The sequence below is a fragment of the Felis catus genome, chromosome X (assembly GCF_018350175.1).
Source record: "Felis catus isolate Fca126 chromosome X, F.catus_Fca126_mat1.0, whole genome shotgun sequence".
Lineage (NCBI taxonomy): Eukaryota > Metazoa > Chordata > Mammalia > Carnivora > Felidae > Felis > Felis catus.
In genome coordinates, this window is record NC_058386.1 from 73,531,853 (window position 1) to 73,603,941 (window position 72,089).

General features: G+C 35.7%; 1 protein-coding gene, 1 long non-coding RNA gene and 1 pseudogene across 2 annotated transcripts; 2 read left to right on the forward strand and 1 right to left on the reverse strand.

Annotated features, from left to right (window-relative positions):
• Positions 1–13,140: 13,140 nt before the first annotated feature.
• LOC109496552 lies at positions 13,141–24,141 on the reverse strand. Its single transcript, XR_002152644.2, has 4 exons — positions 24,000–24,141; positions 23,079–23,159; positions 13,815–13,882; positions 13,141–13,220 (listed from the first exon to the last, which is right to left on the reverse strand). It is a non-coding gene; the product is annotated as an uncharacterized LOC109496552 (long non-coding RNA).
• A 21,374-nt stretch (positions 24,142–45,515) lies between these two features.
• PABPC5 (poly(A) binding protein cytoplasmic 5) lies at positions 45,516–51,377 on the forward strand. The gene is made up of 3 exons (XM_023249244.2): positions 45,516–45,729; positions 46,269–47,559; positions 50,535–51,377. The coding sequence occupies exon 2, from the start codon at positions 46,409–46,411 to the stop codon at positions 47,555–47,557; it is 1,149 nt and encodes a 382-aa protein (XP_023105012.1). The 5' UTR covers positions 45,516–45,729; positions 46,269–46,408; the 3' UTR covers positions 47,558–47,559; positions 50,535–51,377.
• A 12,795-nt stretch (positions 51,378–64,172) lies between these two features.
• LOC105259668 lies at positions 64,173–64,572 on the forward strand (annotated as a pseudogene).
• Positions 64,573–72,089: the final 7,517 nt, after the last annotated feature.

The window sequence follows — 72,089 nt, forward strand, 5'->3', positions numbered from 1 at the left end:
AATCCTTTTTTTGCTGCTTCATTATTGGAGTATAGGAATACAGGTTTTGTATGCTGGTTTTATATCTGGCAAATTGACTGAATTCATGTATTAGTACTAGCAATTTTTTGCTGGAATCCTTCAGGTTTTCTACAAAGATTATCATGTCAAATGCAAATAGTGAAAATTTGACCTCTTCCTTGCTGGTTTGTGTGCTCTTTGTTTCTTTTTGTTCTCGCTGAGGCTACTACTTCCAGTACTATGTTAAATAGTAATGTTGAGAGAAGACATCCTTGTCCTGTTCTTGATTGTAGGGAAAAGACTCTCAGTATTTCCCCATTGAGGATGCTTTTAACTGTGGGTATTTCATATATGGCCTTTATGATGTTGAGGTATGTTCCATCTATCCCTACTTTGTGGAAGGTTTTTATCAAGAATGAATGTCTTACTTTGTCAATTGCCTTTTTCTGCATCTATTGAAAAGATCATATGGTTCTTATTCTTTATATTAATAATGTGGTGTATCACATTGATTGATTTGCAAATATTGAACCAACCTTGCAACCCAAGAATAAATCCCACGTGAATATGGTGTACGATTCTTTTAATGTGCTTCTGGATTTGATTTACTAATTTTTGTTGAGAAATTTTGCATACACGTTCATCAGGAATATTGGCCTCTACTCCTGTTTAATCAGGTCTTTTACTCGTTTTCAAACTAGATTAATGCTGGCCTCATAGTATGAGTTTGGAAGTTCTCTTTCCATTTCTTTTTCTCTTTATTTATTATTTTTTTTTTTTTGGAATAGGTTGAGAATCATAGGTATTAATTCTTGGAACCACCCTTGCAGTCCAAGAATAAATCTGATTTGATCATGGTGAATAATTTTTCAATGTATTGTTGAATTTGATTTGCTAGTCTTCTTGAGAATCTTTGCATCCATATTCATCAGGGATGTTGGTCTGTAATTCTCCTTTTTAGTGGAATCTTTGTCTGGTTTTGGAATCAAGGTTTTCTCAGAGCTACAACAAATAATCCCAAAATGTATATAGAACTACAAAAGACCCTGAATAGACAAAGCAATCCTGAAAAATAAAAATAAAACTGGAGGCCATATAATTCCAGATTTCAAGTTATATTACAAAGCTGTGGTCATCAAGACAGTATGTTACTGGCACAAAAACAGATGCATAGATCAATGGAACAGAATAGAAAATACAGAAATGAACTCACAACTATATGGTCAAGTAATCTTCAACAAAGCAGTAAAGGATATCCAATGGGAAAAAAGACAGTCTCTTCAACAAATAGTGTTGCAAAACTAGAAAGCAACATGCAGAAGAATGAAACTGGACCACTTTCTCACACCATACACAATAATAAGTTCGAAATTAAAGAAAGACCTAAATGCAAGAAGGGAGACCATGAAAATCCTGCAGGAGAGCAAAGGCAGCAACCTATTTGACCCTGGCTTGAGCAACTTCTTATGAGACATGTCACCAAAGGCAAGGAAAACAAAAGCAAACATGAACTATTGGGACTTCATTAAGATAAAAAGTTTCTGCACAGTTAAGGAAACAATCAACAAAAATTAAGGCAGCCTACTGAACGGGGAAAAATATTTGCAAATTACATATCTAACAAAGGGTTAGTATCCAATATCTATAAAGAACTTATCAAACACAATACCCCTCCCCAAGAAAAACAAACAATGAAGACATGGGCAGAAGACATGAATAGATATTTGTCAAAAGAAGACACCCAGATGTCTAACAGACACATGAAAGGATGCTCAATACCACTCATCACCAGTGAAATACAAATCAAAACCACAATGAGATACCACCGCACACCTCACCCCTGTCTGAATGGCTGAAATTAACAATTCAGGATGTTGGTGAGGATGTGCAGAAAGGGGAACCCTGTTGCACTGCTCGTGGGAATGCAAACTTGTGCAGCCACTCTGGAGAAGAGGATGAAGTTTCCTCACAAAAGTAAAAAATAACTACCCTATGATCCAGCAATTGAACTCTTAAAAATTATTAAAATTATACAAAAATACAGGTTTGAACGTGTACATGTAACCTAATACTTACAGCAGCATTATCAGCAATAGCAAAAATATGGATAGAGAGCAAATGTTCATCCACCGATGAATGGATAAAGAAAAATGTGGTAAGGGAACAGGGAAGATGGTGGCATAGGAGGACACTGGACTCAGTGCACGTCCTGCTGATCACTTAGATTCCACCAACACCTGCCTAAATAACCCAGAAAACCGCCAGAAGATTAGCAGAACTGAGTCTCTGGAGCCAAGCGCAGATGAGACACCCACGGAAAAGGGCCAGAAAGACATGGCAGGAGACCTTCGATGTGATGAACAGAAAAAATATGCAGCCGAGAATCCTTTATACAGCAAGTTTGTCATTTAGAATAGAGGGAGACATAAAGGTCTTCCCAAGCAAACACAAACTGAAGGAATTCGTCACCACTAAACCACACCTACAAGAGATCCTAACGGGAATCCTGTGAGACAAAGTACCAGAGACATCGCTACAAGCATAAAACATACAGACATCACAATGACGCTAAACCCATATCTTTCTATAAAAACGCTGAATGTAAATGGACTAAATGCGCCAACCAAAAGACATAGGGTATCAGAATGGATAAAAAAGCAAGATCCATCTATTTGCTGTCTACAAGAGACTCATTTTAGACCAGAGGACACCTTCAGATTGAAAGTGAGGGGATGGAGAACTATTTATCATGCTACTGGAAGCCAAAAGAAAGCTGGAGTAGCCATACTTATATCACACAAACTAGACTTTAAATTAAAGACTGTAACAAGAGATGAAGAAGGGCATTATATAATAATTACAGGGTCTATCCATCAGGAAGAGCTAACAGTTATAAATGTCTATGCGCCGAATATCGGAGCCCCCAAATATATAAAACAATTACTTATAAACATCAGCAACCTTATTGATATGAATGTGGTAATTGCAGGGGACTTTAACACTCCACTTACAGAAATGGATAGATCATCTAGACACACGGTCAATAAAAACAAGGGCCCTGAATGACACATTGGATCACACAGACTTGACAGATATATTTAGAACTCTGCATCCCAAAGCAACAGAATATACTTTCTTCTCCAGTGCACATGGAACATTCTCCAAGATACATGACATACTGGGTCACAAAACAGCCCCTCATAAGTATAAAAGAATTGAAATTATACCATGCATACTTTCAGACCACAATGCTATGAAGCTTGAAATCAACCACAGGAAAAAGTCTGGAAAAACTCCAAAAGCATGGAGGTTAAATAACACCCTACTAAAGAATGAGTGGGTCAACCAGGCAATTAGAGAAGAAATCAAAAAATATATGGAAACAAACGAAAATGAAAAGGCAACAATCTAAACGCTTTGGGATGCAGAGAAGGCATTCCTGAGTGGAAAATACACTGCAATCCAGGCCTATCTCAAGAAACAAGAAAAATCCCAAATACAAAATCTAACAGCACACCTAGAGGAATTAGAAGCAGAACAGCAAAGACACCCCAAACCCCGCAGAAGAAGAGAAATAATAAAGATCAGATCAGAAATAAACAATATAGAATCTAAAAAAAACTGTAGAGCAGAACAACGAAACCAAGAGTTCATTTTTTGAAAAAATAAACAAAATTGATAAGCCTCTAGCCAGGCTTCTCAAAAAGAAAAGGGAGATGACCCAAATATATAAAATCATGAATGAAAATGGAACTATTACAACCAATCCCTCAGAGATACAAGCAATTATCAGAGAAGACAATGAAAAATTATATGCCAACAAATTGGACAACCTGGAAGAAATGGACAAATTCCTAAACACCCACACTCTTCCAAAACTCAATCATGAGGAAATAGAAAGCTTGAACAGACCCATAACCAGCGAAGAAATTGAATCAGTTATCAAAAATCTCCCAACAAATAAGAGTCCAGGAGCAGATGGCTTCCCAGGGGAGGTCTACCAGATATTTAAAGAAGAGATAATACCTATCCTTCTCAAGCTATTCCAAGAAATACAAAGGGAAGGAAAACTTCCAGACTCATTCTATGAAGCCAGTATTCCTTTCATTCCCAAACCAGACAGAGACCCAGTAAAAAAAGAGAACTACAGGCCAAGATCCCTGATGAATATGGATGCAAAAATTCTCATTATGATACTAGCAAATTGAATTCAACAACATATAAAAAGAATTATTCACCATGATCAAGTGGGATTCATTCCTGGGATGCAGGGCTGGTTCAGCATTCGCAAATCAATCAGTGTGATACATCACATTAATAAAAGAAAAGATAAGAACCATATGATCCTTTCAATCAATGCAGAAAAGGCCTTTGACAAAATTCAGCACCCTTTCTTAATAAAAACCCTTGAGAAAGTCGGGATAGAAGGAACATACTTAAACATCATAAAAGCCATTTATGAAAAGCTCACAGCTAACATCATCCTCAATGGGGAAAAACTGAGAGCTTTTTCCCTGAGATCAGGAACACGACAGGGATGTCCACTCTCACCGCTGTTGTTTAACATAGTGTTGGAAATTCTAGTATCAGCAATCAGACAAAAAAGGAAATCAAAGGCATCAAAATTGGCAAAGATGAAGTCAAGCTTTCACTGTTTGCAGATGACATGATATTATACATGGAAAATCCGACAGACTCCACCAAAAGTCTGCTAGAACTGATACATGAATTTAGCAAAGTTGCACGATACAAAATCAATGTACAGAAATCAGTTGCATTCTTATACACTAACAATGAAGCAACAGAAAGACAAATAAATAAACTGATCCCATTCACAATTGCACCAAGAAGCATAAAATACCTAGGAATAAATCTAACCAAAGATGTAAAAGATCTGTATGCTGAAAACTATAGAAAGCTTATGAAGGTAATTGAAGAAGATATAAAGAAATGGAAAGATATTCCCTGCTCATGGATTGGAAGAATAAATATTGTCAAAATTCAATACTACCCAAAGCTATCTACACATTCAATGCAATCCCAATCAAAATTGCACCAGCCTTCTTCTCGAATCTAGAACAAGCAATCCTAAAATTCATATAGAACCACCAAAGGCCCCGAATAGCCAAAGGAATTTTGAAGAAGAAGACCAAAGCAGGAGGCATCACAATCCCAGACTTTAGCATCTACTACAAAACTGTAATCATCAAGACAGCATGGTATTGGCACAAAAACAGACACATAGACCACTGGAATAGAATAGAAACCCCAGAACTAGACTGACAAATGTATGGCCAACTAATCTTTGACAAAGCAGGAAAGAACATCCAATGGAAAAAAGACAGTCTCTTTAACAAATGGTGCTGGGAGAACTGGACAGCAACATGCAGAAGGTTGAAACTAGACCACTTTCTCACAAAATTCACAAAAATAAACTCAAAATGGATAAAGGACCTGAATGTGAGATAGGAAACCATCAAAACCCTAGAGGAGAAAGCAGGAAAAGACCTCTCTGACCCCAGCCGTAGCAATCTCTTACTCGACACATCCCCAAAGGCAAGGGAATTAAAAGCAAAAATGAATTACTGGGACCTTATGATGATAAAAAGCTTCTGCACAACAAAGGAAACAACCAACAAAACTAAAAGGCAACTGAAGGAATAGGAAAATATATTTGCAAATGAGATATCGGACAAAGGGCTACTATCTAAAATCTTTAAAGAGCTCACCAAACTCCACACCCGAAAAACAAATAGCCAGTGAATAAATGGGCAGAAAACATGAATAGACACTTCTCTAAAGAAGACATCCGGATGGCCAACAGGCACATGAAAAGATGCTCAACGTCGCTCCTCATCAGGGAAATACAAATCAAAACCACACTCAGATACCACCTCTCGCAAGTCAGAGTGGCCAAAATGAACAAATCAGGAGACTATAGACGCTGGCGAGGATGTGGAGAAACAGGAACCCTCTTGCACTGTTGGTGGGAATGCAAATTGGTGCAGCCACTCTGGAAAACAGTGTGGAGGTTCCTCAGACAATTAAAAATAGACCTACCCTATGATCTAGCAATACCACTGCTAGGAATTTACCCAAGGGATACAGGAGTACTGATGCATAGGGGCACTTGTACCCCAATGTTTATAGCAGCACTCTCAACAATAGCCAAATTATGGAAAGAGCCTAAATGTCCATCAACTGATGAATGGATAAAGAAATTGTGGTTTATATACACAATGGAGTACTACAGGGCAATGAGAAAGAACGAAATATGGCCCTTTGTAGCAACGTGGATGGAACTGGAGAGTGTGATGCTAAGTGAAATAAGCCATACAGAGAAAGACAGATACCATATGTTTTCACTCTTATGTAGATCCTGAGAAAGTTAACAGAAACCCATGGGGGAGGGGAAGGAAAAAAAAAAGAGGTTAGAGTGGGAGAGAGCCAAAGCAGAAGAGGCTCTTAAAAACTGAGAACAAACTGAGGGTTGATGGGGGTGGGGAAGGGGGGGTGGGTAATGGGTATTAAAGAGGGCACCTTTTGGGATGAGCACTGGGTGTTGTATGGAAACCAATTTGACAATAAATTTCATATATTGAAAAAAATAAATATAAAAAAGAAAAGAAAAGAAAAGAAAAAAGAAAAAAAAAGAAAAATGTGGTATATACATACAATGGAATAGTACTCAGGAATCAAAAGTAATAAAATCTTGTGATTTGCAATGACATGAATGGAGCTAGAGTGTATATGCGAAGCAAAGTAAGTCAGTCGTAGAAAGAAAAATGCCATATGATTTCTCTCATATGTTGAATGTAAGGAAAGAGATTAACATATGCGAAGGGAAGAAGAAGAAGAAAGGGAAACAAACTATAAGTGATTCTTAACAATATAGAACATACTGAGGACTGATGGAGGGTGGTGGGTAGGAGATACGCTAGATGAGTGATGAGTATTAAGGAGTGCATTTTTTATGATATGTAGTGGGTGCACTGTGTAAGTGGTGAGTCATTGAATTCTACTCCTAAAGCCAATATTGCACTGTGTTAACTAATTAAAATTTAAATTGAAAAATACAATAATATATATTTTTAAAAAGACATAGGGTATCAAAATGGATTAAAAAAAGACTCAATTATATGCTATATAGAAGAGATTCATTTGAGACCTACAGAAACCTGTGGATTGAAAGTGACAGGATGGACAAATATTTATCATGCTATTGAACTTCAAAAGAAAGTCTACTAGTACCAAAGAACTAGATTTTAAACCAAAAACTGTAACATGGAATGAAGAAGGGCACTATATCATAATAAAAGGATCCATGCAAGAAGAAATATAACAATTCAAAATGCATATGCCTCCAACTGGGAGCGCTTAAATATGTAAATCAAACAATAACATATGTAAAGAAATTCATTGCTATAATACAGGACTTTAACAGCACACTTACAGCAATGGAGAGATCATTATTAGGAAATCAACAAAGAAACAATGGCTTTGAATAACACACTGGACCAGGTGGCCTTCACAGATATATTAAGAACATTTCATCTTAAAGTAGCAGATAACACATTATGTTCAATTGCACATTGAACATTTTCCAGAATAGATCACATACTGGGCCACAAATCAGGACTTAATAGGTACAAAAAGAAATTGAGATCATACCATGCATCTTTTCTGAACACACTCTGAAACTTGCAGTCAACTGAAGACAAAATTTGGAAAGACCACAAATACTGGAGTTTAAAGAACATCCTAGTAAAGAAGGGGTTATGGGGTACCTGGGTGGATTAATTGGTTGACTGTCTGACTCTTCATTTTGGCTCAGGTTGTGACCCCAGGTTTGTGGGATTGAGACCCATGTTAGGCCCCATGCTTAACATAGAGTCTGATTAAGATTCTCCCTCTGCCCCTCTCCCCTGCTCATTCTCTCTCTCTTTAAAAAATAATTTTAAAAATTAAAACATAACAAAAACCGAGCAATCAAAAAAAATGAATGAATGAGTAAACCATGGAATTAAAGAGGAATTTTAACAAAATACAAGGAAGCAAATGAAAATGAAGACAAAACAGTCCAGAACCTTTGGATTGCAGCAAAAGTGGTCATACTATGGAAGTATATAGCAATACAAGTCTACATCAAAAGCAAATACACAGTGTAATCATATCCCTAAAGGAGCTAGAAAAGGAAGAGCAAATAAAGCTTAAAGCTAATAGAAGAAGAGAAATAATAAAGATTAGAGCACAAATAAATGATATACTGAATCCAGAAATGTACACAAAATGAATGGCCAACTCATCTTCAACAAAACAGAAAAGAGTATTCAATGGAAAAAAAAAAGTCTCTTCAGCAAATAGTGCCAGGAAAACTGGACAGCAACATGCAGGAGAATGAACTTGGACCACTTTCTTACACCATACACAAAAATAAATTCAAAATGGATGAAAGGCCTAAATGTGAGACAGAAAACCAACAAAACAGGAGAAAAAAGCCAGCAATGTCTTTGACCTCAGCCAAATCAATTTCTTGCTATACATGTCTCCAAAAGCAAGAGAAATAAAAAGCAAGAGAAATAAAAAGCAAAAGTGAATGATTGGGACCTCATCAAGATGAAGAGATTCTGTACAGTGAAAGAAACAAGCAAGAAAACTAAAAGGAAACCAAGAGAATGGGAGAAGTATTCGCAAGTGACATATCTGATAAAGGGTTAGTATCCAAAATAAAAAAGAATTTATCAAACTAAACACCCCAAAAACAAATAATCCAGTGAAGAAATGGGAATAAGCCATGAATGGATACTTACCTAAAGAAGACATACAGACGGCCAACAGACACATGAAAAGAATCTCAACATCACTTATCATCAGGGAAGTATAAATCAAAACCACAATGAAATACCACGTCACACAGCACACCTGTCAGAATGGCTTAAATGAACAACTCAGAAAACATTGGATGTTGGTAAGGACGCAGAGAAAGGGGGACACTTTTGCACTGTGGATCAAATGAAAAATAGTGCAGCCACTCTTGAAAACTGTATGGAGGTTCCTCAAAAATTAAAAATAGAGCTACCTTACAGCTCAGTAATTGCACTACTATGTATTTACTCTAAAAATACAAAAAATTCTGATTTTAAGGGCACATGCACCCCGATGTTTATAGCAACACTATCAACAATAGCCAAATTATGGAAAGAGCCCAAATGTCCATTTACTGATAAATGGACAAGGAAGACGTGGTATATATACATAGAATGGAATATTATGCAGTGATGACAAAGAATGAAATCTTGCCATTTACAACAATATGGATGGAACTAGAGTGTATTATACTAAGAGAAATAACTCAATCAAAGAAAGACAAATCTCACATGTTTTCACTCATATGTGGAATTTAAGAAAAAAAACAGATAAACATAGGGGAAGGGAATGGAAGAAAGATAAAAACAGAGAGGGATGGGATGCTTGAGTGGCTCAGTCTACGTATTTTTATTTGTATTACTGAAACAGGAAGAAATAGAAAACTTGAACAGACCCATATCCAGCAAAGAAATTGAATCAATAATCAAAAATATCCCAACAAACAAAATTCTAGGGTTAGGTGGCTTCATAGGGAAATTCTACCAAACATTTAAAGAAGAGTTAATACCTATTCTTTTCAAACTTGTCAAAAGAATAGAAATGGTGGGGCGCCTGGGTGGTTCAGTTGGTTGAGCGTCCAACTTCAGCTCAGGTCATGATCTCATGGTTCATGAGTTCGAGCCCCGCATTGGGTTCTGTGCTAATGGCTTGGAGCCTGGAGCCTGCTTCAGATTATGTGTCTCCCTCTCTCTCTGCCCCTCTGCCGCTCACACTCTGACTCTCTCTCTCAAAAATAAATAAACATTAAAAATCGAAAAACAGAAATGGAAATAAAATTAACAAACTAATTCTATAAGGCCAGCATTATCTTTAATTCAAAAACAAAGACCTCATTTAAAATGAGTATTATGTGCCAATATCCCTGATTAAAATGGATGTAAATATTCTCAACAAGATGCTATCAAATCTAATCCAAGTGTAAATTAAAATAATTATTCACCATGATAAAGTGGGATTAATTCCTGGGTTGCAAGGCTGGTTCAATATTCACAAATTAATCGATGTGAAACACCACACTAATAAAATAAAGAATAAGAACCATGTGATCCTGCCCATAGATTCAGGAAAAAAAACATTAAAAAAAAAAACACAGTCTTCATTCTTTATTATACCCTCAACTAAATATAGACTGAAGGTACCTCAACATCATAAAGGCCATATACAAAAGACACACATCTAATATCATCCTCAATGAGGAAAAACTGAGAGCCTTTCCCCTATGGTCAGGAACAAGACAAGGATGACTACTATCACCATTGTTATTTAACATACTACTAAAATTCCTAGCCTCATTGATCAGAAAGCAAAAATAAATAAAAGACATCAAATCAACAAGGAATAAGTCAAACTTTCCCTATTTGCAGACAGTATGATATTTTATGCACCAAACCTGGAGGACTCCACCAAAATATTGGTAGATATGATACATGAATTCAGCAAAGTTGCAGGATACAAAATTAATATACAGAAATCGGTTGTATTTCTATGCACTAATAATGAAGCTGCAGAAATAAAAAATCAAGGATTCAATCTCATTTACAATTATACCAATATCCATTAGATTCCTAGGAATAAATCTAACCAAGGAGGTAAAATATCTGTACTCTGAGAACTAAAATACATTAACGAAAACTTGTAGATGAAACAAAGTAATGGAAAAATATTCCATGCACATGGATTGGAAGAAAAAACATTGTTTTTTTTTTTAATTTTTTAATGTTTATTTATTTTTGACAGAGAGAGAGACAGAGCATGAGCGGGAGAGGGGCAGAGACAGAGGGAGACACAGAATCCAAAGCAGGCTCCAGGCTCTGAGCTGTCAGCACAGTGCCTGATGCAGGGCTCGAACTCACAGACTGCAAGATCATGACCCAAGCCAAAGTCGGACACTCAACTGACTGAGCCACCCAGGCGCCCCTGAAAGAAAAAAAAAATGTTAAAATGTATATACAACCCAAAGCAATCTACACATCTAATGCAATCCCTATCAAAATCCCACCAGCAATTTTCACAGAGCTAGAATAAAAAATTCTAAAATTTGTATGGAACTAAAATAGACCCTGAATAGCCAAAGCAATTTTGAAAAAGGAAATCAAAGCTGGATGCATCACAATTATGGATTTCCTGCTATATTACAAAGGTGTAGCGATCATAAAAGTATGGTATTGGCACAAAACAGACTCATAAATCAATGGAACTGAATATAAAACCCAGAAATGGACCCACAAAAATATGGTCACTTAATCTTCAACAAAGCGGGAAAGAATATCCAATGTGAAAAGGACAGTCTGTTCAACAAATGGTGTTGGAGAAACTGGATAGTAACATGCAGAAGAATGAAACTGGACTAACATCTTATACACAAAAATAAATTCAAAATGAATGAAAGACCAAAGTGTGAGACAGGAACTTATAAAGCCTACAGGAGAACATAGACAGCAACCACTTTGACATCAGCAGTCACAACATTTACTAGACATGTCTCCCAAGGCAAGGGAAACAAAAGCAAACATGAACTATTGGGACTTCATGGAGATAAAAAGCTTCTGCACAGCAGGGTGTCTGGGTGGCTCAGTCAGTTAAGTGCTGGACTTTGACTCAAGTCATGATCTCATGGTTTGTGGGTTTGAGCCCCAAGTCGGGTTCTGTGCTGATATCACAGAGCCTGGAGCCTACTTTGGTTTCTGTGTCTCCCCCTCTCTCTGCCCCTCCCCTGCTCATGCTCTCTCTCTGTCACTCAAAAATAAATAAACATTCAAAATATTAAAAACTTATGCACAACAAAGGAAAGAACAAAACTGAATGGCAACCTACAGAATGGTAGAAGATATTTGCAAATGACATAACTGATAGTATGCAAAATCTATAAAGAACTTATCAAACTCAGCATCCAAAAAACAAGTAATCCATTAAGAAATGCATAGAATACATGAATAGACACTTTTCCAAAGAAGATCTCCAAATGGCTAATAAACAAATGAATAGATTCTCGACATCACTCATTATCAGGGAAATCTGAACCAAAGTACAATGAGGTATCTCCTCACACCTGGCAGAACGGCTAAAATTAACAACACAGGAAACAAAAGATTTTGGCAAGGATGTGGAGAAAAGGGAACCCTCTTGCACTGTTGCTGGGAACTCAGACTAGTGCACACTTTCTGGAAAACAGTAGGGATTTTCTTCAAAACGTTAAAAATAGAACTACCCTTGGGGCGCCTGGGTGGCTCAGTCGGTTAAGCATCTGACTTCAGCTCAGGTCACGATCTCGCGGTCCGTGAGTTCGAGCCCCGCATCGGGCTCTGGGCTGATGGCTCAGAGCCTGGGGCCTGCTTCCGATTCTGTGTCTCCCTCTCTCTCTGCCCCTCCCCCATTCATGCTCTATCTCTCTCTGTCTCAAAAATAAATAAACGTTAAAAAAATTTAAAAAAAAATAGAACTACCCTATGAGTCACTATTGAATTACTAGGTATTTACGTAAAGGATATAAAAACACTGATGCAAAGGGGTGTCAGAGACTATGAATCTGGAGTTCTCTCTTGTCCACCAAGAGAGCGGATGCAGAATTGAATATGAGAGAGGCTAATGTCTGGGAAGAGACAAGAGCTCTGAACAGGGGTTTATCTCCATATTTATTGAGCTCACAAGATATTACCCACATGGTGAACATGAAGAAAACAAGATCTTACACACATGAATTTAGAGAAAAAAATCATACAGTAATCATTAGCTTGTGTAAGAAGCAAAAGGTCTGGGAGGCAAGTGGACTTCGTGATAAAAGTACAATAGTATATCGGAGTCAGATGGAAAGTAATTTACTGCAGGTTATATAACAAATTACTCGTGATCCCATCACACTATCCCTCTAGCTAACCTCGGGCACTTTCACCTCGTGGTGATGGCTTTCCACCTTAAGCTTTTTTCTAACCCATTTAGCAAGTACAGCTTATTTCCCCACAGTTCTTCTTCTTCTTTTTTTTTTTTTTTTTTTTGTCATCTTAAGTTTACATGCAAGGACCATCATGATGAGCTTCTGATCCTTCTTTTGCTGTCGAGCGGTTTGGAGGGGGATTCTGCAAAGGTATAAAAAGAGACACTGTAAAAGTATTCTATTTCCCAGAGTTATCCAAAATTTGATATGGGCATTATCCAATAGAGGGTTAACGTCTTTCCAAAAAGACCATGAGTCAGCCCATTCGTCTCTTAGATCTTTGGAGTATTATAGCTGTTGGTGTAATGTTACATCTAAATTTTCTATCACAGGGAAGCTTAGAATGGAGGATTTGATGATGAATTGAATGAGTACATGTGCAGTTTGACAGTGTGGTGAAGACTAATTTCAGCAATGGTAGCAGGGGCTATAGTGCTTACTGTAGCTAAGACCCCCATGATTAAGAAACCTATGGATCACCTTTGCCTGATTAATAAATAACAGTGGCAGAGATCAGGGTCATCAGATATACATTAGGGGCATATTTAATCGCCAGCCTGGTTATACAGGTGTTTAAGGCTTCCCCATATTATATCAGGGTCAAGGACTTGCGTTTATGGAGTGGCTACAGGATGAGGAGCCAATGAAAAGGCTTCTTCCATCTTGGAAAAAAAATGAGAGTGGTGGTAGCTCATTCAGAGTCATTCTCTGGAAGTCCTGGTTGATTGAAACATACTCAGGGGGTGTCCATCATGCCATGACACAGCTTCACCAAATGAGAGGGAATCCAGAGAGGTTGGGAATCTGAAAGAACACAAACATATCCTCAAACCCAGGTGAGAAGTTTTAACCAGCACGAGAAGATGAGAGGGTTTATCTAGTTTAGAAGAATGTAGCTCAGCTGTGATTAGTCCTTGAGGGTCAAGATTCAAAAATTTAAGAGTGATCATAGCATGCTCAAGGAGAAGTTGAGGCTTTAATGTAGACAACCATGGGTCATCCCCACATTTTTAAACATATTTTTAAGTTTATTATGTGCTTAGTTCTACAATTGCTTGGCCTTGTGGATTATAAGGAAATTTAATTTTATCTGCCATTCCCTTCTGGCTTTATTTCCCACATCATTCCCTCTTGAACAATTTTAGCCCTTATAATCTTTAATATTGATGAGGGTGGATGGTCTTATCTTCTGTAACTTCTTCCTGCTGAATAGGGGTGTAGAGATGTCCCTACCTATGGGTTAACATTGCTCAGTTGAGGTAGGTATGGGGTAGTTACAAAAGGGAAAGACAGAGTTCAGGGGAAACAGAGCCTCCTTGAGTAGAAAGGATCATCTGTCTACTGGTAGTTATAGCAGTCCAAGAGTCACAAAATTTTGACAAAAAGACTCAGAAATTAACATGATTAAAAGATCTAATGCAATTGATGAGGAAATTCAGTTATTTCTGTAGCACATAACACTTCAATAATCAGAATATCAAGTGATGACATTATACCAAAAATACATTAAAACTAGGAATTGCATATAATCTCTAGGATAGTTATAGCATTTACTGAGCTATAACCTAAGTCTTAATATTTGTTTGACAGTGCTTCCAGAGTAACTAACTTAACACACCAAAGAAGCCTAATTGATCAAAAAGACTTCATTTACGATTTAAATCTTTGGAAATTTGTAAAAACAAAACAAAACAAACAACAAGTAAAAACCTCATAAAGTTATAAAGCACAAAGCATGCTTACCGTTAGACCCAAATACCCTTAGTTTCTCTGCAATAAGAAGCCAAAATGAGATAAGCCTTGTTTAGTAATCAATGCTTTAGAATCCAATCTTATTTAGAAAAGGCCTATATGTCCAACAAATTCAATCCCAATTTATCATGCAAGCAAAACTTTTTAAGTTACTAAAGCCTTTGAAATCAATCTTAACAATTACCTATGAAAACTATGAGATAAAGTTTCCCAGTTTTCCAAGGGCAAGAAGTCTTGTGAGTTTTCTCTGAGGGGTCTGTAAACACCGTAAAGGCATTCTAAGTAGGTTGTAGCATTGGGGTAAGAATATAGTTATAGGGAATCTTTTGTTCCTTTAAAAGGTTAGATTTTTCCCAATGACAAAGGAGGGAGTCAACATTCTGTGGATGTAGGGGTGCTGAAGGGCTTGGCTGACAGTAAGGAGGCTTAAATTCCTTGGAAAAATTTATATTTACTTTGTGTGGGTCTATATCTTCATAAACAGCATCTGCCCTCAAGGGGAGAATGGCTATAGGGACAATAGACCATGTGAGAATAAACTCAGGTGGAACATTTGGGCCTTCTGTATAGTGTGCCTTTAGAGTTTTACCTATTCATTCCCAAATGTCTAGGTCAAGGGTTTAAAGGTTCCTTGCTCAGGAAACCAAGGGCAATGTTGCTGGATAATCATTAATAATTTAAGGAGTGCTATACAAATATATTGTTTCTGTTCTGGGGATAAGAAGTCTCCCATAATGATTCTCTCAAAAGTTCCGTGGCAGGGAATCCTAATATAGTTTTGCTTTTCTCTTACCTCATAAGGAGAGATTGTAGTCACATGCACTTTTTCTTTTTTTTTTTTTTTTTTAGAGTTCTAGTTGTTCTGCAGAGTTCTGCAGTCCTTGAGTTATGTTGGCTTCTTAGCTACATAAGCCTCTAGTCACATTGGCCTCTAGCCATGTCACTTTCTAGCATGTCACCTTTGTAGCTACATCAGCTCCTAGTCACCTCCCCTTCTGTCACATTGACTTCTTAGTCACATTAGCTTTTCTTCTAATCATGTCTTCTGCTATCACATTGCCTTCTAGTCAAATCGCCTTCTATTATGTTGGGTTTTCTTCTATTCACGTACGGTTCTTATCATGTTAGCTTCACATTGCCTTCTGTCATGTTGGGGTCACCATCTGTTACAGACTATGAGTCTGGAGTTTTTTCATGTCTAGCAAGAGAGCAAATGCAGAATGGAATACGAGAGAGGCTAATGTCTGGGAGGAGACAAGAGGTTCTAACAGGGGTTTCATCTCCATATTTATTGAGCTCACGTGATATTACCCACATGGTGAATGTGAAGAAAACAAGATTTACCCACGTGAATATGGAGAAAACAATAAGAGAGTAATCACTAACTTGTATAAGAAGCAAGGGGTCTGGGAGGCAAGTGGAGTTTATGATCAAAGTTCAATAGTATATTGGCATCAGATGGAAAGTAATTTCCTGCGGGTGATATAACAAGTTACTTATGATCCCATTACAATATCCTGGTAGTTAACCTCAGACACTTTCTCCCCATGGTGGTGGCTTTCTACCCTAAGCTTTTTTCTAACCGATTTATGTAAGTAGAACGTATTTCCCCACAAAGGGGCACATGCACCCCAATGTTTATAGCAGTATTATCAGCTACAGCCAAATAATGAAGAGAGCTCAAATTTTCATCAACTGATACATATATAAAGAAGATTAGTATATAAATACAATGGAATATTACTCAGCCATCAAATATGATGAAATCTTGGCATTTGCAATCATATGGATGGAGCTAGAGTGTATTATGCTAAGCAAAATAATTCAGTCACAGAAATACAAATATCATGTGATTTTACTCATATGTGGAATTTGAGAAACAAAACAGATCAACATAGGGGAAGGAGGAAATAAAAAGAGTGAAGCAAAACATAAGAGACTCAATGATAGAGAACACACTGAGGGTTTCTGGAGGGGAGTTGATTGAGGGATTGGCTAAATGGGTGATGGCTATTAAGGACAGCACTTGTGATGAGCCCTGGGTGTTATATGTTAGGGATGAATCACTAAGTTATACTCCTGAAACCAATATTACACTGTATGTTACCTACCTATAATTTAAATAAAGAGTTAAAACAAATAAAAAAAATAATTCATGATAAAAAACACAGTGTCATTTACATTATAAGTAAACAAATAAAATGCTTAGGTATAAATTTCACACACTACGTGCAAGGCATATATGATATGAGGAATTTTACAAAACCCTGATGAAAGTAATTAAAGAACTAAATAAATTAAGGGATATTTCATGTTCATGGATGGGAAGACTCAGTATTGTAAGCTGTCAGTTCTCCCCAAATTAGTATAGAGATTTAACACAATTCAAGTAAAAATTCCAAGAAGTTATTTTATGGCTATAAAAAAAATGGAATCTGAAGTTTACATAGTGAGGCAAAATACCCAATATTGACAGCATAATATTGAAGGAGATGAGAAAATAAGAGGACTGACACTACCCCAACTTCAAGACTTACATTAAAGTGGTAGTTATCAAGACAGAGTCATATTGGCAAAAGAATAGGCAAATTGATCAATGGAACAGAATAAGAGCTCAAAGGTCCACAAAAATATAGTCAACTGATTTTGACAAAATAAAGAAAGGATTGGATTTAATAAAGAAAGGACTTTTTTTTAAACAAATGGTATTGGAGAAATTGGATATACCCGTGCAAAAATAATAATAAATCCAGAAACAGACCTTACACCCTTCACAAAAATTAACTCACAATGGGTCATAGACATGAATACATAAAACAACTGTATAATACTCCAAGATATAACATAAGAGAATATCTAAATAACCTTAGGGTTGGCAATGACAATGATGTAACTCTTTTAAGAAAAAAAAATCAGATTCAGTTAGAACACTTAAAAAAAAAAAAAGTTTTTTTCTCCAAATACACTGTGAAGAGAATGAAAAGGTAAGTCACCAATTGGAAAGAAATATTTGCAAAAGATATATCTTATTAAATAATATTAACACAAATACACAAATAATTTTAAAAATGAATAGCCCAGTTAAAAATGGGGAATAGACTGGGGTACCTGGGTGGCTCAGTCAGGTAAGCATCCAACTCTTGGTTTCAGCTTAGGCCATGATCTCACAGTTTGTGAGTTTGAGCCCTGCATCGGGCTTTGTGCTGACAGCATGAGCATGTTTGGGATTCTCTCTCACTCTCTCTGCCCCTCCCATGCTCACATGGTGTCTCTCTCTGTCTCTGCCACTGTCTCTGCCTCTGTCTGTCTGTCTCTCTCTCAAAATAAATAAATAAATAAATAAACAAACAAATAAATAAATAAATAAATAAACTTTTAAAAATGGGGAAAAGATTTAAATTGTTTTGAATATACACCTAGAAATGGGTTTAGTGGGTCATATAGTAGTTCTATTTTTAATTTTTTGAGGAACCACTATATTGTTTTCCATTTTGCATTTCCATCAACAATGTGCAAGGGTTCTAATTTCTCCACATTTTCACTAACATTTGTGTTTTGTTCTTTTGATGATAGCCATTCTGACAAGTGTTGAGTTGATATCTCATTATGGTTTTGATTTGCATTTCTCTAATAATTTGTGATGTGTAGAATTTTTTCATATACCTGCTGACCATTTGTATGTTTTCTTTGGACAAATATCTATTCAAGTCCTTTTCTTTTCATATCTTAAAATCAGGTTATTAGTTTTGTTTTGCTTTTACTATTGAATTATGGGAGTTTCTTATATATTTTGGTGTTTAGCCTCTCATCAGAAATATGTTTTGCATGTATTTTATCCCATATTAAGTATTAGCACTCCCATGTTCATTGTTGTATTATTCATAATACCCAAGATGTATAAAAACCTAGTCTATCAACAGATGAATAGAAAACTAAAATATATTATATACATATAATGGAGAAATATTCAGCCTTCAAAAAGAGAAAATTTGCAATATGTGACAACACTAATGAAACTTGAGGACATTATGCTAAGTGAAATAAACTCATTAAACAAAAGTAAATATTGCATGATTCCACTTTTTTATCTAAAAATAGAATAGAATTAAATATAGGAATCAAAGAGAATTAAATGTCTTCTAGAATTAAAGAGTGGAATAATGGTTTCTGGGGGCTGGGAGGGGATGGGGTGTTATTTATCAACAGGCATAAAGTGTCAGTCAAGTACGATGAATAAGCTCTAGGTATCTGCTGTATAATCTTATACCTATAGTTAATAATAATATACTTTACACTTAAAAGTTTTTTAAGAGGACAGAAGTCATATTAAACATACTTTGCATGCTAAAATAAAACTTAAAAAAAGAAAAAAATGGAGAAAAGTTCTGAACAGACACTTCACCAGAGATTAAATGCAGATAGAAAATTGAAAGTATTATTGCTAAGTGAAATAAGTCAGTCAGAGAAAGAATAATGCCATAAAATTTAATTCATATATGGAATTTAAGAAACAAAACAAATGAGCAAAGGAAGAAAAATAGTGATAGGGGCAAGCCAAGAAACATACTCTTCACTACAGAGAACAAACTGATGGTTACCACAAGGAAGGTGGGTGCGAGGATGGGTTAAATAGGTGATCGGGATTAAGGAGTGCACTTGTGATGAGCACCTGGTGTTCTATTGAAGTGTTGAATCACTATATTGTACACCTGAAACTAATATTACACTGCATATTTACTAACTGGAATTTAAATAAAAAACTTAAAAAATACTAACAAATATTTTTAAAAAGGTGATCAACATAATATGCCATTAGGGAATTGAAAAGTAACAGTGAGATACCAGTATACATTTCTTAGAATGCAAACATTTAAAACATGGACAGTATCAAATGCTGACAAGTATTCGTAGCAACAGGAACTCTCACTCATTGCTCATGGGGATGAAAAATGTTAAATCCACTTTGTAAAACAGTGTTTTTACAAACAGAAACACATTCTTAGCATAGACTCCAGCAATTGTGCTCCTTAGTATATACCCAAATGAAATGAAAATATTTCCACGCTAAAACTTGATCACTGATCTTTATAGCAGCTTTACTCTTAATTGACAAAACTTGGAATAACCAAGATGTTTTTCAGTATATATGTTGATAAATAAAGTGGTACATCTAGACAATATAATATTATTGTCAAAGCTATAAAAGAAATGCAGGACCTGAGAATAAACTGAGGGTTGATGGGGGGTGGGAGGGAGGGGAAAGTGGGTGATGTACATTGAGGAGGACACCTGTTGGGATGAGCACTGGGTGTTGTATGGAAACCAATTGGACAATAAATTTCATATTAAAAAAAAGAAATGCAGGACATGAAGAAACATGGGAGAATCTTAAGTGTAGGAAGTCAAGGAAGACTATCTGAAAAGGCTACATACTGTATGATTTTGTTTATATTACATTCTGGAAAAGGCAAAACGTATGGAGACATTAAAAAGATGAGTAATTGTTAGGGTATAGGGAAAAGGAAGGGATAAATAGGCAAATCACAGAGAAGTTTTGGGACAGTGAAACTCTATTGTATGATAGTGTAATAGTAGATACATAATATTATACATTTGCCAAACCCATAATTACACCATCAATGGTGGACCCCAATATAAACCATGGACTTTGGTGGATACTGATGTGTCAATGTTGGCTCATCAATTGTTAAAAATATATCACACTGCTGCAGGATATTGATGGTGAAGCTAAAGTGTATGTAGGTACTCTACATTTTCCACTCATTTTTTTTCTGTGAGTATAAAACTACTCTAAAAATAGCTTACTAATTTTTCAGAAAGCCACATAAAGGTAACTAGCTACTATCTTGTGCCATGATAAATTGCCAAGGCAACAAGCAAGTTTCAATAAATTGTGAAAAATAATGTTTTGTCATGCCTTTAAGTGTCAGAAGAACAATGAAGACGGGTCTTCAGAAAGTCCTTTATTTCAGTTGTGATGGTATGATAGTATAAAGTTATCCACTAAAATCAAGTTTCTTTACCTTATACTTTCCTTAAATACACACAATATTTGTTTTCTAAAAGCCTACTTTTGAATACAATTCGATGTTGTGGTCCATTACAGAAGTTGATAAAATAAAAATAAAACTATTTAATTAAACAATGTCATACAAGTGTTTTCATTAATATTAATTCACCCACAACTAGTTATTAAAAAGAGAAATGGGTGCATGTTTTCTTTATAGAAAGAAAAAAATAGTAACTATTTTTTCTTTGTACCTTCAATTCAAAGAATATATGTCCCTCAGATTAAGAGAAGTTGTGACTATGTTGTTGGTTTGTCTTCCTTCTTCTATCAGTCCTCAGAAATGGAACTCACACTTTATTGAAATTAGTATTTCAGTTTATTTTTCAAATAATCACCCATTTCTAGACCTAAAGTCTCCTGGTGTAAAGGTATAACATAATGTTAAAAGAAATATATGTTGTACACTGCATATTTTCATTTACAATTTCAGAGTTGTATGCCAATTGCTCCTAACAATAAAAAGGATGAATTAAAATACTAAGATAAAAATATTTAGATGTTAAAATACTCTGAGTTGAAAATATTTCTTCATGTTAAATATATATTCAGGTTTTATAATGGCCTTTGTTCTTTGCATTATATCAGGCACAAAATTTTCTTTTGGGTCAAAAGAGAAGGTTAGACTTCTTGCTTCCTAAAAGTATTGTAGCAAGAACTAGAAATTATGGTTTCTATAAAAATATAGCTAGAGAGAGGAAGATGGTAGTAAAGTAAGAGGACAGTGGGCTTGTCTCCTCCCATAGACACAACAAGATAACTATCAAATCATCCGAAATACTCCAGAAATTGACCTGAGGACTGACAGAACAAACTTCACAACTAAAGGGAGAGAAGAGGCCACATCAAAGAAGGTAGGAAGTGTGGAAAAAATGTTTAGGGGAGAGAGGGAACATGAATCACAGCTGCTGCAGAGAAGAGTGAGCCATGATTTCAGAGAAGGGCAAGAGTGAAAGGACCACACAGGGGCATGCACATGGGCACATGGAGGACATTTTCTAAAGGCCATTGGCTTAGAAAAGGAAAGGGGATGAATTTTATGAGTTCTTGTCACCAGTGGGAATTAAAGTCTAGAGATGTGTTTAATGTTTATTTATTTATTTTTGAGAGCAAAAGAAAGAGGATGAGCAGGAGAGGGGCAGAGAGAAAGGGAGACACAGAATCCGAATCAGGTTCCAGGCTCTAAGCTATCAGCACACAGCCTGACACTGGGCTCAAACTCATGAGCTGTGAGATCATGACCTGAGCCGAAGTCTAATGCTTAACCAACAAGCTACCCAGGTGCCCCAAAGCCTAAAGTGTTAAAGGACAGCTGGCTTGGCTAATATAGAGCATGTCAGTCACTTTGATGCTCCTGAAGAGAAGACAGGAAAACAACCCAGGGGCAGACTGTCTGGAAACAACAATCTGAAGAACATCTGGGACACACAGAGGGAAGATTATTTGCTCTTCTTGGAGCACATCCTTGAGTGACGGATTTCATGGAGATGACTCTCCGGAACAAAGGAGCTGTGTGGCACCATTTCCCTCACTTGCCCCTGTGCATAAACACAAAGCCACCAGCAAGAAACAGTGCATAGCCCATACTGTCTGCCTAACTTGCATACAAAAAGTGCTACCACGCTGTGCTCTGGTGGGACTGTCATTCTCAGTAAAGCTTACTTCAGTCCCACCACAGTGGGACAACCCCACTGACCCCCACCAACCCCACAAGACCGCAGAAACCCCTGCCCACACCATGACTCCCAGTAAGAGAGGGCCTCAGTTCTGGTGGAGTCAGTGTTAGGTCTCAATTCACAAGCAGACCACAGCACACCTAGTTAAAACTTACCACATTGGCCAGAGACTAAACACTGCCCACAGCAGGCAAGGAGAGCCTCTGCAAAAGACTAGCTTGAAGGACAGTACAGCCAAAATACAACAGCAGAGGGCATGCAGCACACCACCAGAGACACTCCCTGAAGTACCAGGCCCTGGCCAGTCTATGATCTTTTCTTCATAAGGCCATTACCTGAAGGAGCAAGAGACATAACTGGATTTTCTAACACAGAGAAGGCAGAGACTTAGACAAAATGCCAAGATAGAGGAATTTATCACAAATGAAAGAACAAGACAAGGCCATGGCCAAATATCAAAGTGAAACATATATAAGTAACATACCTTATGGAGAATTTAGAGCAGTTTTCGTTAATATACACACCGGGCTTGAGGGAAGAATAGAACACATCAGTGAGACACTTACTATAGAAAAAATAATTTAAAAAGAATCAATCAGAGATGAAGAATGGAATAAATTAGATTGTAAACAGGCATTTATATTATACTAATATAATACATTTTGAACATATATTGCTTTCAGTATGACCATATCCTTTCTCACTCAGCTGCTATTCTGGAAGTCAAAATGACTTATTTTCTGGAACTTATAGATATCAGGGTAATAATTTTTTTATTATATCTGTCAACATAAATTTCATTTAAATATTTCATAAATTTGTAAAATATGTGCCATTTGAAAATGTTTATTAATGTCTGTATTATTTTAAAATAGGTGGTTCTATCCCCACTACTAACTGCTATTACAATACCCAGTTTGTTTCCTATATGGATATTGTCACAAATTTGAATTAATTTCTTTCCCTTATTCTTCATCTGTCTATGATATTCTCCTCTTAGAATGTGAGAAATATTATGCATAGCAGAGACTATGTCTTGTTCAACAATCTATCCACATTGCCAACCAAAGTGCCTGATATATAAGGGATTCTCAATAAACTCATTTTATATAAGTAAAAGAATGAACCACACATAGATTTTAAAATGTATCTTCATACCATCATATATCAAATGTCACGAAAAATGAATATCAGACAAAACAGACTTTAAAATAGACTACAAGAAGAGACCAAAAAAACTACCACTACATAATGGTAAAGGGAAATATCCAATAAGAGGTTATAAAAATTTTAAAATATTTATGCACCCAGCATGGAAGCACCTAAATAAAGAAAGAAACTATTAACATATATAAAGGAAGTAATTTACAGTAATAATAGTAAGGGAGTTTAACACCACACTTACATCAATGGATAGATCATCCAGATGGGAAATCAACAAGAAAACAATGCCTTTGAATAACACATTGGACCAGTTGGACCTAACAGATATATTAAGAATGTTTCACCTGAAACAAACATAATACACATTAATTTCAAGTACATATGGAACATTCTCTAAAATAGATCACATGTTAGGCCACAAAATAAGCCTCAATAAATTAAAGATATTGAAGTCAAATCATGCATCTTTCCCAAGCACAACAGTATGAGCAGAACACATCTGGAAAGGACACAAATACATGGGCACTAAATAACATGCTACTATATAATTAATTTTAAAACAATTAAATATACATGGAAACAAATTAAAATTAAAACACAATGGTTCAAAATCTTTGGGATATGGCAAAAACGGTTTTAAGAGGGAAGATTAGAACAATACAGACTTACATAAATAAGGAAGGAAAATCTCAGATAAACAGCCAATCGTACACCTAAAGAAGTTAGGAGAAAAAAAAAGCCTAAACCCAGTGGAAGGAAGAAAATGATACAGATAAAGAAGAAATAAATAAAATAGAAACTAAAAAATTAGAACAGATCAATTAAACCAGAAGCTGGATCTTTGAAAAGATTAACAAAATTGATCAAACTTTAGCCAGACTCATGAGAGAACTCAAATAAATGAAATCAGAAATTAAGGAGGAGAAAACAACAACAGCCAACATCACAGAAATACAAACGATTATAAGAGAGCATTATGAAAAATTATATGACAATAAATTGGACAACCTAGAAGAAATGGATGCATTTCTAGAAACATAACCTTCAAAAACTGAATCTGGAAGAAATAGAAAATTTGAACAGACCAATTACTAGCAATTAAATTGAATCAGTAATAAAAAAAAAAAAAAAACTCCAACAAACAAAACTACAGTGCCATACCTCCTCATAGGTGAAATATACCACACATTTAAAGATGAGTTAATATATGTTATTTGTAAACAATTCAGAAAAATAAAACACAAGAAAGCTTCCAAATTTAATGTACCAGACCAGCATTACCCTTATACCAAAACCAGATAAAGAGACAGGAAGAAAGAAAGAAAGAAAGAAAGAAAGAAAGAAAGAAAGAAAGAAAGAAAGAAGAAAGGAAAAAAGAAAACTATAGGCCGATATCTTTGATGAACATGCATTCAAAAATCTTCAACAAAATATTAACAATCTGTGTCAACAATACATAAAAGAAAAAATCATTTACCGCCATCAAGTTGGATTTATTCCAGGGATGAAAGTGTGGTTCAATATTTGCAAATCACTAAACATGCTATATCATAAAACTAGAAAAAGGATAAAAACCACATGATCATTTCAATAGATGCAGAAAAAGCATTAGACAAAGTGAAAATTCCATTCATTATAAAAACTCTCAGCAAAGACAATTTAGGTAAACTTATATCAACATAGTAAAGGCCATATAAGAAAACTCCACAACAAACATAATGATGAAACATTGAGAGATTTTCCTCTAAGATCAGGAATGAGACAGGTATGTCCACTCTCACCACTTTTATTAAATATAGTACTGGAAGTCTTAGCAACAGCAATCAGAAAGAAAAAAAAGAAATAAAAGAAAAATTGTTAAAAAAAATAAAAAAAGAAGTTAAACTGTCACTATTTGCAGATGACATGATATTTATATAGAAAACCTTAAAAGAGTCCACAAAAAATCTATGAGGAATGATAAATGAATCCAGGAAAGTTGGAGGATACAAAATTGATGTGCAGAAATCTGTCCCATTTCTATACACTAATAATGAAGTAACAGAAATAGAAATTAAGAAAGCAACCCCATTTACAATTTCTCCCAAACAATAAGATACCTGAGAATAACTTAAGCAAGGAGGTAAAAGATCTATACTTTAAAAATTATAAAATACTGATGAAAGAAATTGAAGATGAAATAATGGAAAGATATTCGATGGTCATGGATTTGAAGAACCAATATTGTTAAAATACCTATACTACCCAAAGTACTTCACGCATTTAATTCATTCCCTATCAAAATACCAATGTTTTATACAGAACTAGAATCATACTAAAATTTGTATGGAACCAAAAAATACTCTGAATACCTAAGGCAATCTTGAAAAAGAAGAGCAAAGCAGGAGGTATCACAGTCCCAGATTTGAAGATGTATTGCAAATGTGTAATAATCAAAACAGTATGGTACTAGCACAAAAATAGACATATACATCAGTGGAAGAGAATGGAGAATACAGAAATAAACCCATGTTTTTATGACCAATTAATGCAGGACAAAGGAGGTAAAAATATACAATGGGGAAAAGACAGTCTCTCTACCAAATGGTGTTGGGAAAGCTGGACAACTAATGCAAAATAATGAAACTGCACCACAATCTTACAACATACAAAAAATAAATTCAAAATGGATTAAATAACTAAATATGAGACTTGAAACCATAAAATTCATACAGAAAAATATAGGCAGTGCTTTCTGTGGCATCAAATGTAGAAACATTTTCTTTAGAGATGTCTTTTCTGTCAAGGGAAGCAAATGCAAAAATAAACTATTGGGACTACACCAAAATCAAAAGCTTTTGCACAGTGAATGAAACTAGCATCAATAAATGCAACCTATGGAATGGGAGGAGATATTTGGAAATGATATATCTCATAAGGGATTGATATCTAAAACATATAAAGAAATTATACTACTCACACAAAAAATAATAATCCAATGAAAAATGGGCAAAGGGTCTGAATAGACATTTTTCCAAAGACATACTGATGGTCAATAGACATATGAAAAAATGCTCAACATCATTAATCATAAAGAAAATGTAAATTCAAACTACAATGATATAAGATTTTATACCTGACAGAACGACTGAAATAAAAAAAAAAACACAAGAAATAAGTATTGGAAAGGATGTGAAGAAAAAGGAACTCTTATGTGCTGTTGGTGGGAATGTAAATTGGTGCATCCACTGTGGAAAATAGTTGGAAGTTCCTTAAGTAATTAAAAACAAAATGACCATATGATCCATTTATTCCACTATTGGATATTTACCAAAATAAAACAAAAACACTAATTCTGAAAGATATATGCACCTTATTTTTATTGCAGCATTATTTACATTAGCCAAACTATGGAAACAACCCAAGTGACCATGGATAGATGAATGGATAAAGAAGATAAAATATATGATAGATAGATAGATGATAAAGAGATAAAATATATTTTTGGAATATCACTCAGTCATAAAAAGAATGAGGTCTTGCCATTTGCAACATGAATGGACCTAGAATGTATAATGCTAAGTGAAATAAGTCATTCAGAGAAAGACAAATACCATATAATTTCACTCGTATGTGGAATTTGATGATGTTTTGGGTGATGGTGGGGTGGTCTGGAGCCAACAACCAAGAAACAGTTTTTGAAGACATCTTTGGTCCACAAAGGTGATTTTATGAAAGCATGGGGACAGACCTGTGGGCAGAAGAGCTGCCCTGGGGTTGTGACAGGTAACTCATTATATATCGTCAGGTTGGGAGGGGGTCAGGGATAGAGTAAGTCTATATGGAGCTTTGGAAGCAAGGTTTCCAAGACCTGGAGGGGCTTGCTGTTGCTAGGGAAATGCCATTTATTACTGTTTAGTAAAACCTCAGTCATGAAACCCTTCAGATGTATATCGGGGCCATAAGCTTGGAGTATGATTGCAGCATATATCTTGGGGCAGTTGAGATAATGGAAGTAGATTTACAGGACCTCTAGGTTGGGATAATGTTAAGCTAAGATTTTCTTTTGCCCCTAGCAAAGTGTCATCATCTGAGGCAGCTGAGCTCCTAGCAGGAGGTCACCCTGCTGGTTTCAAGAACTTGTCAGTGGGCTATAGGCAGTAAGATAATTTAATTTTTCATTTGCCTTAGTTTCCTGCATCACCATGCCAAGCACTTTAAACCTTTCCTTTATTCTTGGTTAGCCAGGAATGTCCAAGGAATATCACACATATTCCACCTAGAAGAGGGTGCTATTAGCCTATACTTGGCCCTCAGTTTGTCCCACATTCTCTCATCAGAATTAATGAAGCAAAACAAATGAACAAAGAAAAACATATAAATAAGGAAACAGAATCTTTAAAAACAGTGAACAAACTGGTGGTTACCAAAGGGGAAGTGGTTGGAGCAATGGATAAAATAGAGGGGATTAAGAATATACTTATATTTTCATTTTTAAAGCTGATTTATTTATTTTGAGGCGGGTGGGGGGGAAGTCAGAGAGAGAGGGAGAGAGTGAGAAAGAATTCCAAGCAGCCTCCACGAACCATGAGATCATGATCTGAGCCAAAACCAACAGTCTGATTCTTAACTGACTGAGCCACTCAGGTGCTCCAAGAGTACACTTATCTTGATACCTTGATAAGCACTGATATGTGACAAATTGCTTAATCATTATATTGTACACCTGACATTAGTATATCATTGTGTGTTAGTTATACTTGAAATAAAGAAACAAAAAGAATGTATCAGCAGCCTAAATTTTGTATTAAACCTTAAATATGTTATGAAAAAAGTAAGAGGGAATAATTAGAGTCACAAGCATTTTATTTATTTATTTTTAACTTGTTTCATTTTTTATTTTTTTTAATTTACATCCAAATTAGCATATAGTGCAACAACGATTTCAGGAGTAGATTCTTTAGTTCCCCTTACCCTTTTGGCCCATCCCCCCTCCCACAATCCCTCCCATAACCCTCAGTTTGTTCTCCATATTTATGAGTCTCTTCTGTTTTGTCCCCCTCCCTGTTTTTATATTAGATTATTTTTGTTTCCCTTCCCTTATGTTCATCTGTTTTGTCTCTTCAAGTCCTCATATGAGTGAAGTCATATGACTTTTGTCTTTCTCTGACTGACTAATTTCACTTAGGATAAGACCCTCCAGTTCCATCCATGTAGATGTACATGGCAAGATTTCATTCTTTTGGATTGCCGAGTAATACTCCATTGTATCTATATACCACATTTTCTTTATCCATTCATCCATCGATGGGCACTTGGGCTCTTTCCATACTTTGGCTATTGTTGATAGTGATGCTATAAACATGGGGGTGCATGTGCCCCTTCGAAACAGCACACCTGTATCCCTTGGATAAATGCCTAGTAGTGCAATTGCTGGGTCATAGGGTAGTTCTATTTTTAGTTTTTTAAGGAACCTCCATACTGTTTTCCTGAGTGGCTACACCAGCTTGAATTCCCACCAAGGCAAAAGAGATCCTCTTTCTCCACATCCATGCGAACATCTGTTGTTGCCTGAGTTGTTAATGTTAGGCATTCTAACAGGTGTAAGGTGGTATCTCATTGTGGTTTTGATTTGTAGTTCCCTGATGATGAGTGATGTGGAGCATTTTTTCATGTGTCAGTTGGCCATCTGGATGTCTTCTTTGGAGAAGTGTCTATTCATGTCTTTTGCCCATTTCTTCACTGGATTATTTGGTTTTTTGGGTGTTGAGTTTGATAAGTTCTTTATAGATTTTGGAAACTAACCTTTTATCTGATATGTTATTTGCAAATATCTTCTCCATTCTGTCGGTTGCTGTTAGTTTTGCTGACTGTTTCCTTCACTGTGCAGAAGCTTTTTATTTTGATGAGGTCCCAGTAGTTCATTTTTCCTTTTGTTTCCCTTGCCTCTGGAGATATTTTGAGTAAGAAGTTGCTGCAGCAAAGATCAAAGAGGTTTTTGCCTGCTTTGTCCTCAAGGATTTTGATGGCTTCCTGTCTTACATTTAGGTCTTTCAGCCATTTTGAGTTTATTTTGGGGGATGGTGTAAGAAAGTGGTCCAGGTTCATTCTTCTGCATGTCGCTGTCCAGTTTTCCAAGCACCTAGTGCTGAAGAGACTGTCTTTATTCCACTGGGTATTCATTCCTGCTTTGTCAAAGAATAGTTGGACATACGTTTGTGGGTCCATTTCTGGGTTCTTTAGTCTGTTCCATTGATCTGAGTGTCTGTTCTTGTGCCAGTACCATACAGTCTGGATGACTACAACTTTGTCGTATAGCATGAAGTCTGGGATTGTGATACCTCCTGCTTTGGTTTTCTTTTTTAAGATTGCTTTGGCTCTTCAAGGTCTTTTCTGGTTCCATACACATTTTAGGATTATTTGTTCTAGCTCTGTGAAGAATGCTGGTGTTATTTTGATAGGGATTGTATTGAATATGTATATTGCTTTGGGTAGTATCGACATTTTAACAATATTTGTTCTTCTTATCCAGGAGCATGGAATCTTTTTCCTTTTTTTGTGTGTGTCTTCTTCAATTTCTTTCATAAGATTTCTATAGTTTTCAGTGTATAGATTTTTCATCTCTTTGGTTAGATTTATTCCTAGGTATTTTATGGGTTTTGGTACAACTGTAAATGGGATTCCTTGATTTCTCTTTCTGTTGCTTCACTGTTGGTGTCTAGGAGTGCTACCAATCTCTGTGCATTTATTTTATATCCTGCAACTTTTCTGAATTCATGAATCAGTTCTAGCAGTTATTTTTGGTGGCATCTTTTCGGTTTTCCATATAGATTACCATGTCATCTGTGAAGAGTGAAAGTTTGACTTCCTTCTGGACAATTTGGATGCATTTATTCCTTTGTGTTGTCTGATTGCAGAGGCTAAGACTTCCAATAATATGTTGAATAACAGTGGCGAGAGTGGACATCCCTGTCTTGTTCCTGACCTTAGGAGGAAAGCTCTCAGTTATTCCCCAGTGAGGATGATATTAGCATTGGGTTGTTCATATATGGCTTTTATCATCTCGAGGTATGATCCTTCTATCCCTACTTTCTTGAGGGTTTTTATCAAGAAAGGATGCTGTATTTTGTCAAATGCTTTCTCTGCATCTATTGAGAGGATCATATGTTTCTTGTCTTTTCTTTTATTCATGTGATAAGTCACATTAATTGTTTTGTGGCTATTGAACCAGCCCTGCATCCCAGGTATAAATCGCACTTGGTCGTGGTGAATAATTTTTTTAATGTATTGTTGGATCGGGTTGGCTAATATCTTGTTGAGGATTTTTCATCCATGTTCATCAGGGAAATTGGTCTATAGTCCTCCTTTTTAGTGGTGTCTCTGGTTTTGGAATCAAGGTAATGTTGGCTTCATAGAAAGAGTTTGGAAGTTTTCCTTCCATTTCTATTTTTTGGAAAAACTTCAAGAGAATAGGTCTTAACTCTTTCTTAAAATATTTGGTAGAATTCCCCTGGAAAGCCATATGGCCCTGGACTCTTGTTTTTTGGCTGACTTTTGATTACTAATTCGATTTCATTACTGGTTATGGGTCTGTTCCAATTTTCTATTTCTTCCTATTTCAGTTTTGGTAGTGTATATGTTTCTTGGAATTTTTCCATTTCTTCCAGATTGCGCATTTTATTGGCATATAATTGCTCACAATATTCTCTTATTATTGTTTTTATTTCTGTTGTGTTGGTTGTGATCTCTCCTCTTTCATTCTTGATTTTATTTATTTGGGTCCTTTCCTTTTTCTTTTTGATCAAACTGGCTAGTGGCTTATCAATTTTGTTAATTCTTTCAAAGAACCAGCTTCTGGTTTCATTGATCTGTTCTACTGATTTTTTTTTTGTTTTGTTTTGTTTTGATAGCATTGATTTCTGTTCTAATATCTATTATTCCATGTCTTCTGCTGGTTTTGGGTTTTATTTGCTGTTCTTTTTCCAGCTCCTTAAGGCATAAGGTTAGGTTGTGTATTTGAGATCTGTCTTCCTTCTTTAGGAAGGCCAGGATTGCTATATACTTTCCTCTTATGACTGCCTTTGCTGTGTCCCAGAGGTTTTGGGTTGTGGTGTTGTCATTTTCATTTCAGATAGTTTTAATTTCCTCTTTAACTGCTTGGTTAGCCCATTCATTCTTTAGTAGGATGTTCTTCAGTCTCCAAGTATTTGTTACCTTTCCAAATTGTTTCTTGTGTTTGATTTCGAGTTTCATAGTGTTGTGGTCTGAATATATCCATGGTATGATCTCAATCTTTTTGTACTTGCTGTGGGCTGATTTGTGTCCCAGTATGTGGTCTATTCTGGAGAATGTTCCATGTGCACTGAAGAAGAATGTATATTCTGCTGTTTTAGGATGAAATGTTCTTAATTTATCTGTTGACTCCATCTGGTCCAGTGTTTCATTCAAATCCGTTGTTTCCTTGTTTATTTTGTGATTAGATGATCTGCCCATTGTTTTTTGTGGGGTGTTGAAGTCTCCTACTATTATGGTATTACTATCGATGAGTTTCTTTATGTTTGTGGTTAATTGATTTATATATAATCGGTGTCACCACATTTGGTGCATAAATGTTTACAATTGTTAGGTCTTCTTGGTGGATAGTGCCCTTGATTAGGAGATAATGCCTTTCTCCATCTCTTGATACAGCCTTTATTTTAAAGTCTAGATCGTCTGATATAAGTATGGCTACTCTGGCTTTCTTTTGTTGACCATTAGCATGATAGATGGTTGTCCATCCCCTTATTTTCCATCTGAAGGTGTCTTTAGGTCTAAAGTGGGTCTCTTGTAAACAGCATATAGATGGATCTTGTTTTCTTATTAATTCTGTTACCCTATGTCTTTTTATTGGAGCATTGAGTCCATTGACATTTAGAGTGAGTACTGAAAGATATGAATTTATTGCCATCATGATGCTTGTAGAGTTGGAGTTTCTGGTGGTGTTCTCTGGTCCTTAGTAATCTTTGTTGCTTTTGACATATATATATATATATATATATATATATATATATATATATATGTGTGTGTGTGTGTGTGTGTGTGTGTCTGTGTGTGTGTTTGCGTATTCATCTCTTCTCCCCTCAGAGAGTCACCCTTAAAATTTCTTGCAGGGCTGGTTTAGTGGTCACAAACTTCTTCAAATTTTGTTTGTCTAGGAAACTTTTAATGACAACATTGCTAGATAAAGAATTTTGGCTGCATATGTTTCTGATTCAGCACATTGAATATATCCTGCCACTCCTTTCTGTCCTGCCAAGTTTCTGTGGATAGGTCTGCTGCAAACCTGATCTGTCTTCCCTTGTAGGTTAGGGACTTTTTTTTTTACCTTGCTGCTTTCATGATGCTCTCCTTGCCTGAGTATTTTGTGAATTTGACTATGATATGCCTTGTTGATGTTCGGTTTTTGTTGAATCTAATGGTGGTCCTCTCTGCTTCCTGGATTTTGATGTCTGTGTCTTTGCCCAGGTTATGCAAGTTTTCTGCAATGATTGGCTCACATTACCCTTCTACCCCTATTTCTCTCTCTTCCTCTTTTGAGAGCCCTATGATTCTGATGTTGTTCCTTTTTAGTGAGTCACTTATTTCTCTAATTTTTAAGTCATGCTCTTTTGCCTTAGTATCCCTCTTTTTTTCTGCTTCTTTATTCTCTATAAATTTGTCCTCTACATCACTGATTCTCTGTTCTTCCTCATCCATCCTTGCGGCTGCTACATCCATCTGTGATTGCAGCTCAGTTATAGCATTTTTCATTTCATTCTGACTAATTTTTACTTGTTTTAGCTCTGCAGAAAGGGATTCTAATCTATTTTTGACTCCAGCTAGTATTCTTATCGTGATTCTAAATTCTGGTTCAGACATCTTGCTTGTATCTGTGTTGGTTAAACCCCTGGCTGTCCTTTCTTTGTGCTCTTTCTTTTTGGGTGATTTCCTTCAATTTAGCATTTTGAAGGGAGAAAAGGAGTTAATGAGGTAGAAAAATTAAAATTAAAAAAATATTAAAATTAAAAAGTTAAACACACACACACACACAATCTAATAAATGATGCTAGATCCTAAGTGTGTGTTTGGTCTGGGTGTTGAAAGTGGTTTGACAGATTAGAGAAAAAAAAAATTGGGGGGAAGGAAATCTTTTGAGAATATGAAAAAATGAATACACTGAAGTAGACTAAAATGAGATGATGGGATTAAAATAGAATTTGAAAAAATTACACAAAAGTAAAGAATACAGTAGGAAAAAAATAAAGAAAAATAATTTAATAAAAATTAAAAATAAAAATGATTTTTTCTCTTTCTGTATTCAAGAAAAAGAAAAGATTACAAAATAGAAAAAATAGAAAAAAAGAAATTGAAAATTTGAAAAAAATGAATACACTGTAGTAGACTAAAATAAAATGATCAAAGTAAAATAGAATTCGAAAAAATTTACATAAAACTAAAAAATATGTTGAAAAAATTAAAGAAATATATTTTACTAGAAATTGAAAGAGTAAAGTTTTTCACTTTCTGCATTCAAGAAAAAGAAAAGAAACAAAAAAGAAAAAAGTAAACAAGGAAATTGTTTCAAAATTTGAAAATGTGAATACACTGAAGTAGAGTAAAATAGAATGATGGAAGTAAGATAGAGTGTGAAAAAAATTACACAAATGTAAAATAATATCGTAATCAAAATTAAAGAAAGTATTTTTAATAAAAATTGAAAATAAAAATAATTTTTTCTCTTTTTTTATTCAAGAAAAAGAATAATGGAAAAGAGAAAAAAGAAAAAAGAAAAAAAAAGAAGAAAATTGAATAAATGGATTTGCTAACAGAATGAAATAGGACTGAAATTTCTTTGTTTTCCCCTAGAAGTCAGAATATGTAGCGCTTTATAGTCCATAAACTAAGTAGGAGGTGAGACTTGTGTTCTTGAAGAGCCAGGTTGGCCCAGTTGGGCGGGGCTCAGTGTAACAGCTCCGTTCTGCACTAGATGGCGCTGCTAGCCTACTGGGGTGGATTGTTGTAGTGCTCCTATGTGCATACACACATTCACAGGAGCAGTGTAAATGATGTCACCCAGCTCCCAGGTCTCTAGTATGGGAACTGTTCTTCCTGATCAGCAATCACGCACCTGTCCTCTGTCTTCAACTTTCGTCCACTCCCCACTTCTTTACTGTCCGTGACCAAGCCCTATGCAGAACCTCTCTACTGAGTTTTGTCTCAGATGCAGCTGTTTTCCCCTGCCCCATCCTTCTGAAGGATTGCAGCTTTGACCTGTTCAGCCCTTCTGTGGGAAGGTCTCACCAAGCAATGGCCGAATGCTTGCTGCACCCAGGAAAGCCTGCTGGACCTTGCTCCTGCTGGTGCTCTGAGACTGAGGCCAGGTGCCAGCCCGCCCCAGAAAAAGTTCAGGAGATAGTGTAGCAGCAGCTTTTCGAGGATTATTGAAAATCACAACACACATCCGGCACCAGGCTTCCCCCTTAAGGACCTTGTGCCAGCACCATCGAATATGGCCATTTTCTGGGGTCTGCTGGGACCAGGTGGCTTCAACAGTCTCTACCAAATGCTTTTCCAGCAGTGGAACCACTTTTTCCTTGTGTGGCCTGAGAACCTCCTGGGCCTCTCTCTGTTCCTGGGGATTCGTCCTTCCCACCAGAGCACCACCAGGTATCGAGCTGTGGAGTTGCAGACTTTGTGCTCCCTTTGTTTACAGTCTTAATGGAAGTTAAACCCTTTCCTTTCTCCTTTGTCCCTTTTTAGTTTAGTCCCTGCGGTGTTTCCAATTTCCCACTTTCTCTCCAGCTGCTTTTGGGGAGGGGTGCTTTTCCTGTATTCTCCCCCACCCCAGTCTGCGTACTCTCTCCACCTTTAAAGGCGGCTCCATGCTGACTGCCAGCTTCTCTCTCCCACGTTCACCTCTCTGCACCACATACCTGCTGAATTCTGTGGTTCAGGTTGTGCAGATTGTTGTGTTAATCTTCCAATAAGTTTTCTAGGTGTGTAGGACGATTTAGTGTTGGTCTGGCTGTATTTCATGGACATGTATTTCATGACAGTATATATAACCAAATAATAATACATATACCATTTATTTGTGCAATTTCTACTTCTGAAAATCTAGCTAATAGAAATAGGAGCAATAATATATTACTATGTGAATGTATTGTATGTGAATAAGGATGTTTATTAAAGCATTGTGTGTCATGATAACAAAATAATTAAAACTTTAATGCCCAATAAAGAAATGGCTTAATATATGTTAAGTGTCATTTAAAGAATACATTAATGGATAGAGTTTCAGTTTGGCAAGAAGAAAATAATTCTGGAGATATATAGTGATGCTGGTTGCCCAAAAATGTGAATACAGTTGTACACTTAAAATCATTAAAATGGTAAATTCTATGTGTATTTAACCACAATTTCTTTTTTTTTAATTTTTTTAACGTTTATTTATTTTTGAGACAGAGAGAGACAGAGCATGAATGGGGAGGGTCAGAGAGAGGGAGACACAGAATCTGAAATAGGCTCCAGGCTCTGAGCTGTCAGCACAGAGCCCAACACGGGGCTCAAACTCACGGACCGCGAAATCATGACCTGAGCCAAAGTCGGCCGCTTAACCGACTGAGCCACCCAGGTGCCCCTTTAACCACAATTTCAAAAATAAAAATATAGCATAAACTTTACATTTTTTAAAAAAAAGTTATTGATTTCTCATTCTAAGTCAATTAAAATGACTATAGCTCAAGGTTTTTAATCAGAGTATGTGGTATAGGGTGTGGCTCAAGGTTTTTAAATAGAGTATGTGACTTGTGTGTGTGTGTGTGTGTGTGTGTGTGTGTATTTTCCCATATGAGATATATTTTTAAATATTTTTAACATTTATTAATTTTTGAGAGACAGAGCACAAACAGGGAAGGGGCAGATAGAGAGAGGGAGACACAGAACTCGAAACAGGCTCCCGGGTCTGATCTGTCCGCAAAGAGTTGGAAGTGGGTCTCGAACCCACAAACCATGAGATCATGACCCAAGCTGAAATCAGATGCTCAACCAACTGGGCCACCCAGGCATCCCTGCTATATGAGACATATCTTCACTAAACAGGCCCTAGTAAGAAGAGATTTGAGACTATTTGCCAATTGGGTGATACTCCTATCCTATTTTAATGCATCATAACAGAAAATACATTGATTCTACATCATATATGCTATATAAAATTTTAGAAGGGTTACACTGTGACTACATAGCAATTGCATAAATTCCCAAGTAGTATTCTATACATTTATTTTAAACTTAGAGGATCTAACTGAAAGAGCACCCTAAGGAGACACCTAATAAAACCCAAACATATATAAAGTTGTTACATTAGGTTGTATTGTTTATTAATATTCAGATTTCTTCACATTAGAATGCATGACATTTTTTGCAGCAGTGTTTTGTTTTATTAATTGAATTTTTATTATTTTTATTGAAGTATAATTAACATACAATGTTATATTAGTTTCAGGTGTATAGCATATTCATTCAACAATTCTATACATTACTCAGTGATCACCACAATAACTGTAGTCATCATCTGCCACCAAACACTATTATTAAAATATTATTGACTATATTCCCTATGGTGTGCTTTTCACCTCCATGACATTTATTTTATAACTGAAAGTTTGTACTTCTTAATCCCCCTTATCTATTTCACCCATAAATCCCACTCACCTCCCTTTAAACAACTTTCTGTTTGTTCTCTATATTTTAGAGTGTTAGCTTGTTTTTTTAGATTGCATATATAAGTGAAATCATATGGTATTTGTCTCTCTCCATCTGATTTATTTTACTTTTCATTATATCTTCTATGTCCATCCATATTATTTCAAATAGCAATATCTCATTCATTTTTATGACTGAGTAATAGTCCTTTGTGTTTACATACCACAACTTCTTTATCCATTCATCTATTGGTGGACACGTGGGTTGCTTCCATATCTTGACTATTGTAAATAATGCTGCAATAAGCATAGGGTGCATATATCATTTGGAATTTGTGTTTTTGTTTTCCTTGGTAAATACCTGATAGTGGAATTATTGGGCCATATCGTATTTTCATTATTTTAAATATTTTAACGTTTTATTTATTTTTGAGAGAGAGAGAGAGGCAGAGTGTGAGCAGGGGAGGGGCTGAGAGAGACGGAGACACAGAATCCTAAGCAGGCTCCAGGCTCTGAGCTGTCAGTACAGGGCCCGATGTGGGGCTCAAACTCACGAATTGTGAGATCATGACCTGAGCCCATGTCAGACACTTAACTGACTGAGGCACCCAGATGCCCCACTATTTTCACTTTTAATTTTTTGAGGAACCCCCACACTGTTTCCCACAATGGCTGTACCAATTTATATTCCCATCAACAGTGCACAAGTGTTCCTTTTCCTCCATATTTTTGCCAATACATGTTATTTCAATCCCAGACTTCAAGATATATGACAGGGTTATAGTAATCTGAACAGTATGGTTCTGGTACAAAAATAGACACATAGATCAATATAATATAATAGAAATAAATCCACGCTTATATTGTCAAATAATCTTTGGCACATGCAAGAATATATAATGGGGGAAACATAGTCTCTTCAATAAATGGTTTTGGCAAAACTGGATAGCTACATGCGAAAGGATGAAATTGGACCATTTCCTTACAACAATCACACAAATAAACTCAAATGGATTAAAGACTTAAATGTGACACATAAACCTATAAAACTCCTAGAAGAAAATATATGCAGTAATTTCTCTGACATTGGTCTTAGCAACATTTTTCTAGATATGTCTCCTCAGGCAAGGGAAACAAAAGCAAAAATAAACACCAAAACAAAAAGCTTTTGCACAGCGAAGGAAGTCATCAATACATTAAAGGTAACCTACTGAATAGGAAAAGATATTTGAAAATGATATATGGCATAAGGAGTTAAGATCCAAAATATATTAAAAACTTACTCAACACCAAAAGATATGTGTAAAGAATACTATTAAAAATGGGAAGAAGACCTGAATAGACATTTTTCCAAAGAAGACATCAGATGGCCAACAGGCACGTGAAAAGATGCTCAACTTTACTAATCATCAGGAAAATGCAAATCAAAATGACAATGAGATATTGCCTTACACTTTTCAAAATGACTAGAATAAAAAAGACATGACTTTTGTATTCAATGGAGATTTAGTTCATGATAAAAAATATATATATATATATATATATATATATATATATTAAACTAACATATTTGTCTCAATTTCCAACAAATCCTCTAAGGTTATAAATGTATGAATTATAGCTATTGCCTTGCATAAATATCTAAAATATTGTTCTATAATTTAAAAATACTGAAATTTTGGATAAGTATTGAAGAATAAGATATTCTGAGTTTTTAACAATTTAGTATTAATTTTGTTCATTGTAAACTCTTTTTAAACTCTTCCAGTTTGGGCCACTTTCTCACTTTAGTAAGCACATTGTAATGAACACAATTTAATCATTCTTTGATAATCAATCTTATCAAAGTGTTTCAGGAGTATCATATGGAGCATAGGTACTCATGGTTGAGGATAAAATTTTTGGAAACAGAAAAAAAAATAATTGCTACTGGTTCCAAAACCTACTATAGAAATGCCTGTTTATACGACATTTTGAATGTCAAATTTTCTTGCATTTTCCTCTCTCTAAAAAAAATATGAGCCAAGTACTAGGAAGTAAAGCTTTCACTTTATAATATTTTGTTCAGTCATCCCAGACCTCATTCAAAAAAGCAGCAAATTTAGCCTCAGTGTGAGTCTTAGCAATTTGCACTGCTGATACTTTTAATTGGAAACACATGATCAGGTGCCTCTTTAAACAAAGATGAAAACTAAATCCCCAACTCTCTTCTTCCACTCATGGTGACACATTGCTATTAACTGTAAATAACAACATGTGGTGGGATCCACTTAGAATGTCAGTTATCTTTGATTCCTCATGCAAAACATTTCTCAAATTCAGAAAGATTCAGATGTGCCTCAACCAATTGCCATAGGAATCTGGACAGGGATTTTTAATGGATTTAATATATGAATCATATTTACATAGACTAAAACTTGCATTTAATATATAATAATAATTACAGAGAAGTGTTCTACATCTGATTTTTATTCCATAGTCTGTTCTCAATTTAAGTTTTAAATTGATTATGGGGCACCTGGGTGGCTCAGTTGGTTAAGCATCTGACTTTGGCTCAGGTCATGATCTCACAGCTCCTGAGTTCAAGCTCCTTGTTGGGCTCTGTGCTGACAGCTCAGAGCCTGAAGCCTGCTTCGGATTCTGTGTCTCCCTCTCTCTCTCTGCCCTTCCCCTGCTTGCACTCTCTCTCTGTCTCTCTCTCTCTCTCAAAAATAAATAAATGTTAAAAAAATAAAAAATATATATTAAAATGATTAAACAAATTATAGGCAAAAATGTTTTCTTTCTTTCCATAAACTTCTGCTTAGCAGAGGGAACTCTAATAAAATTCATTTATTTCAAAGCAGTCATCAAGTTTTGATTTTGATCCAATCAAAAGTTCACTATAGTTTAGAATGTTTATACTACAATGACACCAAGATAGCAAATAAGTGTAGAAAAGAATTACTTTGAGAATACTTATTTTTAACAATCCTATTATATCTGTAATCTTGGAGAAAATATGTAGAAATGAATTGAAATATGGAAAACATACAGATGGTTACATAAAAAACAAAATATTGATTTGATTCAGTGATGATATTGTGGGAATTATCCTCTTGGATTTGTGTTATTTTAATATACATTTTCAGTAAAGTAATATTAAAAAAATAATGTTTATTTATTTTTGAGAGAGAAAGAGAGGGTGAGAGAGAGAGAGAGAGAGAGAGAGAGAGAGAGAGAGAGAGTGGCGGAGGGGCAGAGAGAGAGGCACACACAGAATCTGAATCAGGCTCCAGGCTCTGAGCTGTCAGCACAGAGCTGAACACAGGGTTCAAACTCATGAACTGTGAGATCATTACCTGAACCGAAGTCAGACACTTAACCAACTGAGCCACTCAGGTGTCCCAGTAAAGTAGTATTTTTATTTTTATTTTTTTTAAATTTTTTAAACGTTTATTTATTCTTTAGACAGAGAGAGACAGAGCATGAACAGGGGAGGGGCAGAGAGAGAGGGAAACACAGAATCTGAAACAGGCTCCAGGCTCCGAGCGGTCAGCACAGAGCCCGACGTGGGACTCGAACTCACGGACCGTGAGATCATGACCTGAGCCGAAGTCAGACGCTTAACTGACCGAGCCACCCAGGCGCCCCTAAAGTAGTATTTTTAAATTAGAAAAATAAAAACAGTACAAAATCCTAGCCCATTGTTAACTAAACTTATAAGAAAAGGTATAAACGTTTTGTTCAAAATACAATAAACTAAGCAGGTGTTCTCAAGTGTTTCTACATATTGGTCACTGTGGTTATATTACAATATGATATTTTATTAGTCTATTTCTATATATTTTTGTTTGTATTTGCCTTTTCTCTCATAGTCTTCATATCCTGTTTAAGAATCCTAAAAAGTAGGCACAAGAGCTCAATAAAGAAAATAACTAAATATTTGAGTATATAATGAGGGTAAATTGTCTTTAGTGAACTACACAGTCTAAGAGAAAATGGAAGATTAAAAAAAAATGAAGCAGCACATGAATTTGGCCTGTTATCACAGGAATTTCTTCTTGAGACAACACCCTTTGGGGTGATGTCCTTCTCTTGCATCCTTTCTTGTTGCTAGGATCTTTTCCAGCATAATAGTACTGATATAAGTTTTGTTTGGAATTTCTTTTTTATTTTTTTTACGTTTATTTTTGAGAGAGCACGAACAGGAGAGAGGCAGAGAGAGAGGGAGACACAGAATCCAAAGCAAGCTCCAGGGTCTGAGCTGTCAGCACAGAGTCTGAGGCAGGGCTCAAACCCATGAACCGTGTGATCATGACCTGAGCCAAAGTCAGACTCTAAACCAACTGAGACACCCAGGTGCCCCTAGATTTTCTTTTTGAGAGGACAGGTTGTGGAAGAGGTAGGATAAGGAGCTGTGTGTTATAGATGTTGGGATTTTCCAAAGAGAGAGCAACATTCCTCTGCAAAACAGTTTCTCACAAACTCTAAGGAGAGATAGAGTGAGAAACCTGAGTTGAGTTTAATCTTACAACATTGTTTCCTGCCATAGTTTAAAATTGAAAACTCATGTTGAAATTAGTAATTAAAGACATTTCATGCTCACGGATTTAAAGAACAAATGTTAAGATGTCTATACAACCCTTGGGGCACCTGGGTGGCTCAGTCTGTTGAGTATCTGACTTTGGCTCAAGTAATGGTTTCACAGTTTGTGAGTTCAAGCCCTACGTCGGGCTTTCTGCTGACAGCTTGGAGCCTGGAGCTTGCTTTGGATTCTGTGTCACCCTCTCCCTCTCTCTCTCTCTCTCTGCCCCTCCCCACCTAGTGCGCTCTGTCTCTCTCAAAAATAATTAAACTTTAAAAAATGTCTATACTACTCAAAGCAACCAACACATTGAATATAATTCCTATCAAAATATTAACAGCATTTTCACACAAGTAGAACAAGCAATCCTAAAATTTATATGAAACCACAAAAGGCCCTGAATAGCCAAAGTAATCTTGAAAAAGAAAGGCAAAGCTTGAGGCATCAAATTCCGAACTTCAAGTTGTATTACAAAGCTGTAGTGATCAAAACTGTATGGTATTGGCAAAAAAAAGAAAAAAAAAGATACATAGATTAATAGAACAGATAGATAACCCAGAAATGAACAACTATATGCACAACTATATAGCAAATTAATTTTTGATCAAATTAAATTTTGATCAAAACTGTATGGTATTGGCAAAAAAAGAAAAAAAAAGATACATAGATTAATAGAACAGATAGATAACCCAGAAATGAACAACTATATTCACAACTATATAGCAAATTAATTTTTGACAAAGCAAAAAAATATATCCAAAGGGGGAAAAATAACAGTATCTTTAACAAATGGTGTTGGGAAAACTGGACAGCAACATGTAAAAGAATGGAGCTGGACCACTTTCTTACACCATACACAAAAATAAATCCTAAATGGATTAAAGACCTAAACATGAGACCTGAAACCATAAAAATCCTAGAGGAGAATATAGGCAGTAACCTCTTTGTCATCAACTATAATAACTTCTTTTTAGATTTGTCTCCTTAGACAAGGGAAACAAAAGCAAAAATAAATAATTGGAATGTCATCAAGATAAAAAAGCTTCTGCATAGTGAAGAAAACAATCAACAAAACTAAGGGACAACTAATGGAATGGAAGAAGATATTTGCAAATGACATATCTGATAAATGGTTAGCATCCAAAATACATAAAGAATTTATACAACTTAACACCCAAAAAATGAATAACCCAATTAAAAATGGGCAGAAGACATGAATAGAAATTTTTCCAAAAAAGACATACAGATGGCAAACAGACACTTAAGATGTTCAGCATCACTCATCATCAGGGAAATACAAATCAAAATTGCAATGAGTTATCACCTCACAACTTCCAGAATGGCTAAAATAAACAACACAGGAAACAACAGGTGTTGGTGAAAATGTGGATAAAGGGGAATCCTCTTACACTGTTGATGGGAATGCAAGCTGGTACAGCCACTGTGGAAAACATTTTTGAGTTTCCTCAAAAAGTTAAAAATAAAACCACCCTATGGTCCAGCAATTATACTACTAGTTATTAATCCAAAGGATACAAAAATACTGATTCAAAGGGGCACATGGACACCAATGTTTATAGCAGCATTATCCACAATAGCAAAAAATATGGAAAGAATGCACATGCCCATTTACTGATGAATGGATAAATAAGAGGTGGTATATGCACAAGGAATATTACTCAACCATCAAAAAGAATGATATCTTGTCATTTGCAGTGATAAGGATGGAGCTAGAGTGTATTATGCTAAGCAAAGTAAGTCAGAGAAAGACAGATCCCATATTATTTCATTGAACTGTGGGATTTAAGAAACAAAACAGATGAACATGGGGGAAGGGAAGGAAAAATAAATTAAGATAAAAACAGGGAGGAAAATCATAAGAGACTATTACCTATAGGAAACAAACTGAGGGTTGCTGAAGGGGAGGTGGGTGGGGGAATGTGCCAAATGGGTGATGGGAATTAAGGAGGGAACTTGTTGGCATTAGCACTGGGTGTTATATGTAAGTGATGAATCACTGAATTCTAAATACTACACTATATGTTAACTAACTTGAATTTAAATAAAATCTTGGAGGAAAAATAATGAGCGGCACCATTTCCTGGTTAAAAAAAAAGTTAAAAATAGTAGTATCCTATGATTCAGCAATTGCACTACTAGCTATTTGCCTAAAGAATACAAATATACTAATTCAAAGGGATATGTGCACCCAATGTTTATAGAAGCATTATCTACAACAGCTAAATTATGAAAATATCCCATGTCCATCAACTGATGAATGGATAAATAAGAGTATATATATATATATATATATATATATATATATATATTATATAAACACAATGGGGTATTAGCAATAAAAAATAATGAAATCTTGCCATTTGCAAAGACATTGAGCTAGAGAGTATTATGTTAAGCAAAATAAATCAGTTCAAGAAAAACAAATACCATATAATTTCAGTCATATGTTGAATTTAAGAAACAAAACAAATGAGCAAAGGGGAAAAAAGAGAGAGGGAAGCAAACCAAGAAACAGACTCTTAACTATAGAAAACAAACTGATGGTTGCTAAAGGGAAGGTAGGTGAGGGGTGGGTTAAGTAGGTGATAGGGATTTAGTAGTGCACTTGTGATGAGCCCCAGGTGTTGTATGGAAGTGTTGAAACACTATATTGTATACCTGAAACGAATATTACACTGTATGTTAATTGGAATTTAAATAAAAACTTTAATAAAATAAAATAATTAGTAATTAATGCATAATATGCCTATATCTTTACATGTTTATTTCATCTGTGGACATTAATCATATATTTTGCATTGATTCTGTAGCTTTTATCTCTTTTATTAATATTTTGTAATTTTTGATTGTGGAGACAGCACATCTTCAAAGTTTTGTAGCACTAGGTACCATAAAATGCAATTTTACGACTCTCCAGTCATTACAATATTAGTACTACTGGAGCAGTGTCAAGAATTCTGCTTACTACTTGGGGATTATGTGATCATCATGTTGGGGTTTAATGGATAAAGGCTAAATGCAACATGGCCCTGTGTTTTATTTGACCATATGATCATTTAGCACTGTAATGTGAATCCAGTACAGCTGTCAATTCTGACTTTCCAATTAATTTAGAAAATATGCAACCCTATATCTAATTTCCTAAGCAGAAATGATATAGGGAATTTTTTTTTATTATTAAAAAAAAGTATGAGAGCTCTTTCTGCCTAGGTGATCACCTCCTGCTTTAATTTTGGGATTAGCAGCCTAAAATTAATACTTAAAGATAATAAATAAAAACACAAAATTTTAAAAATAAAGAAAAATCTAAAAAACATTTAAATTAAATTAAATTAAATTAAATTAAATCAAATTAAATTAAATCAAATTAAATTAAATTAATTTTATCTTGGCACAGAGCAAGCGGGAAGTTACTTAGCAAGGTTCCGGGTTTCCCCACGCCCCGCCCGGCCTACCACAGCTAAATGGTTTTCGTCCTTGGGGTGCTCTGTCCTGCGGAAAGCAATCCGTGTCCATCTGTCCCAGCTCTGCCCGCCCGCCTCGCATCTACCCTTCTCTTCTGACTCCGCCCCACATCTGTCCGGAACCGCCTCCCGCTGAAGCTGACCCAGTGCGCGTCCGCCAGTCAGTCCCTCCGGACCTGCCGCGAGTCTCAGACTGCCGAAATTACCGCGCGTCACTCGGTCCGTACCCGGTGGGCATCTGGGGTATCTGGGCGGTCTTCCGTCCCCAGCGTGTGTGTGTGTCTGTCTGTCTCTCTGTCTGATCCGCCTTCTGCAGCCTGCCTTCCGGCCCCAGCGCACCAAGTGTTTAGTCTGCCCTTTCACTGACGCTGAGTGTGTTTAGCGGCCTTAGCTGCTAGCCCGCCTGAGACCGGCCAGGCAGCCGGCGGAGGAATACACGTTTGGCCCCGGTCCAGGTTAAGAGAATTTTAAGCCAGTAGGAGCTCGAGGCCTATATTTATGCTGAAAACGGGTCTCGAGGCCTCTGTAAGCCAATGCGAGATGTGGGGGGCCCAGCCAGCTGCTTGATGATTTCTTACAATTAAATGAGGAACAGAGAATTTCTTTCTTACTACTGGCTTTTAAAACAGATTTTAAATCTTAATGGGTGGAAATTATAAGTTCTTTAGGTAGAACAGATTCGTTATTGGGATGCATTGTTGTCTGATGTGTTTGTTCTGAGTCCGCTGACCAGCTGTTTCTGAACTTCATTTTCTCAGCCTCAACAGTGATTCTGAAACTGCTTTTAGCTTCCTTCGCCTTGGCTTTCTTCTTTTTGTGAACAGCTGCTTGGCCCATAGCTTAGAGAAATCAGCCTTTTTTTCTCTCCCGCGAAAGCCTCCTTCCTGTGCTTAAAAAGATGGGGAGTGGAGAGCCTAATCCTGCTGGCAAGAAAAAGAAGTACCTCAAGGCTGCCCTGTACGTGGGTGACTTGGACCCAGATGTTACTGAGGACATGTTATATAAAAAGTTCAGGCCTGCTGGCCCTCTGCGCTTCACCCGAATCTGCCGTGACCCTGTGACCCGCAGCCCCCTGGGCTATGGCTATGTTAACTTCCGCTTTCCTGCAGATGCTGAGTGGGCCCTGAATACCATGAATTTTGATTTGATTAATGGCAAACCTTTCCGCCTCATGTGGTCTCAGCCAGATGACCGCTTAAGAAAGTCTGGAGTTGGAAATATATTCATCAAAAACCTGGACAAATCCATAGATAATAGGGCCCTTTTTTATTTATTTTCTGCTTTTGGGAACATTCTCTCCTGCAAAGTCGTATGTGATGACAATGGCTCTAAGGGTTATGCCTATGTGCACTTTGACAGCCTGGCCGCTGCCAATAGAGCCATCTGGCATATGAATGGGGTGCGGCTCAACAACCGCCAGGTGTATGTTGGTAGATTCAAATTCCCAGAAGAGAGGGCAGCTGAAGTCAGAACCAAGGATAGAGCAACTTTCACTAATGTTTTTGTTAAAAACTTCGGAGATGACATGGATGATGAAAAACTGAAGGAAATCTTTAGTGGATATGGGCCAACTGAGAGTGTTAAGGTAATAAGAGATGCTAGTGGGAAATCTAAGGGCTTTGGATTTGTGAGGTATGAGACGCACGAGGCTGCCCAAAAGGCTGTGTTAGACCTGCATGGAAAGTCCATCAATGGGAAAGTTCTGTACGTAGGGCGAGCACAGAAGAAAATTGAACGATTGGCTGAGTTAAGACGAAGATTTGAACGGCTGAGATTAAAAGAAAAAAGTCGGCCTCCGGGGGTGCCTATCTATATTAAGAACCTGGATGAGACCATCGATGATGAAAAACTGAAGGAAGAATTTTCTTCCTTTGGATCAATTAGCCGGGCCAAAGTGATGGTGGAAGTAGGGCAAGGCAAAGGGTTTGGTGTTGTCTGCTTCTCCTCTTTTGAAGATGCTACCAAAGCAGTGGATGAGATGAATGGTCGCACAGTGGGCTCCAAGCCCCTGCATGTCACCCTGGGCCAGGCCAGGCGCAGGTGGTGAGAGTAAGAATGCTCAATTTGGTGCAGCCTTTAGCTGGTGCCTACTTCGTTTGGGCTACTTTGTGATGAGGTTATTTTATGCCAGGCTTTCTTCTTTTCTTTTCTTTTCTTTTCTTTTCTTTTCTTTTTTTCTTTTCTTTTCTTTTTTCTTTTCTTTTCTTTCTTTCTTTTTCTTTCTTTCTTTCTTTCTTTCTTTCTTTATTTTTGAAGTACTTTCTTTTGAAAAAATAAGTAAAATAGAAAACCTTGTTCATTTTAGTGAAGAATATAATTTCTAATTGTAAAACTGTCATTTTGTACCATTTTTTGATAAAATATCCTTAGGGTATATAGAATAAACTTTGTCCCTCCACGTATTGTTTTCATTATTATTATTATTTACCTAAACCAGTCAAGGTGAGGTACTTGAGTATATTTACTTCCTTATTGCAATTATACTGCTAAATGTAATTTCTTCTATTAAAATATTCTCAAAATGGCCATTATTTCTGAATCTATCACACAGAAAAGTTCTAACTTGCTTTTTGAGAAATCAGTAAAGCAGGGGAAAATGTATATGATCCGATGAACATTTGTGCATAATTTTACTTTATTATTTAAAATGGATATTATTTTCAAAAGATCTGAGTTTTCTTTATTTCGTTATACATTTTTCCCCTTTTTAATGTATTGTGGGCATATCAGAGAGTTGACAGTGGCTTTGACTAAGTATTGGGAGTTGTATTCAACTTCATGCCCAGAAATAAACCTATTAGTGTTTTCTCAATTAGTATATTAGAAAATTAACACTTTAAGCATTATTAAAATGATGAATTTTATCTTAAAAATCTTTCCTGAGAGAGTTGATATATGAGTACAGTCTAAGCAGCATTCTTGCCACTCATTTTTTAAAACTCCTTAGTAGTACACATGGGTCATGTTAACAAAAAAGGTAAATAACTGCACTGAATTGCCTTTACCTATAGAAAATTTTAAAATTTTTACTTCAGCGTCTATAAAGTGTCAATAAAAAGGGTAAATAATCCATATAATGATGTTGAAAAATTACTTTGAAGGACATCTTTTATTAAACTTGTCATTATCTCTTGTAAATTTTTGAATACATCCATTTGATAATATTCACAGATGTATCAAAGCCTCCATCTGTTATATGAGAGCTATTAATCCAGTATGGTTCTCTTTATGTCTGGCTGCTTCGAAGTTGTGACAAGATGTCCTGTTCTATATTGCAGTTACATTATTTATCCTGTAATTTCTAGATTGCAGATTTTCAGTATTTTACTTGTAGTCTCCTCTTTTCTCCACCCATCTACCTTGCATCCATATTACACTTACTTTTATGTTTTCTTTAGATTGCCTTTCATTTAATATGTGAGTGTTCAAATCATTTTGGAAGTAGAGAAATAATTACTTAATTTATGTAAAATTTTAAAAATTCCTTTTTAAAAATAGGGTTTATTCACATCATATATCCAACCATAAAAAATGTGTTGTCTCTATTCTTAATTGGCTTTTATTATGTTAACTACAAATTTTAGGTTACATGTATAATACAACATAGATATATAATTTTGTTAACACTTGTTAGCTATTTTCCCATAAAACAAAGAGAAAGAACTTTCTCTGTGTAATTGTTTATCTACAAATTACATGTATATTCATTATCAAATATTTTCAAATGGAAATCACTGTTTTTATTGATCATATACATAATACATGCTCATTGTTTAAAAAATGTACACAATGCAGGCATTTATAAAGAATTAATTATAAAGAATTAAATTCCCACAGTTCAGAGATAACCACTATTAATGATTTCATTGCATACATATACTTTTCTCCTATGTAAACACACTCTTTTACAATCAACAAAAAAATACTATATGTACTATTTTGTGTTTCTTTAAATTTTAAGCTAAAAAATATCAATCTGTATCATCATTTTAGTGACTGCATAGTATTCCATTGCGTGCATGTACTATAGCTTATCTAAGTAATGCATTGAATAATACTTACATGTTTTCCAGTGTTTTCTACATTTGTAAACAACCTTGTGATGAACTCCCTTGCTTAAAACAGTATGAGTTATATGAACTTGAGGAAAAGTATCTATACCATGTAAAAGCTTAGGTCTGCTAAAAATTAGAATGCATATTATATTGATATATGTATCAAAATTCTGAAAAACATTCAAGATATATTCTTAAATTGACAAAAGTAAAACTAATGGGATATAATTTTCATATTTTATGAACCCACTGCTTTACATAATTGTGACCATTAAAATATATGAAAACAGTGCAACCTGAAATAAATTTAAAATATCTACATTGGTAATTACTTACTATATGCACTCTCTATTCCTTTTTACCAATTACCAGTTTTTATTTGAATTTATAAACTTGAAGTGTTAGTGTTAACCAGAACCTTTACAAATGCTTTGAATCAGTATAAATCATGCAAGATTTCTAGAAGGTAAAAATCTTCAAGTATAAAAGCATTTAATACATTTGAGGAAATTATTTAAGTATTACATAATTATTATTTTTAAAAAGTTAGCCATTACAAATAAAGGAATAATTAAAATATGCCCAAGTACAGATAAATTATATGTTAGGACACTGCAAAGCAGTAAAAAACAAAACAAAACAAAACAAAACAAACCTCTGTAAATTCAGTTGGTAAAAAGAAAGGGAAAATTATAAAGGAAAGATAATCTCTATTTGAACACAAACACCTGGGTAATTTTTCAATCTTGTACTTTTCCTTTTTAACTACATTTAATAGACTTATAATTAAGGTTTTCAAGGGGGAGCAAAACAACTGAACAGCTTAAATTTGTGAAAAAAACATTAAAAATAGGATATTGTTCATTTCCTAGCGCAAGATAATTAGTAAATTAGTAAAACTATACTGTCAATTGTCATGGTAAACTTGAGAATGGACTATTTAATACAAGTTTTGTTTGTTTCCCCCAGCCTTTTTCAGCTTTTCAAAACAGTCACTGTACAAACTTCAAATGTGCCCAGGAGAAGAAAATTAAGAACATTGCTTTGTGATTGTAAACCATCATATTAAAAGTTATTCTGGTGAGACTATTCTGTACAAAAAACTTCATATACTGTTGCCTTTCTGGTTGTATCTATGATTAAGGGTACAAACAAAATGTTACATGTTAAGTGATATTTTCAGTACAGGGGAAAATGTAAGAATACTATGTGTTTAAGGGAATATTTAGGAATGGTGTGAATGCCATCCTACCTATAAATAAATGGCTTTATTTAAGGAAATAGTTTAAAATGCATCAGTAAATTACTGAATATAGATGATATATATGTTCCCAGCATCTACGTTAATACCTGGAATATAGTTAGCATTCCATGGTTGCTTGTTGAATTATCCCTCAATTTGTTTGTTTTTCAATTGTCTCCTCAGTATTTCACAGGAGAAATGAGTTATTACAGAATAAGCCATTTTTTTTATCAAATTTCATCCCATAAAGAAATAATTGAGAGCTGATTAGTTACATAGATTGGCGCTTCTAATATGGTGTTACTGGTGACATAGACTAGTGCTTATCCTGTTGAGGTGTTATCAATACTTTTACACTTCTCATGATTTCTTTTTTTATTATTGTTCAACAATTTATTGATGAGTTTATCTTAGACAAAGCTTCTAATAATTGACATAAGTTAAATGAAAATATATTTGTATATATTTTTTAAATAAATTAATGGGATGTTGCTTCAAGACCAAGACAATGTCCACAAGGCCTTGTTCCTACATTAAATCAAGTGATCACAAGAATCCCTGAAAAACTAGTGCTTGTGCATGTGAAATTAATTGTTTCTTACATACTTCATGGTGTTACTTCCCAAGAAATATAACCTAACAAATGCTTTCTTTGAGATTCAAGAGAGTTAATATAACCACTTGGCTTCAAGGGATCATGGTCAGTAGTTAGTAATAATCTAGCTACCATTGGAAATCTGAGAAAGGCCTAACTCAATGTACAAATATTGAGGATATAATTTATATGAAACTTAAAAAAAATAACTCCAAGTACTTTCACCGTCAAAAGTCAAATTCAGTTTTAAAACATCTCCCATTTGGCACACAAAAATGACCAGTGTTCTCATTAAATTTCTCAACAGAAGTTTGGAGACTTTGCATTTTATTTAATTAAGAAAATATTTAGTTCTTTGGAGAGACTTGCAAGAAAAGAGATGAGTGATGCTATTATATGTCATGACTGTCTCAGTTATCAGAGTAAATTAGTTTCTTTGTTTTAAAACTAGTAAGTGAAACACCAGGTGCTGGCATCTTTTCTATAAAAAAATAAGCCTTCTATAATGTAGAATAAATAATTTTACAAATTTTTGAGATTGATTTAAAATTTCTAAAAAGGTAAATTATACTTTTGGAAAATCAAAGACTTTTTAAATCAATATTTAGGAGCATTTGAAAAGTAATTTTAAGCAAATTTACACAGGATTGCAAATGACTTCTTTTTTTATTAAATTAAAATTGACATACTAATTATATTAGTTTCAGGTGCACAACATATTGATTCAACAATTCTATACATTACTATATGCTCACCATGGTAAGTGTAATCACCACCTGTCACTGAACAATGTTATTACAATATTATCGACTACATTCCCTGTGTTGTATTTTCATCCCCAGGACTTACTTCATAACTGGAAGTTTGTACCTTTTAATACCATTCATCTATTTTACCCACTTCCAGTTTGTTCTCTGTATTTAAGAGTCTGTGTATTTGTTTGTTCATTTGCTTTGTTTTTCAGATTTCACACGTAAGTGAAATCATATGGTATTTGTCTTTGTCTGATTTATTTCACTTAGTATAATACTCTCTAGATCCATGTATGTTGTTGCAAATGGCAAGGTCTCATTTCTTTTTATGGCTGAGTAATATTACATTGTGTATATATACCACATCTTCTTTATCCATTCATCTGTTGATGGACACCTGGGTTGATTCCATACCTTAGGTATTGTAAATAATGCTGAAATAAACATAGGGTGAATATATTTTTTGGAATTAGTGTTTTCATTTTCTTTGGGTGCAAACAACTCCTTTATTTTTTTTTGTTTCAAGTTTTTATTTAAATTCCAATCAGTTAACATATAGCATAATATTAGTTTCAGTAGAATTTAGTGATCCAGTTCTCCTCAGAAGTGCCCTCTTTAACATCCATCATGCATTTAGCCCATCGCCCCTCTTACCTCCCTTCCAGCAACCCTCAGTTTGTTCTCTATAGTTAAGAGTCTGTTTTACAGTTTACCTCTCTCTCTTTCCCTCTTTATGTTCATCTGTTTTGTTTCTTAAAATCCACATGATTGACATCATATGATATTTTTCTTTCTCTAACTTATTTTGTTTAGCATAATACTCTCTAGCTCCATCCACTTCATTGCAAATGGCAATATTTCATTTATTTCTATGCCTGGATAATATTCTAATATTCTAATATTCTAATATATATATTTCAATATTCTAATATATATATTCTAATATTCTAATATTCTAATATATATATTCTATGTATATAGAATATATATAGAGAGTATATATATAGAATATATATATAGAGAGAATATATATATTAGAATATATTCTATATATATATAGAATATATATATATAGAATATATATATTAGAATATATATATATATATATATATATATATATTATATATACTTCTTTGACTTCTTTATCCATTTATCAGTCAATGGGAATTTGGGCTCTTTCCATAATTTGGCTATTATTGATAATGCTGCTATAAACATCAGGGTGCATGTGTCACTTTGAATCAGTAATTTTGTATATTTTAGATAAATATCCAGCAGTGCAATTGCTGGATTGCAGGGTAGTTCTAGGTTTAACTTTTTGAGGAATCTCCATACTGTTTTCCACAGTGGCTGCACTGTTTGCATTCCCACCACCAGTGTTAGAGGGTTCACCTTTCTCCATCTCCTCAACAACACCTATTGTTTCCTGTGTTTTAAATCACCTTTCTGATTTCACTTAGCATAATACCCTCCAGTTCCATCCACGTAGGGTATTATGCTAAGCGAAATTAGTCAGAGAAAGACAAATATCATATGACTTCACTCATATGAGGACTTTAAGACACAGAACAGATGAACATAAGGGAAGGGAAACAAAAATAATATTAAAAACGGAGGGGGACAAAACATGAGAATCCTAATATGGAGAACAAACAGAGGGTTACTGGAGGAGTTGTGAGGGTGGGATGGACTAAATGGGCAAGGGGCATTAAGGAATCTACTCCTGAAACCATTGTTGCACTATATGCTAACTAATTTGGATGTAAATTAAAAAAAAATAATTAAAAAAAATCACCTTTCTGAGGATTTTGGGCAGACTACATCCCTGAATAGAACTACACACAGAGAAGAATTTGCAAGCTTTTTTTTTCCAAAGCTTTAGGGAACCCAAAGAATCTCCCTAGTTAATTTTATTGCACAAAAATTTATTATATGTTAACTTCCTTACCTATAGGAGTAAATACCATATTTTTGTGTGTGTGTGTGTGATGAAGAGAGGCCCATTACATTATGGCAGAGATAGTGGCAAAGTAATGCAAATTAAGATGAAGAATATGTTTTCCTATTCATTAAAGAGTTGTTTTGGGGGCACCTGGGTGGCTCAGTTGGTTAAGCGTCCAACTTAAGCGTCTCAGGTCATGATCATGTGGTCAGTGAGTTCTAGCCCCATGTCAGGTTCTCCGCTGACAGCTCAGAGACTGGAGCCTGCTTTGGATTCTCTCCCTCTGCCATCCCCCTGCCCTCTCTCTCAAAAATAAGTAAACATTAAAAAATAATTTTGTTTTAAATATGGGATTTATGAATTAACCCAAGAATAATTAAAAGAAGGGATATAGATAAATAAAGAAAATATTTAAACGTTATAAATATTTAAAAATAAGGGCAGTAAATGTCTGCCTGGCTTGATATCTACTTTAAGTTGAAGCATGATGAATAGTTTTCATTTAGTTTGTATGGTTATTATTAATACTTATTTGACTACTACAGTAATAGTAAACCTTAGGAAACTTTCATTTGTAAGTGAATTTCCTAAAAAGAAAATCATCGGTACTACTCTACTTGTCTATACTCACTTACCTCCATCACCTAATCTCAACTCCATCTTTTGCTGAACACAGACGCTTTTATAAGGCATTTTTAGTTTATGTAGTTTGTATAAAATTATCTAAAACATTTCTAGTAGAGGTGTGTGTGTGTGTGTGTGTGTGTGTGTGTGTGTGCATGTGTGTGTGTGTGAGAGAGATATTGTACCATTTTGTCAAGATTAAATTTCAGGACTTGCATGTTAAGCCACAGTAGAGAGTAGGATATGTAAACTGTTTATATATAGATGAATGTATCTAGCTGAAGATATTATTTTTAAAGAAAATGTACCATATAAAAATGATGTTAATTTGTTAATTAAACCAACAAAAACTATGGGCTCTGTTTAGAATTGTGCTTTCATGCTGTACACATGTTCTAGAGCATCTGAGTACCGAAAACTGGGTAATACAAACAGAAGTATATATTGCTAATGTGGTACAAATTTTGAGATGTGAAAGCCATATGCCAAGCATAACAAAAAATAATGCTAAGAGACACTGCCCAACTTTTCTGAAGTGGCAACTTAGGAAATGAAAATGAAACTATATGTAGCCCTTAGTTGTTTTATGGAGACATACCACAATAATGTAAACTCTTTCAGGCAAAGAATAAAAATTTATGAGAAGATACAGTTTTCTAAAACTTCTATTATATTTTGATAAAAGTAAAACAAACTGTGAAGATTGAAAAACAAGTATGAACTAAGTATGTCTCCCCCTTTAGTATCCAAAAAAAAAAAAAACCAGTTTTACTTAGGCAGAATAATTTTCTTAGACCACTGGGTCATTTGCACTTTTTAGTTTTAGTTTGTGGGAGATGTATATATGTAATATATTTTCATGATCAAAAACAAATATTCTCCTCAAATATCCTATTTATAAGGTGATAGGTAAACTGGAAACAATGTTACAACTTTTCCTCAGCAGCAAGTTTCATCACAGAAATCATTCAAGGTGGGTTACTCATACAAGTAATTGCAGGTTTGAATTTTTTTTCTCTAATTTGGGGCCAAGAATTTATGACTATGGGAGTTGTGTTTTAATTCATCTGGGATCATAATTTTTTTTATTTTTATTTTTTTAGATTTTAATTTTTTCCCAACATGTGGCTCAAACTCACAACCCTGAGATAAACAGTCACACACTAAACTGACTAAGCCAGACATGTGTCCCATGGGATCATACATTTTTAGAACACTGTCTGCTAGAACTGTTTATCTTGCTAAATGTGCAAAGACCACTTATCAGGTAAAAATTGAAAATGTTATTAAGTACTTGAAATAATATGGAATTTGTCCATAAAAACAAGATTAAAGTTCATTAAATAAATAAGAATACTATCTTAAATAATTTTAGTCACTCGTAGGAATTCATCACAGATAATAATTTCAGATAAATTGAATACACATATTTTGAAAAACAAGAAATAGAAAAATAATAATTAATATTTTGTCTCCAGAGAGAGAGAGAGAGCTTTTACAAAAATATGTATAAGTGAGGATTGGATACAAAAGGGGAAAAAATCATGGAAATCTTTCACAACTACTCAGAGAGGGAAGCCACCTTTCTCTGGAGCACCATTAGTATAAACCAAAAAGCAATGAAAATGTTGGGAAGGTAGAGAAAAAAGGCAAGGTTTGGTTCTTAGAAATATGAACTTGAGGCACCTGTGTAAACTTCATTAACAAGACTCCAGATTTAATGATTAAAGTTGTCTCAGAGGATAAATTATTTCTTCTTTTCTTCCTTTTGCATATACTACCTAAAATCTTCAGGACTTTCCAGAATTTTTATTAAGGTATTCCAGCAATAATTTCTAACTTCTAATAACAATGACTGGAATGTACTATGTATAGTGTTTTTATTTTTTAAAGCTCCGTATGTCTTGTTGTTTACACTGATGTCACAACATTTGCTCTTTTCAAGGTGCATTGGTAGATTGTTAAATTTACTATGAAACAAATAGTAGATCATTCCTATCAAAAATTCAAGGTTTGTATGGCAGTTGGGGCAGGAGTTAGTACTAATTCTAGCATAATTAAGATCTTGTGTTTATAGGGAAATTGGATGGATGGATAGATTATGGATAGATGGATGGATATGTGCATATATATAGATAAACACACATATATACATAAACAATAATAAAGGGGGGATAAAAAGAGATAAGAATAGATGTATGGAATTTACGAATAATGATGTGTCTATCGTTATCATATGGGTTCAAATTAAGAGTTACAAAATTTCTAGACCAAAAACCATGCTTTGATCCCTAGCAGTGCTATGTTCCAAGGAAAGGTGATGCACAATTTTTGACAGGTGTTAATAATTATAGGCAGGTGTATCTTGTGGCAATTCATTCCAATAAGATATGTACAATGAATTTATATTTACCATCATGCTGATGGTGAAATACTAGCACAAATGTAGCTCAAAGACACTACTGAAATTTCCTCAGTGCAAGTTGGTATGCTGTGTTTTTTAAAAATTTTTTAAAAATTTTAGTTTTGAGACAGAAAGACAGAGATAGACACAGAGAGTGAGCAAGGGAGGGGCAGAGAAAGGGAGACACAGAATCTGAAGCAGGCTCCAGGCTCTGAGCTGTCAGCACAGGGCCCAACGTGGGGCTCAAACCCACGAATTGTCAGATCATGACCTGACCTGAAGTTGGACGCTTAACCGAGTCACCCAGGTGGGCCTGCATCTTGTGTTTTTGAAAATTTGGTCTAGAGTGTATCAGAACTACCTGGAGTGTTTGTTAAAACTGAGATTCCTAGGACTTACCCTTGGCTTACTGAATCAAAACTGACGTAACAGTGGTGAAGGTGGGGTGTACAACAAAAATTTACATTTTTCTCATAGTCTCCAGGTAATTTTTATGCATGCTTACAAATATCTAGAATAGGAGTCAGCAAACTTTTTCTCTAAAGGCCAGATAGTAATTATTTTAGCCTTTGGGAGACAAGAAGTAACATCAAGGATATTATATAGATACTTATACAAAAAGAAAAAAAGACAAATTTCCACATATTTTAAAATTGACAAAATTCCAAATATAATGATGACAATGATACAAAGATATTTTTTCATAATATAATTCTAATGAAAAGAATTTGGGGGATTACATGTAGCTTAATTAGTGTTCATCAAAGTTGTGTCTTTCAGTTATCAAATAGATTGTAAATGTGTTCATGTATTAAAAGCTTTTAAGTATGCAGGCCATGTAAAAAATTGTGGCAGCACAAATTTGGCCTGCAAGTTACAGTTTTTCAACCTCTGATCTAGAAACCCTGGTCTACATACTTTGGCCTAGAAAGTATCTCCCAAGATTAGCTACTTAGAATAAGTAATAATAATAATATGAAAAACCTTATTAATTGATACAATTTAGTGAAATAAGTTACAAATGAAATAAAGTTAAAAAGGAAAACAATAATGATAATAGTCAAACCATAAAAGTGCTAGAAAACTGTACAAGTGGCTCTTTTTTTCCAAATTTCTGGAAAGGAAAAAATTCTAAACAAATCCTAGATGTAAGTATCTGAAATGATCAGCTCATAAAAAGCATCCCATTTTAATAAGAAAAAATTAGATATACATAACATATACATGTATATACTGTGTTTATATTTGTGTATGTGTATGCATAAAGTGTATACACTTACAACAAAACATTGAGTAATTTTCTTCGGTTATAAAATTATAGGTGATTTTTTTCTTTTTCATTATATATATTTTCTAAATAGCTTATAACTAAAATGTAGAATATCTTTAACGAAGAAAAACTATTTAGAATATTAGAAAGCTTTTATAATAATTGAACTCTTACTGTTGTCACCCTCTGTCGGTTCCTCCTTGTATGTTCTTCATCTCAGTAAATGGCAGCTCCTTTCTTGCAGTTTTAGGCCAAAAACTTTGGAGTTATTCTTAACTCTTTTCTTTTTATCACACTCCGCATCCAGTCTGTCTGGAAAAAATGATGGCTAAATTTTGAAAATATCCTCAAAATCGTATAATTTGTTATCACTTTTTGTTGCCAACAGCTCAGTCTGAACCATGATCATCTCTCACCTAGATTATTTCAGCAGTGAAAGCTCTTGTGCTCAGTGAAGTTCAAACTCCTTACCAAGGCCTTATCTTGCTAATTAAATCTCTTACTCTTCTTCACCTCTCTACATCACTCCCACAACACTGTCACCTCAATATTCTCAGAAATATCAAGCACATTACTATGTCAGTTCATTTGCTCCTGCTCTGTCCCTTCACCTGGAACTCTTTTTATTCAGATATTTTCATGGCTTATTCTATAAATTTACTCAGATCTCAACTAAAATATCACCAAATAAGAAAGTATTTTCCTACTCCTGTATACATAATGGCAAGCCCCATTCCCTTCCAAAACTCTTTATTCTTCCTAATATTTTTCTTCATAGAATTTAAAAATATCTGATATATTTTATGTTTATTTCCATTGTTTTTCCTCATCCCACTACCTCTAAACTCTATTTCAGTGCCTAAAAAAGTGACTTGTATGTAATGATAGTAAATATATGTTTAACAAATGAACTGCATAACTTGATAGAATGTAGCATGACAAAGAAGAGTGATATTTATATCATAGAATAAAGCAGACTGCATTTTACTGCTAATTAAGCAACAGCAACATGAAAACCTTTCCACATAGAACAAAAGAGTAATGAAAATACATTCAATAAATATTTATAGTGCATGTGAGGCTGTCTGAAAATTGGAACAATTTGTAACTTTTTTTACCTTTCTATTTTTTAGATAATCCAAATTTTATTTAATGAATATATATGATTTCATAATGGATAAACCTGATGATCTTTAGGAATTATCAAGAGATGGGGATCCTGGGTAGCTCAGTCGGTAAAGTGTTCGACTTCAGCTCAGGTCATGATCTCATGGTTCATGACTTGGAGCCCCACGAGGGACTCTATGATGATAGCTCAGAGCCTGGAACCTGCTTCAGATTCTGTGTCTCCCTCTCTCTTTGCACCCCCCCTCAAAAATAAACATTAAAATTTTTTTTAAAAAACCAAGCCATAATAGAATAAATAAAAAATCAAATCTCTATGACTTTGTCTAGATTAATATTTTATTATTTTTTCAATTTTTTTGTTTATTTAGAGAGAGAGAGTGCAAAAGCACAAGCGTGAGCAGGGGGGTAGCAGGGAGAGTGCAAGAGAGAATCTCAAGGAGGTTCTGCACTGTCAGCATGGAGTTTGATGTGGGGCTCAAACCCATGAAGTGTAAGGTCATGACCTGAGCTGAAATCAAGAGTTAGACACTTAACTGACTGAAGGACCAAGGCGACCCAATATTTTATTCTTATATTTCTCTTAACAAATGAAAATTGAAAGTCAACTAGAAACAGGGAAATACACCAATTATGCCAGATCAATGGTTACAATTTTTATTTTTGTATAAAAAATATCCCACAAATCAATACAAGGTCACATGGGCAAAAGTAGTTTGTGAGAGAAATATATACACAACTTTAAAAGAAAAAGAAACAAATAACAACTGTATAGAAAACATGACAATGTTCAAGGTAGCTAGTTAATAAATGCAAATTTAATGAGACACCATTTTCACTTAACAAATTAGTAATACTGAAAACATTAGTCAATGCTGGTCAGGCTGTTAAAACAAACACTCTCAATTATTGCTAATCAAGGTTTAACTTGTTAATACTTAAGAAAAAAGTTATTTTCAGAATTTGCTTTAGTATCCTTAAAGTCGTTCATACCTTTTGAATGGGATTACCATCCTAAAACCCATATATGTACAGTTCCCCATTAGACTGAAAATTTCACTTTGAAACCCTCATTAAAGATCTCTGGAGTAATTACCATACCTCATCATTCTATCTGGGCCATGAGAACACCCCACTGTCATACCACAACGTAATCTCCAAGAAAAAAAAAGTGCATTATGTTGGCAAGTTTAACAACTGAATGCTAGAAAAACTCACTTTTCTTCAAATATGGCCTTCTCTTATCTATCTGCTTTTCTCATACAGCTACATCTATCAAAGATCCGAGATCATAGAAGGCATGTAATACTGATTTGTTAATCGAGTTATTGAAAACACATCTTATTTCTCTTTGGATTATTGTTTTTCTATTGTTAGAAAAAAAGGATAATAACCAGAAAGAAGGGAGATACTCAAATAAAATTATCATCTGCCAACCTAGAATTCATAGGTTTATCTTGATCTTAAATTTTCTTCTATGTTAGCATCCAAATTACACCAAATATCTATTTGATCATTTGGGTCAAATAAGCATGTTTGTGCACACATGCATGTGGGTGTGTGTATGGGTGTGGGTGTATGTTTGTTTATATGGTTTTGTGTGTTTGGAGAGAAGAAGGATTATCACAGTTGTCCGGTCAAAGTAATTAAAATATTTGAATCAGTTATAAAAGTAGAGATAATCGCCAATATTTTCCGACTTCCTTATATAACTTCAGCATTCACTAACTCAGAACTGCAAAGGAAAAGAAACGAAAATTTAAAGGCTTTACCAAATGAAGTATATTTAGAACAGAATAAAAGTGTTAAGGAAAGAAAGACTATTATTGAAAGACATAGTTTGTGTTTTCACCCACTATGGAAGGAAACATAATATTCTATATAATCTGCCCCCCCCCAAAAAAAACATAGCATAGAGATACTTGGGAATGAGTATAGTGTAGATGTCAGCCTCAATATGTATCTGTAGTCACTTGTAAACTGAATTGTTTAACCAACAGAGCAACTATTGATAGATAAACAAAACAAGCATGTTATTAATCTATTTACAGGAATTACAAGAACTGAGAAAAATGGTTATATTTGTTTCAAATTAAGCTGATTACTTTGGCAATTGTTTTTATCTTTCTAAAGGAAAGTTTAAGAATTAATTAAAACGGTACCTCATATTTCTTTTTCTTTATCTTTATATGTCTATTTTTAAACTATATTCTATTCTCAAATTTTTATTAGTTAGAGGAAAAATTCCTTTAGTAAATGTAAAGTATTGGAAATCTTTTTTTCCCTTTAATTTTGAAAAGCATTATCTCTAAGTTTCCCTTTATATTAAAAAAATACTTTAATTACAATGGATAATTTTTTACCACTAGCCATGAAAGCATATGTCATCTTGTCCTCTGGGTCATTCATTCTCTTATTTCACAGAATGCTTAACAACAAACACAGTGTATAATTAAATTCAGATTTTTCTTAAGTTGTGGCCTAGTATAAATTAGTCATAGTGCTTTTAATTCCTTGAACCATTTAAAACTATGGTTGGGGCGCCTGGGTGGCGCAGTCGGTTAGGCGTCCGACTTCAGCCAGGTCACGATCTCGCGGTCCGTGAGTTCGAGCCCCGCGTTGGGCTCTGGGCTGATGGCTCAGAGCCTGGAGCCTGTTTCCCATTCTGTATCTCCCTCTCTCTCTGCCCCTCCCCTATTCATGCTTTGTCTCTCTCTGTCCCAAAATAAATAAAAAAACGTTGAAAAAAAAATTAAAAAAAAATAAAACTATGGTATACTTTCTTTTATTTATGAATAAAAGGTTTGTGTCATGTAGAGGATGGGAACATGATCATCCCTTATTAATTGATAAACAGTATTCACAAAAATGTGGGAATGACCAATAATGCAAGTATATTTTTCCCAATATTAAGCCTATTCCAGTAAACATGAATATATAGATCTATATAATTGTTACATGTCAAATAATCCTCACTTTCTCAGTATTAAGTATAAGCTTGAAAGATTCACTATAAAATTGCTCTGATAGGGAGATGAGTAACTAATAATTTGTATATAATCTCAATCAATTTTTTAAGTTTATTTATATATTTTGAGAGAGAAAGAGAGAGAGAAAGCATGGGTGGGGAAGGGGCAGAGAGAGAGGGAGAATACCAAGCAGGCTCCACACTCTCAGTGCAGAGCCCAACATGGGAGTCAGTCTCATGTACTGTGAGATCATGACCTGAGCTGAAATCAAGAGTAGGATGCTTAATCAACTGAGCCACCTAGGTGCCAGTACTCAAATCAATTCTTAAATCTATATTCCCTTCTCAAAACAGTGTCATGCTTCCAGAAATTAAATCCTTATACAGTAAGGTTTTCTTTTCCTGCCCCTGTCTTACAGTATTAGTATTAGATTGGTGACCAGACCAGAAAAGCATGTGTGAATACAATTTCATCCTGAAGGAATTTCCAAGCCATATATATATATATATATATATATATATATATAGCTTCCTCCATACATTGAATCATACTCCATGACTAAAGAAGACTTGGGTTTTCTGTTGTTCTTATCTGGTTATATACCTGTGTATCTCCAGAATATCTACGTAAACAACATTAGTGTATTCTATGAAAATATAAAGAAGTCAATCATTTATGAAAAGATTCAGTGCTATAAAAAATTAAGCAAATTTAGCATATTCAAGTATAACTGAGTAAAGGCTAATTCAAAACAGTAAAAATAAAGTTAATATTAAAAACACTTCAGAGTTAGTAAAGAGTCCATCAGTAATGAATTAAGTCATAGACTTGATGATTTCAAACGTAAACTGTTTCATTAACTTAAATATTCCATAACTCACTACATTCCACGTTAACATTAATTCTTCTAAAGATTTTCTAATTGTTTTATTTTTTTAATTGTAACTCAACATTCTCAGAAGAAGTCAATAATGCTGCTGTAACCATTTCTATCTAATAGTGTACAATTTGTTTTAAGAAGTTCAGTAAGGCATAAATAAATAGATAAATGATTATATATATATATATATAAAGTAAAATGACTAGAAATAAAAAAAAACTACTACTATATACAGAAGATAAAATGTTGTAGATTGGAAATACAAATAATTCTGTAAATTAGCAAATTAGGATAAAAACTAGATTTCTGATTTATACTAGATACAGGTTTAATATGAAATTATTATCTCTTTATATGCAAACAGAAATATGAAGGCTTACCGTTAAAAGGTTACCATTTTATATGGTCCAAAAATATCTAACTAGAAAACAACCAACAGAAAATTAGAAAAATTAGAACACTTCATTGTGAATTTTTAGAGACATAAATGAGAGGTATACGATGTTCACAAATTAATATTTGTGACTTAATATTTAAATAAATTAAATATAAAATTAATTTATAAGTTAAATGTAATAACAGTCAAGTCCCGACAATTTTTCTCATGTGGAATTTGATGAGCAGATTGTAAAATTTGTATGGAAGAAGTGGTGGTACAAGGGCTGCTGCACAGCTAGCAGAGCCACAGTCTGGGTGGCATCATGTGCTCCTGAACTCTCCACATCACCCTAACATCCCAAGGGCCCCAACCCAGTGGCGATGCCCCTAACCACTGTGCAGAGAGTAGCCCCAGTAGCAGTGCCATGACCAGGTGGAGCACTTATATCAACAACTTCATGGTTGGTGGGACCTGTCAGGACATAGCCATTGTGAGCTGTAAGGACTTGCCCTCCATCTGGGCAGCAGTCTCCAGAAAAACCTTTGCCAACATCATGCCAGCAAAGGTTGGTGTCCTGGTTGGCAAAGGCCAATCAAGTATTTTTGTGAATGGGATGGAACGTGGAGGCCATAAATGTTCTGTTATCTGGGACTCACTGTTTCAGGAATGGGAATTTACCATGGATGTTCATACCAAGAGCACTGGGGGGATCTTCCACTTTCAAAGTCACTGTCACCACGACTGACAAGACATTAGTCCTGCTGATGGGCAAAGAAGGTATACACAGTGGTACGATCAACAAGAAATGTTATGCAAGGAGTTAAGATGGTCAGATAATAGGGGGACCTTATGCTCATCTTCTACCTTGAACACAGATAAATATCAAATCATTACGAACACTCAGTAAATCAATGTGAGGACTGAGAGAACAAACTGCATATCTAGAAGGAGAAAAACAACCACAATGTGGAAGGTAGGAACTTCAGAAATTTGATTCGGAGAAGAAGAGAATTGTGGGTGCTGCAGAGAGGAGGGAGCCTTGGTCATGGAGTGAGGAAAAAGAGAAATAGAGACAGAGTGACAGCAGCATGCAGGGTATTGCACAAGAAAAAAAGTCTTCCCCAAAACCATTGACTGGGAAAAAGAGAGGACCTAATTATTGCAACTTTTTATGAGCAGCAGAGCACAAAGTCTGAAGGTTTGGAAGTCTATGCCATAGCCAAGGTTGTGCCTGATGTGCATAATGGTGCTTCTGTATGGAAAGAGGAAAGAGGCACAGGAATGGACAACATGGTCTGAAGATCCCATGTCACATTGGGAGAGACAGTTGCCCTTCTTGGAGTGCATTTGGTAGAGGTGGCACTGCCTGCTACAGGAAAATAGAGATAGTGGGCACCATTGAGCAGCATGGTTAATTAACATACCAGAAGAGACACCTGTTGAAGGCAACTAATCTGGAAGACAGCATTTGGCTGCACTTTACTATAAAGTCTGAGCTCCTGCATGGCCATGAAACTGCTTTTCTGGGACAAACTGTCATCAGCCACAGCGTGGCATGACCGTCCCCCAGAGGATCAGTTCAAGTCCACCACACAACAGGTCTCTAAAATTTGGAATATTGAAACCGAGCCATGCACCTAAGATAAAACACAAGAGCACTGTACCACCAGGCAGACAGCTCAGACACAGACAGGGTGAAGGTTGTATTCTGACAGAAGCCTGAGACATAAGAGGGGAGATTGTTCACTCTACTGTGAGGGCTTCCTAAAAGGTGGCAGTGTGAACTCCCCTCTCCAGGGACAAGGGAATGTGGTGATGCCATCCCCCACCCCCACTGCCACCCATAAGCATGGACAGACTTCAGTGAGCAACACAGTGCCCACAGTGAAGACAGGAGCAGCTTACACTAATGCATGTCCCTCTGTACTCTGAAGATGCATCTTTACTAGGACAATTCAGCCTGAGAACCAGACACTAGGCCCTTCCCCCAGAAGATCAGCACTAACCCACCAGAAGCACCAACTCAGAGAATGCTGTAAAACTTCAACTGTAGGAGATATAGCCTTTTCTACCAAGCAGACCAAAGCACATACAGTTAAAATTCACCACACACTGGACCAGGTCCAAACACTTCCAAATGTAGGCAAGGAGAAACTCTGCAGAGGACTGATCTGAGAGAAAGAGCAGTGAAATCACAAATGGAGAGTGCACACAGAATACACACACACACACACACACACACACACACACACACACAACTTGAAGTTCCAGGCTCTGGACAGCAAATGACATAGTCTTAATATAGCCATTGCATTCAGAGCAGGAACATAAAAGGCATTCCTAACAGAGAAGACGGAAAACTAGACAAAATGTTAAGACAAATGAATTTATCCCAAAGGAAAGAACAAGAAGTCATGGCCAGAGATCTAGTCAGAATTGATATAGGGAATATGCCTGATATATATTTAAAAAGATGATAAGGTTACTACCTAGGTTTCAGCAAAGCAGACACCAGGGAGTCCCTTACCACAGAGCCAAAAGACCTAAATCTAGTGAAGCCAAAATAAAAAATACTATAGCCAAGATAAAGAATACTTTATGTATCCTGGGAAGATGGGGGCATAGGAGGATGCTGGGCTCACAGTGCGTCCTGCTGATCACTTAGATCCCACCTACACCTGCCTAAATAACCCAGAAAACTGCCAGACCTAGCAGAATGGAGTGTCTGGAGCCAAGTGCAGACGAGAGGCCCACGGAAGAGGGTAAGAAGGGCTGTGAGGCAGTGCGCCCTACACGGACTGGCAGGAGGGAGCCAGGGCAGAGGGGCGGCCCGCCAGCCAAGCAGAGCCACCAAGTCTGGCTTGCAAAAGCGGAGGGGCCGGACCTAGTGTGTTCTGACAGCCAGTGGGACTTGACATCTGGAAGGTTATAAGCTAACAGCTCTGCTCAGAGAACGGGAGGGCTGGAGGACAATAAAAGGGAGAGCTGTTCAGCCCCGGGCGACAGAGCTCAGCTTGATGGGGAACAAAGGTGCTCACCAGCGCCATCTCCCTCGCCCATCCCCCAGCCAAAATCCCAAAGGCACCCAGTTCCTGCCAGGCAACTTGCTTGCACCCCACAAACACCCAACACTGTGCTTCTGCTGATCCATCTCTCCGGCGGGTCTGACTCCCTCCCGGTGTCAAGGGCCCCTCCTGAAGCGGATCTCCAAAGGAAAAGCCAGCTGAGCCTACCCCTCCCGCCCCTGTGCACCTTGCCAATCCACCCCAGCTAATATGCCAGATCCCCAGCACCACAAGTCTGGCACTGTGCAAGTAGCCCATATGGGAAACGCCACCCCACAGTGAATCTCGCCCCTAGGAGAGGGGAAGAGAAGTCACACACCAGTCTGACTGTGGCCCCAGGGGTGGGTTGGGGGCAGACATCAGGTTTGACTGCGGCCCCCCCACAAACGCATGTTATTCAAGACAGCAAAGGGGAAGTGCCCCGCAGTTCCTCACCACTCCAGGGACCATCCAAAATGACTAAACGGAAGAATTCCCCTCAATAAAACGTGCAGGAAATAACAACAGCTAACAAACTGATCAAAAATGATTTAAACAATATAACAGAAAGTGAATTTAGAATAATACTCATAAAATTAATCGCTGGGCTTGAAAACAGTATAAAGGACAGCAGAGAATCTATTGCTACAGAGATCAAGGGACTAAGGAACACCCAGGAGGAGCTAAACAATGCTGTCAGTGAGCTGCAAAATAAAATGGAGACAACCACAGCTCGATTGAAGAGGCAGAAGAGAGAATAGGTGAACTAGAAGATAAAATTATGGAAAAAGAGGAAGCTGAGAAAAAGAGAAGTAAACAAAATCCAGGAGTATGAGGGGAAAATTACAGAACTAAGTGATGCACTAAAGAGAAATAATCTACACATAATTAGTATTCCAGAGGAGGAAGAGAGAGGGAAAGGTGCTGAAGGTGTACTTGAAGAAGTCATAGCTGAGAAGTTCCCTGAACTGGAGAAGGAAAAAGGCATTGAAATCCAAGAGGCACAGAGAACTCCCTTCAGACGTAACTTGAATCGATCTTCTGCCGACATATCATAGTGAAACTGGCAAAATACAAGGATAAAGAGAAAATTCTGAAAGAAGCTACAGATGAATGTGCTCTAACATATAAAGGGAGACATTTAGACTCGTGACCAATCTCTCTACTGAAACTTGGCAGGCCAGAAAGGAATGGCAGGAAATCGTCAATGTGATGAACAGAAAAAATATGCAGCCGAGTATCAACTACCCAGGATGTCTGTCATTTAGAATAAAGGAGAGATAAAGGTCCTCTGACACAAACAAAAACTGAAGGAATTCATCACCACTAAACCAGCCCTACAAGACATCCTAAGGGGGATCCTGTGAGACAAAGTACCAGAGACATCGCTACAAGCATGAAACCTACGGACATCACAAAGACTCTAAACCCATATCTTTCTAGAATAACACTGAATGTAAATGGACTAAATGCGCCAACCAAAAGACATAGGGTATCAGAATGGATTAAAAGACAAGACCCATCTATTTGCTGTCCACAAGAGACTCAATTTAGACCTGATGACACCTTCAGATTGAGAGTGAGGGGATGGAGAACTGTTTATCATGCCACTGGAAGGCAAAAGAAAGCTGGAGTAGCCATACATACATCGGACAAACTAGACTTTTAATTAAAGGCTATAACAAGAGATGAAGAAGGGCATTATATAATAATCACACGGTCTATCCATCAGAAAGAGCTAACAAATATAAATGTCTATGCGCCGAATACAGGAGCCCCCAAATATATAAAACAATTACTCACAAACATAAGCAACCTTATTGATAAGAATGTGGTAATTGCAGGGGAATCTTAAGACTCCACTGACAGCAGTGGATAGATCATCTAGACACACAGTCAATAAAGAACAAGGGCCCTGAATGATACATTGGATCAGATGGACTTGACAGATATATTTAGAACTCTGCATCCCAAAGCAACAGAATATACTTTCTTCTCGAGTGCACATGGAACATTCTCCAAGATAGATCATATACTGGGTCACAAAACAGCCCTTCATAAGTATACAAGAATTGAAATTATACCATGCATACTTTCAACCACAGTGCTATGAAGCTTGAAATCAACCACAGGAAAAAGTCTGGAAAACCTCCAAAAGCATGGATGTTAACGAACACCCTACTAAAGAATGAGTGGGTCAACCAGGCAACTGGAGAAGAAATTTAAAAAATATATGGAAACAAACGGAAATGAAAATACAATAATCCAAACGCTTTGGGATGCAGCGAAGGCAGTCCTGAGAGGAAACTACATTGCAATCCAGGCCTATCTCAAGAAACAAGAAAAATCCCAAATACAAAATCTAGCAGCACACCTAAAGGAAATAGAAGCAGAACAGCAAAGGCAGCCTAAGCCCAGCAGAATAAGAGAAATAATAAAGATCAGAGCAGAAATAAACAATATAGAATCTAAAAAAACTGTACAGCAGATGAATGAAACCAAGAGTTGTTTTTTTGAAAAAATGAACAAAATTGACAAACCTCTAGCCAGGCTTCTCAAAAATAAAAGGGAGATGACCCAAATAGATAAAATCATGAATGAAAATGGAATTATTACAACCAATCCCTCAGAGATATAGGCAATTATCAGGGAATAATAAGAAAAATTATATGCCAACAAATTAGACAACCTGGAATAAATGGACAAATTCCTAAACACCCACACGCTTCCAAAACTCAATCAGGAGGAAATAGAAAGCGAAGAAATAACCAGCGAAGAAACTGAATCAGTCATCCAAAATCTCCCAACAAATAAGAGTCCAGTACCAGATGGCTTCCCAGGGGAGTTCCACCAGACGTTTAAAGCAGAGATAATACCTATCCTTCTCAAGCGATTCCAAAAACTAGAAAGGGAAGGAAAACTTCCAGACTCATTCTATGAAGCCAGTATTACTTTGATTCCTAAACCAGACAGAGACCCAGTAAAGAAAGAGAAATACAAGCCAATATCCTTGATGAATATGGATACAAAAATTCTCAATAAGATACTAGCAAATCGAATTCAACTGCATATAAAAAGAATTATTCACCATGATCAAGTGGGATTCATTCCTGGGATGCAGGGCTGGTTCAACATTCGCAAATCAATCAATGTGATACATCACATTAATCAAAGAAAAGATAAGAACCATATGATCCTGTCAATCGATGCAGAAAAGGCCTTTGACAAAATCCAGCACCCTTTCTTAATAAAACCCCTCGAGAAAGTCGGGATAAAAGGAACATACTTAAAGATCATAAAAGCCATTTATGAAAAGACCACAGCTAACATCATCCTTAATGGGGAAAAACTGAGAGCTTTTTCCATGAGGTCAGGAACAGGACAGGGATGTCACTCTCACCGCTGTTGTTTAACATAGTGTTGGAAGTTCTAGCATCAGCAATCAGACAACAAAAGGAAATAAGAGACATCAAAATTGGTAAAGATGGAGTGAAGCTTTCACTTTGTGCAGATGACATGGTACTATACATGGAAAATGCGATAGACTCCACCAAAAGTCTGCTAGAACTGATACATGAATTTAGCAAAGTTGCAGGATACAAAATCAATGTACAGAAATCAGTTGCATTCCTATACACTAAGAATGAAGCAAAACAAAGACAAATAAAGAAACTTATCCCATCCACAGTTGCACCAAGAAGCATAAAATACCTAGGAATAAATCTAACCAAAGATGTAAAAGATCTGTCTGCTGAAAACTATAGAAAGCTTATGAAGGTAATTGAAGAAGATATAAAGAAATGGAAAGACATTCCCTGCTCATGGATTGGAAGAATAAATATTGTCAAAATGTCAATACTACCCAAAGCTATCTACACATTCAATGCAATCCCAATCGAAATTGCACCAGCATTCTTCTTGAAACTAGAACAAGCAATCCTAAAATTCATATGGAGCCACGAAAGGCCCCGAATAGCCAAAGTAATTTTGAAGAAGAAGAGCAAAGCAGGAGGCATCACAATCCCAGACTTTAGCCTCTACTACAAAGCTGTCATCATCAAGACAGCATGGTATTGGCACAAAAACAGACACATAGACCAATGGAATAGAATAGAAACCCCAGAACTAGACCCACAAACGTATGGCCAACTCATCTTTGACAAAGCAGGAAAGAACATACAATGGAAAAAAGACAGTCTCTTTAATAAATGGTGCTGGGAGAACTGGACAGCAACATGCAGAAAGTTGAAACGAGACACTTTCTCACACCATTCACAAAAATAAACTCAAAATGGATAAAGGACCTGAATGTGAGACAGGAAACCATCAAAACCTTAGAGGAGAAAGCAGGAAAATACCTCTCTGACCTCAGCCGTAGCAATCTCTTACTCGACACATCCCCAAAGGCAAGGGAATTAAAAGCAAAAATGAATTACTGGGACCTTATGAAGATAAAAAGCTTCTGCACAGCAAAGGAAACAACCAACAAAACTAAAAGGCAACTGACGGAATGGGAAAAGATATTTGCAAATGACATATCCGACAAAGGGCTATTATCAAAAATCCATAAAGAGCTCACCAAACTCCATACCCGGACAACAAATAACCCAGTGAAGAAATGGGCAGAAATATGAATAGACACTTGTCTAAAGAAGACATCCAGATGGCCAACAGGGACATGAAAAGATGTTCAACGTCGCTCCTCATAAGGGAAATACAAATTAAAACCACACTCAGATATCATCTCACGCCAGTCAGAGTGGCCAAAACGAACAAATCAGGAGACTATAGATGCTGGAGAGGATGTGGAGAAATGGGAACCCTCTTGCACTGTTTGTGGGAATGCAAATTGGTGTAGCCACTCTGGAAAGCAGTGTGGAGGTTCCTCAAAAAATTAAAAACAGCCCTACCCTTTGACCCAGCAATAGCACTGCTAAGAATTTACCCAAGGGATACAGGAGTACTGATGCATAGGGCCACTTGTACCCCAACGTTCATAGCAGCACTCTCAACAATAGCCAAATTATGGAAAGAGCCTAAATGTCCATCAACTGATGAATGGATAAAGAAATTGTGGTTTATATACACAATGGAGTACTATGTGGCAATGAGAAGGATTGAAATATGGCCCTTTGTAGCAACGTGGATGGAACTGGAGAGTGTGATGCTAAGTGAAATAAGCCATACAGAGAAAGGCAGATACCATATGTTTTCACTCTTATGCAGATCCTGAGAAACTTAGAAACCCATAGGGGAGGGGAAGGAAAAAAAGAAAAAGGAGGCTAGAGTAGGAGAGA

Coding starts and splice junctions, on each gene's coding strand:
- PABPC5 (XM_023249244.2), top strand. CDS start 46,409: ATGGGGAGTGGAGAGCCTAATCCTGCTGGCAAGAAAAAGAAGTACCTC.